This window comes from Neolamprologus brichardi, chromosome 6 (genome assembly GCF_056152115.1).
Source record: "Neolamprologus brichardi isolate AB-2024 chromosome 6, ASM5615211v1, whole genome shotgun sequence".
In the NCBI taxonomy this organism is placed as follows: Eukaryota; Metazoa; Chordata; class Actinopteri; order Cichliformes; family Cichlidae; genus Neolamprologus; species Neolamprologus brichardi.
The window spans coordinates 25,406,837-25,475,816 of NC_142109.1; the positions used below are offsets into that span (position 1 = coordinate 25,406,837).

General features: G+C 38.8%; 5 protein-coding genes across 6 annotated transcripts; 3 read left to right on the forward strand and 2 right to left on the reverse strand.

The window, feature by feature from the left end:
• Positions 1-286: 286 nt before the first annotated feature.
• LOC102781363 (N-acetylneuraminate-9-phosphate synthase-like) lies at positions 287-4,921 on the forward strand. The gene is made up of 6 exons (XM_006790823.3): positions 287-521; positions 1,138-1,353; positions 1,432-1,531; positions 2,448-2,602; positions 3,563-3,829; positions 3,960-4,921. The coding sequence occupies exons 1-6, from the start codon at positions 390-392 to the stop codon at positions 4,167-4,169; spliced, it is 1,080 nt and encodes a 359-aa protein (XP_006790886.1). The 5' UTR covers positions 287-389; the 3' UTR covers positions 4,170-4,921.
• A 5,500-nt stretch (positions 4,922-10,421) lies between these two features.
• On the forward strand, positions 10,422-25,961 carry slc24a2b (solute carrier family 24 member 2b). Its single transcript, XM_006790821.3, has 10 exons — positions 10,422-10,570; positions 11,546-12,673; positions 19,514-19,549; positions 19,901-20,012; positions 21,270-21,353; positions 22,198-22,277; positions 22,437-22,574; positions 22,795-22,884; positions 24,318-24,484; positions 24,597-25,961. The coding sequence occupies exons 2-10, from the start codon at positions 11,753-11,755 to the stop codon at positions 24,844-24,846; spliced, it is 1,878 nt and encodes a 625-aa protein (XP_006790884.1). The 5' UTR covers positions 10,422-10,570; positions 11,546-11,752; the 3' UTR covers positions 24,847-25,961.
• Positions 25,962-31,588: 5,627 nt separating this feature from the next.
• On the forward strand, positions 31,589-34,765 carry xpa (xeroderma pigmentosum, complementation group A). The gene is made up of 5 exons (XM_006790820.3): positions 31,589-31,970; positions 32,063-32,168; positions 32,681-32,846; positions 33,658-33,775; positions 33,870-34,765. The coding sequence occupies exons 1-5, from the start codon at positions 31,700-31,702 to the stop codon at positions 34,022-34,024; spliced, it is 816 nt and encodes a 271-aa protein (XP_006790883.1). The 5' UTR covers positions 31,589-31,699; the 3' UTR covers positions 34,025-34,765.
• Positions 34,766-36,199: 1,434 nt separating this feature from the next.
• Positions 36,200-39,884, reverse strand: kpna7 (karyopherin alpha 7 (importin alpha 8)). Of its 2 annotated transcripts, none has more exons than XM_087842579.1 (12): positions 39,819-39,884; positions 39,621-39,742; positions 39,442-39,531; positions 39,008-39,176; positions 38,735-38,834; positions 38,440-38,522; positions 37,915-38,001; positions 37,644-37,820; positions 37,224-37,457; positions 36,658-36,840; positions 36,390-36,536; positions 36,200-36,286 (listed from the first exon to the last, which is right to left on the reverse strand). In XM_087842579.1, the coding sequence occupies exons 1-12, from the start codon at positions 39,882-39,884 to the stop codon at positions 36,200-36,202; spliced, it is 1,545 nt and encodes a 514-aa protein (XP_087698705.1). The 2 variants fall into 2 exon arrangements, with proteins under 2 accessions (XP_087698705.1, XP_006790882.1); XM_006790819.2 differs by having other exon boundaries at positions 39,442-39,527; positions 39,599-39,742.
• Positions 39,885-51,628: 11,744 nt separating this feature from the next.
• Positions 51,629-56,424, reverse strand: LOC148102560 (uncharacterized). Its single transcript, XM_087842422.1, has 4 exons — positions 56,014-56,424; positions 55,168-55,824; positions 53,965-54,879; positions 51,629-51,691 (listed from the first exon to the last, which is right to left on the reverse strand). Exons 1-4 carry the CDS (start codon positions 56,422-56,424, stop codon positions 51,629-51,631), a joined length of 2,046 nt encoding a protein of 681 aa, XP_087698548.1.
• Between the last annotated feature and the right edge of the window lie 12,556 nt (positions 56,425-68,980).

The window sequence follows — 68,980 nt, forward strand, 5'->3', positions numbered from 1 at the left end:
TATATATATATATATATATATATATATATATATATATATATACACTTTACTTGTAGCTATGAACTTTGGTTGGAAAGTTCAAAGCTTTGGTTGGAAAATGTCTATTCAACCACTTGTTTCACGGGAAGTTTATATCTGTAAATATAAATGTACATATCCATAAATATGATTTTCCATAGCTATAAATTTGTCGATGCAAATAAAAACAGAACAGAATGGTTGCTTTTATTTTGAAAGAAAGATTGCTACGTTGATCCACAAAGGCGGAAGTTGCGGCACATCCTGTTTGTGCATGACGTTAACTGTTCCGGTTATATACCCGGGTTGACACTTTTTAGTTGTCTTTATTACTTTCACTGGTTGTACTTGCTTACTTTTCTACCAACAAAATGCCGTTAGAGTTTGAGCTGTGTCCCGGTCGTATGATCGGAGGGAACCATCCGTGTTTCATCATAGCTGAGATTGGACAGAACCACCAGGGAGACATTGAGATCGCAAAGAAAATGATAAAAATGGCAAAGGTAATGTAAAAAATTAAACACGTATCGGTTTGTCTTTTAGGTATATTTACGCACAGACAGTCAAACACACGCACGCACACGATATACCGTCTGTTTCCTGAACTTCATTCATAAGAAAGCAATATGACACGTTCCTCTGCTTCACCCAAGCAAATCATAAACTTTTCGTTTCAGACATGAAATCCTGAAATCAAAGTTGGATGCTTCATTTAACCCGTTTATGCCATTTAAACGGTGTTTCTGGCATAAGTTGCAAAATATTAAATTACTAGATTTATGAATGGAGTTTGGCTTCTCTTTCTGTGCCTGTCCTATAGCGCCCTCTTGTGCCTGCTGCTGTGTTTGATTCAAACCAGACGTGAATTGTATTCAATTGTAGTAAAATTTGTCTTAAATTCGTTAGCTGTGTTCATGTGCCCATTAAACCTGTTATGAAGAATTTTTATCATGTCCACATCTTTTTAGTACAACACTTACAATTTTTTTTTCCAGAACACTATCAAGTTACAGGTATTTATCAAGTGTGTCTTGTAGGATCTTAAAAGATACGTGAGAGCAACTCAAGAAACTAGTACCATTCAAAAAAAAATCAAAAATCTTCTCCCCACCTCCTCAGGACTGTGGTGCAGACTGTGCCAAATTTCAGAAGAGTGAATTAGAGTTTAAGTTCAACAAGAAAGCCTTGGCCCGCCCATACACCTCCAAACACTCCTGGGGGGAAACCTACGGTGTGCACAAGCGCCATCTGGAGTTCAGCCACGATCAGTACAGGGAACTGCAAAAATATGCAGAAGAGGTGGGGATCTACTTTACTGCATCAGGAATGGATGAGGTAAGAGAGAGTTTTGTTCATAGTATTATGGTACTTTACTCAGTGGAGAAGTTTAACCATAAGCATTTCTGTCTTCAGATGGCGGTGGAGTTTCTTCATGAGCTTAATGTGCCCTTCTTCAAAGTGGGTTCTGGAGACACCAATAACTTCCCCTATCTAGTTAAAACTGCCAAAAAAGGTGAGAGTGAAATACCATGTGTGGAGAAATGGCTCAACTTTGAAACTCAATCATCGGCATCAGTGTTCAAAATTTATATATATATATATATATATATATATATATATATATATATATATATATATATATATATATATATATATATATATATATATATATATATATATATATATATATTTAAAAATCCTGATTTAAATTCTACTGATTCTTAGTGAACACCTAATTCGTCCTCTCTGTTTAAGGCCACTGTCCCTTTAAGTCACATTTCTTCTGGCTCCCCCTTACAAATAAAAGATTTGAGCAGCACCTGATTGAGGCTTCTGTAACCAGAGCCAGAGTTGTATACCTAAGATTATGGTTCTGTGAATAGTTGCTCTTATACAGCAGTAGGAAAAAACTGTGAAATTGTTCAGCTAAAGTTGTTTAAAACATGAACTTAATGCTCAGAGATTACCTTTGCATATACATACCTCATCATTTAAAGCTTTGGTTTTGTTTAATTTGACCATCCACCATTTTAATTAGATATAGATGAAATAGACTATATTACAGAAATCAAGAAAAAGCACAGGTACACTTTAAAAAGGAAAAAAAGAGAAAACGATAGACAACTCAATACATGCACCATGTAATATATAAAATGTGTCTTAAAGGAAGCATACATTTATAATTTTATAAAATGTGACACAGAATTACAATTTAATATTTAGAATGTAATTTAAACTTTAAATATAGTTGGACCTCGAGGAGTCTGTGTCTGTTTTCATTCTGCATAAATATGGATGACATGAACTCTATACTGTACAAGCAAGGCAGTGTACAATAACTCCATAGGAATACTGAGGGGTGTCGTAGCACTTAGCTTACTGCCAGTAACATGAGGTTTCTCATAGTGTTGCTGTCTTTCACTTGCCAGGACGCCCCATGGTGGTGTCCAGCGGGATGCAGTCCATGGAGACGATGCATCGGGTCTACAAGACGGTCAAAGAGCACAACAAAAACTTTGCCATCCTGCAGTGTACCAGCGCCTATCCTCTGGAAGCTGAAGATGTCAACCTCCGAGTGATTACGGTGAATCTTCTAATCCAAACTGCATGTGGGATTATTTCGAAGGGTGTGTTCCTTTGGGTATCAGTAAAATAATCCAGAGAGTCCAGAATGATCCAGTTTTACGGGTTATGAAGCTTATTTTTTTATCCCTCAGCCTGAAAGGCTTGGGGTATTGTTGTCACCCTGCCAGGTGGATGGTTGAGCAGTGTGGGCAGAGGTCAACTTTACTGAAAATCTTGTAAACACAAAAAAGACAATGTTGCACGTTTTGATGTTTAAAAAAAAAACATAGCTAATATACCAGTAATATGTCTTTTCATTTTATGACCACCAAGCCAAAATCTCATCAAAAAAATATTTCACCTTCATACGAACAGGCCTGTTATGACAGATAAAATGTGTCTCAGAGTTTGCTGATACATGTAATAGCTCATCCAATTACTCTAGTAACTCGGCTTTCGTTGTTATCTCTACGACATATAACATATAAAAACTTATATGTGAACATATTATTGGGTTGAATTATGGAAAATGACATCTAACCACAATAATACCACAGAAAGTGACAGCATTCTCAGTGGTTTATATTTATTATGATTTTTGCATTTCTTATTCCTGGTTCTTAGTTAGCCATTTACATTTGAATTGATATGGTTAATAAAATCACTAAGGCTCATATGCACCTTATTAGGATCTACTGAGACCTTAAATGTATGTTTTCTATAACTTGTTCTTTGTTCCAGGAGGCTTTGGGGTTGCACTAATCACTGCCATTAATTTTACCATTAAATTCCCTTTGTCTTTAAGAGCTGGACTTAAAATGACTGGTGATCTGCACAACAGCATTTTTATATCATGTCAATAGCAACTGCCTGTAGCATCTTGGCAAAAAAAACCCACGTGAACATGAGTACATGTTGCAAATTGTAAAATGACTAACTTTTAAGAATAACATGTATGTCACCCATTTGTTGGCTGCAGGAATACCAGAAGGACTTTCCAGATATTCCCATTGGGTATTCAGGCCATGAGTCTGGAGTCAGTATAACAGTGGCGGCTGTGGCTCTGGGAGCAAAGGTTGTTGAGCGCCACATAACCTTGGACAAGACATGGAAAGGAAGTGACCACGAAGCATCACTTGAGCCCGCTGAACTGGCTGAGCTGGTTCGCTCTATCCGACTGGTGGAGAGGGCACTGGGAAGCGGAATCAAGCGGATGTTACCCTGTGAGAAGCCGTGCCACGACAAGGTCAGAACGCCTTTCTCTAAAAAAATAAATAAATAAATTAAAAATACTCAGCTTTACTGTTTAGCAAGCTTTTCAAGCAAATGTCCAACTTTTTCCTTTAATAATGTTGCTTTGTTTGCTGTTCCTTCAGCTGGGTAAGTCAGTGGTAGCCAAAGTAAAGATCCCCAAAGGAACAGTTCTGACTGAGGACATGTTGACAGTGAAGGTGGCAGAGCCCATGGGCGTTGTAGCTGAGGACATTTTCCAGTTGGTCGGAAAGACCGTCAAAGATGACGTGGAAGAGGACGACAGCATCGTGCCTGAGGTCGTCGATTGTTATGCCAAGAAGCCAAAGTACTGAAAATGGAAGAGAAGACCGAAGTCACTAGAGAAAGTGTAGTTGATTCATTGAAGGTTAGTTCTGAAGGTGCTTAATCTGAAACGTGGATGAGAGTAAGGGTTATTTTGCTTGGTGTTGCTGAAAGGCATGGGTGATCAGTAATTTGTTACATAATTGGACAGTTCATCAGATGGTTTTAATGTTATCACGGCCCCTGCTTTAGTTCTCTTTAGCCAAAGAGTTTTTACATTTTCTACAAGTGGTCTCACATAATGCACTTTCTGGCAAACACTTCTTTGTGCTACTGTTTTTGCCTACACTTGAGTGATTATATAAATGTTGAATATGCACTGCTGTGGCCCCATCATTTCATCCCATAGCAGTGAGGTCACGGAGCCTATTTGCTCTTTGTGTACGACTTCATTGACCAGCTGAGGTTGTCAACTTTTGCCAGAAAGAAGTTGTATTTATATAGTTTCTTCAGAAAGAGGACAATGAGACTAATGGGGAGAGGGAAGCAAAACTAAATCAGACACCTTACACGTTACACATGCATTTGCCCTTTTACCCATTCTTGATTCATTTATTTTATTAATTCTTTTTGGTGGGGGGTCATGAATTGGAAATTCCTTATTTTTGTTCCGGCACTTATAACACACTGCACTTCTACTTTTCAGATTAAAAATGTTTAAAAAACATGTAAAAACATTTTGATATCTGTTGAGGTCTGTAATGTAATGGAAGAATGAAAAATTTTCAAATTAAAATTTTGCCTCAACACTGATGTCGTTTTGTTTTTTGTTCTTTACATAGATGAACTAATTCTCATGGATGAGAATGTTCATGTCATGGATCATTTACTACTACTACTGCTACTATAGTTGTCATATATGAAGATATAATAATTTCCACATCTTGGGTAATACACATTATTTAGAAATGGGAAAAAAAAGAACCTGGGTTTTTAAATACCGAGGTGAATAATTATACTATTTTCAAAGTAAATGCTTAGTGAATTCTTAAAGATGAGTTTTTTTTTCAAGTAAGTCTCTAAGACACTCTTATATTGTACTTGTTATTTAAATATATTTCATACTATTTCTGTTGTTAAGGTTTAATATTTTTATGCCTGTGTGCAGCTTTGCTTTAGTTGAACTTTTTCCACATCACAGTTAAATCATTTAGATACATTAAATAAATTTGACTGAATATTTACTTCATGGCATGTTGATCTGGTCAGTTAAGTAGTAAAAGGGGTTATTAATTAGTTTGAGTTGATTTAGTGCAATAATGAGACAACCCCCAAAACAACTATGATTTGGGGCCACTCCTCATCTTTTCTGACTGTGTTTCTTTTTTGGGTTTTTTTTTTTTTTTTTTTTAACTTTGCGTTTGGCTTGGGTCAGTGTCACTGTGATATCATGAGGCGATACCCGGATCGTACATAGGTTGCACAAGTTGTTCATCTTCTCTAGGATGCCGCATCAATGCGTTCCATTGCCAGAAGGTTTGCTGTGTCTCCCAGCACAGTCTCAAGGAGATAGCAGGAGACAGACAGTTACTCTAGGGGAGGTGGACAGGACTGTAGAGGTTCTTAACCTGAAAGCAGGACTACTCTCTAGTACCTTAATCATTAATCATAAATCAGTGCTTCATGATCTGTGAATCACTGTGAAACATGTTTTTATGTTAATGGAGTATTTTCTGTAAAGAAAAGGTTTTACATTGGGACTGTAAAAAAATAAATTCATTCTCCACTAGATGGAGATATTTGCTCTGGATCTTCCCATAACTCCATTCACAGCATGACTGCCATTTCAGTAAATGTGAAACATAAATATATCAGATAAGAAACTTTTGTCCTATTGAGCCCCCTGAGCCAGAGCTGAACCAACTTGCTGCTGATTTTCCTGACAATATCATAAAATATATAAGGTTCTGGTTTTGTGATGTGGGTTGGAAATTAAACTGAAGCTAATGCAAACTAATCACTACTCTGGTCTGGCCTTCTAACATCGTTCCTAGCTACTAATATCACAATCTTCATGTGTAACAGAACTTTATCAGTTTGCTGTTGAGAGGAAATACCCTGCTGACAAAATAAGATTAATCTCTAACTGCTGTCGACAGAAATACAAGGAGAAACATTTGCTCCACAATCTTAAAATAAAGTGTCAGCTGCAGAGGAAGCAGGTGCAGTCCTGTGGTAAATGTTGGTTTCATTCCAGTAAGAACGAAGCATACAGAATTTACCCATTCTGTATGCTAAGTGATTATGCCAAATAACATGCAGTATATATTAGGGTTATATTCTGCTAGGGTTATATATACTGGGTTATATTAGTTTTTTTCCCAAGTAAGTCTCTAATACACTCTTATATTGTACTTGTTATTTAAATATATTTCATACTATTTCTGTTGTCGAGGTTTAATATTTTTATGCCTGTGTGCAGCTTTGCTTTAGTTGAACTTTTTCCACATCACAGTTAAATCATTTAGATACATTAAATAAATTTGATGGAATATTTACTTCTCTGATTGAACACTGTAGCTTAGCAGCCGCAAAGAAATGTGAGATATTTCTAGCTTTGCATTTCTCCAGAAACCGCAATCTGCATGGTTTAAATTCATTTAGTTGTTATTGGGAACTAAGCTCAATAGTAACAGCTCAGCTCAAGGCTTAGTGTTATAAGCTATATGCATTATAGGGTTTACGTTACAGTGAGAAGCCTTATTCATGACAAGTACAAAGACTGTATCTGACTCAGAGGCCAGTATAAAACTCATGTGTTCTGTTCTTCTTTGTGGGACACAAAAGAAGAACAGAACAGGGACAGTCCTGCAAACTTTACTGTGATCCTAACGATTGATATTTTTGAACTGAGCATCATTATCTGCTCAAAACATGCATTCATGAATTTGCTATACATTAGTGTCTCTATCTGCAATCTGAAAATGTAAACTCTACAGTGGATGATCTGGTTACGCTGTTATGTGGTGCGAGACATTTTGCTAGCATGGGTCTACTTGTCCTGTCAGACAAAAGAATTACTGCAAATCAATACAAATTTATTTTAATTGGTCACTGTAACCCTTTAATTAAACATTTTTTCCTGATTGAATCATCAGTAGGCTGCATCATAAATATGTGGGGAATTATTATTATTGTTATTGTTTTAGTTCATATTTTTGGATATATATATAAATATACAACATATAATATAAAATACATTTGAATTTCCTGGTCATTTTCAAATTTTGTGTTCAAACCTTTCAGTTTTTCAACAATTATTCTTATGTCAAATTATTTCTATATTTCTATTAACAGCTAAAGCTGATAAATTTGCCACTAACAGTTGAGAGAGATTAACAGCAAACTAGAAATGATCACTGAGCACTTACAAATTTCATTTTCTTTTTTAAATTAGTGTTATATCTAGAAGTCTTTATGACTGTAAATTGCTTTTGTGCCTGGCAGGTGTGGTGACTGAAGGGGTGAGCTTATTGAAAGGTCACTTTTTGGAGAGTAAGTGAACTCAGCTATTCATAGACTCATTATATAGATCTCACCAATTACCTGGGCCGTCCCTGTTCACAGAGAAAATGTCCCTCCCTTTCCAACTTAGCTGCTATTTCAGACAGGAGCTTTTAGCCAATAAGCTGCTGCTGATCCCAGCTTCACAGAGGAACATCCATATTGCGTTCTTTTCATTGACCTACCAAGGAAACCCACTTCAGCTCTTAACCTAATATAAAAAATATATATGCAGTTAATTGTGCAGCTTCTTTTTCATGCAGAAGTTCTGCAGGTATATTTATGTTTGCTTAGGTTTGATCAAATTCAGTCACCCAGATGTGGCTAGACCTTTGCACGGAATCTACATCTATTTAAGGGTTATTCCCTAGCTTGTGTTATTGCTCATTGTGATTGTAATTATTTATATTTCAAACTATATACTAGGTGTACCTCGCCTACCCCAAAGGTTAGGTTTGCTTGGCTGATTATGCAACACATTTAGCCTTGCTAGGACTTTACATAGCTCTTAATCTCTCAGCTATAGATACACAGTCACTACAGAGGTCAAACTTGTCTGCACAAAACCAAGTGTCTCTTCAGGACATGGCAATACTATGCTTCCCCATGTGGAAATATATAACCAGAGAGAATGCAAAGTTTTTATAGTTTGTAAGTTCCTTTTTCCTTCCTTCCTTCCTTCCTTCCTTCCTTCCTTTATGTGACATGGTCTTAGAGAGTATGCAAACCACCTGGACAAACATTAGAAATAATATCTTTCTTATCCTTTCAAGAAAATTTAACAAAAGTCTCAGTCATGATATTAAAAGGTAATTAAGATTTTAAATAGTCTTGGTTTGGTGAGAAAACAAAGAAATGAAGATGCAGATTTTGCTTACAAAGGAAAATAAGCAGTCCACTCCATTAAGTATACTCACATTTAATTGGATGAGAGCAATTGGAGGTGAGAAAGGTCCCATAGGATTTAATCCCAGCAGGGTTTGTGGTTTGTAAGGGAACTGAAACAGCATTATTCAGATTATTCTTATTCTACATGTTATTCTGATTACACAATTCAAAATGAGTATGTCTTTAGAAGAATTTTCTGAGTGAGATTTTTAATAACGAGGCTAAATCTGTATTTTTTTGTTACAATACATTTGCCTATTCCATGCTTATTCTCCCTCATACATCTGTCTTAGAGACATGCTAGGTAACAGAAATGGCAGCATCATTTGATCTTGCCCTCAGGTAGCTGCTCCGGCTTAACCCTGACCTGACATTAAGAGTGTAGGACTGTTTCCTAAGAGTGGGTGCGGCATTCAAAGCCCATTACATACATTCAGTAAATAAAAGACAGCATGGTGATATCACTTCCATAACAACTTGTTATTTATGACATTAGCATAACTGATCAATCCCAACATCAAAAGTACTTACCTAATATCAGATGATTCTTGTGCTGCCAAAACAGCTCTAATGTAAATTCTTTGAGAGGGGGAGGGGTTAAAGGTCAGTTTTGTTTGACTGCTAAATCTTAGCAGTGAATTGCAGAGTGGGACATCTTTGGAACCCACTACATTGAATGGATCTTCCAAATGCTTGATTGGATTGGGCTCTAGGGAATGTAGAGGTCAGGTCATCAATTTGGACTCTTTGTTATGTTCCTCAAGCAGTTCCTGAACAGCTTTTGCAGCTTTGTACTGTCCAGCAAGAATCCAAGAATTCGCCACTAAAAGGAAAATATATGTTTGTATACATCAGAGCCTTTTTATTTATTTATTAATTTATTTTGAAAACCAGTCTAATATGTACACAAGATATATGCTGAAGTTTGTTACAAAAACATAAAATCTAAAGTTTGGGGGAAGAAGCACCCAAAGGCATCTTGTTTCATGAATCATTCTGATCTGTTTAAACTTGGTATTTATACATCAGGTTAAATGTTTTTCTTAAATTGTTTTTGGTTTTGCTACCTACAAAATAAATGTTAAGTTATTTAGGTTTCTTCTCTGTTAATTGAGTTTTTTGGTGTGGGAGTAGGGGAGCTTAGGTAAGAAAAAGCAGAGCTGCATCATACTTCAAATTTGAAATGTGAAATTTATGGTTTGTCCATCTTTGTAAGAAATCACAGTGACTAATTTTGTACTTTCAAAGTATATACATACCTCAGAATCTATTCTCTCACATGTAAATACATTTTATGCAGCTTAATAAGGTATCTAACCCTCTAAGAAAAAATTACTTAAATTAATGAAACTAAATGGCAAAATGACATCCTATAACTTTCATTTTTTAAAATAGTTTGGCATCCTGTTTATAGGTTATAAACCTCTAACACATACAAATATCATGCATTGTGAACTATGCTGCAAAGTATTGCATAACAGAGTAAGTAGGATCATTTTCAAGCGCTTTATACACAAGACTGTGATCTGATAATTTCAGCCTCATCAAGCTGTAAGCTTATTGTTCTCAATCCATTATCTGTTCGCTTGTTTGTAGAGCTAGGAAGGAATTATGCAGGTGATGTTGAGAGGTGGGGCGATAGGAAGGGTGGCCAGAGGAAGCAGATACGATTGACAGATATAGTGATCCTCATTTTTTAACAGTGACTTGGCAACAGAGAGGACAAGGAAGGAGGAGAAAGTAAAAGGAGGTGGCCAGTGTCAATGGGGGAGGAACACTGAAAAAGAGGGAGGATCTCCTTCAGGACATGCTGTCCTGAAGCTTTCTGTGCTTAGAGAAGAAAATCTCACTGAGGATTTACTGTTGAGACCTGCACTGAACACCTGGGATCATTTTGTTTTAAGAGTCAATTTACAGGAATATTCACTCAGAGATTCAGGATCTGACAAGCTGTTGACTGCTGTACTTTTCTCCACTGAACTGGAGATATCCAAGAGTGGTATGAGAACCTAAAAGATGAATGTGTGTGTTTGGTGTGTAGCTGCAATTTGTCTTCACTCTAATAACCTAAAAGATTTAGTATTCATCTGACAGCAAATTGTTGCTGTTTTAAAACATTTAAATGATAAAAATGAGGCTGCACAAAATTGTAAGACTTCAGAGATTATTGTTGCTTTTGTAGAATAGAATAAGTGTTTAATAACTCTAATGTGCAAAATAATTTCATCAGGTCTCATTTTTCATTCTGTTCATTTTGTTCGTGTCTACCTTTTGGTACCTGTGTGCAGGACGTGAGGCTAATCTAAGTATATCCTATGGGGGATTAAAAAGCTCTCTAATGCGATTTCACTAATGTTCTAGCTACAGTCAAAGAAAAGCTTTCACTGCTTTCTTCTCAGGACCAATTACAACACCAAAATTACAAAAACTACAAGTGAAAAAAAATGTTGCTATATGTGATTTTAACTGTTATTTAAAATTAAGTTCTACCAAAATAAAATAATATATTTGAAGGTTTATGTGTTTGAATAAAATATGATTTAATCTAGATTTTAGGGTTTTAGTTTGTCACACTGTTACAATAACAATACTTGCAGGGATGCTTGAAAGGAAACAAGAATGCTTGAAAGACTAAAGAATCAGAAGGGAACAAGTCATCAAACTCTTGAGTAAAGTTAAACCAACAAAGTTTCTCTCTGAGAAATAGCAAAGAAGTAGGTGAATGGGCATACTCGAGCCAAGGAGGCCACAGTAAAGCTGATAGCAGGAGTGAAAATGTTTGTTTTTTTTAAGGAAAGAAATAAAAGGAAAAAAAGGGTACTCATTAAGATTGCTGATTATTATTGTCATTGGAGGGAAATGGCTCGTGTGATTTCCATTTGATAGATAAATAGTTAATTATTATGCATATCTTTTTATGTCTATATTTCATTTGCACACTTGTATTATAACTTCTGTTTTCTCTGTCTTGCAGTGTGTAATATGGGGAAACCTTTAAATGGTATAGATCCTGGAATCAGACTGAAGGGCTTCCGTTGTGTTTAAACCTGGCAGCAGCATGCAAACCAATTGGTAAACCGCCGTGGCCTGTCAAACCCCCACCCTTATAGCCAATATCACCACCAACCCAGCTTTTGGGGGATTACAGACACTTCCACTCTGACAACCTGCACCAAACAGAATGGATTTCATCCTACCCATAAGAAATCAAGACCTGATAGCATATTCCAGCTCACCACCTCGCCTGGGCCCTCAAAGTAGGAGTACCATGCACTTGTACCATGGTGTCAAGAGAAAGCTACGGCCTGGACGGATTTTGGGCTTTATCATCAGCCTGGTGGTTGTCTGCACAGTCTGTTCATGGAGTGCCTTGATGCTGGCCAAATCAGTGACCACTCAGGTAGATTCAGCTGCTGAACGCTCAGCTGAGGGAGCAATGCCCCAAAGAACTCTTCTGCAGTACCGGAACCTTTCAGCGGCACCAGAGGATACACCGGTGGCCATGAAATCCTCCAGTATAGAGCTGAATCATGGGGACTACCCAACGGACTATTTCAGTGTGGAGGACAGGCGCCAGGGCTACGTAGTGCTTCATATGTTTGGCATGTTGTACATGTTCATAGCTTTAGCCCTTGTCTGTGATGAGTTCTTTGTTCCTGCACTCACGGTCATCACAGAGAAGCTGGAGATCTCTGATGATGTAGCAGGAGCCACCTTTATGGCTGCAGGTGGGTCTGCCCCAGAACTCTTCACATCTGTTATAGGAGTCTTCATCTCCCACAGCAATGTGGGTATTGGTACCATTGTGGGATCGGCTGTCTTCAACATCCTATTTGTAATTGGGATGTGCGCCTTGTTCTCCAAAGAGGTGCTGAATCTCACCTGGTGGCCTCTGTTCAGAGATGTCTCATTCTATATCGTTGGCTTGCTCATGCTCATCTATTTCTTTTTGGATAATCAAATTGTGTTGGCAGAAAGTGTTAGTCTGCTGCTATTCTACACCTTCTATGTGACTTTCATGAAGTTCAATGCCAAATGCGAATTGATCATCAGAAGCATTTTTGGCAGTAACCAGGTGGACGAGCTGGAGAATGCACAGAAGGTGAGCTGACTCCACCCATCCATCCATCCATCCATTTATCCACCCTACTCTTACCCAGATGTTTTCTACTCAACAACACCCTTGATCATTGTCAAGCGACAGCTTTGTATAGACTATAAATATTCTTCCAAGGTTAAGTTCCAAAACGTAAAACATGAATAAATAAATAAAATAGAAATGCCAAAAGATTTCACAAAAGATTTCATCCACATTTCAATCTACTGGGTCAAACAACCATGAAGACTTTAAATTAAAAGAGTGTATCAGGAGAATGAGTCTTACATCTTGGATACTAAAACTAGGGAGTTTCTCAGAAAGAAAAATGCCTAATTTGAAATGAAGAAACTGATTGATTGATAGATTGATTGATTGATTTACATGAAATCAATCAACAAAAAAAAACATGTATATAAAATTAACCAAGAAAAGTGCACTGTAAATAGGTAAACAAAGAACAAAGGACACTGAATCTTCTCCAGCAACACTATACCACTTGATTTGCATACTTGGAAAGGAGTAGTACAAAGTATAAGCTTCAAAATGGTTTATTTTGTTGTTGTTGTTGTTGCTCTTGTTGTTTAAAATTTTTCCCAAGTAAATTACATAACAGTGAAAACCTACATAGACTGCTGAGCCTTAGAATAATAGTATTCATGGTTTGAGAATTTGAGAGGGTGTTAAAAGAGACCTGAGTACTAAACAGACTGCATTCTGTCATCCATCAAAATCCCCTTAATTTCACTTTCAAAGGATATAAACATTTGTGTACCTGTGTACTTCAGATGATGTTTGATAGACAGCCAGATTACACCGTATTCATGCTGACTAAGACCAGGCTTCATCTTTAATCATTACTTTTAGTAATGGAGTTCAGTCCAGAGTCCAGCAGGGCTCTTAGAACAGTAGTGATGTAATAGAGCTAGTCAATGTCCCCATTTAAACTGGATTACAAGACTTAAGATATTTTATGTTTGAAAACTCAAGTAAGTTAAAGATTAGATTAATCTGTCATGCATTTAATTTCATTCAAATTTTGTATTTTTATTAGGGTTTTACTGTATTCCCATCTATCGAGATCATCACAGGTATTATTGAACATTTGCCAAAGACTTGCATTAGCCAAGTTGGTGGTCCAAACTACTTAACCACAAAGTTTTGCTTGAACAGATTTAACATATACACTCACTTTACAATTTATTTCAGATAATAACAGGAAAAGGCATGTCATGCAGAAATTGCCACCAAAGTGCCACACTAAGATTTTTTTGTGATGACTTAACCATCAATTGGACTCTTTTATTGTTAATTTCTTCATGAATTCCATAAAACCGAAGCAATGATGTGAGAAGGAAAAGTACTATTAGTACAAACCTCCGTGTGCTCTGTTAAGTCCTGTCCCTCATTTAGCTCTCCCAGCTGTGTCCTTACATTAGAAAAAAAGTGGGCGGGAGCTGTTATCTATGATAGAGTAATGTTTGGCCCTGTTTTTTTTAAATTTAAGCATCTGTTTCTGTCGTTACTCACATCGTTAATCATTTAAACAAATGGAAACAGAAACAGTTGTTCAGTGACTCACCATCTATCCTATTATTGTTTGGGTACAGCTGGAGTTGAATCTGTTGCGCCGCGATTTCTTAATCATATGTGTGTAACCTCGTCTGCCATCATCCACTATCAGTCCATCAGGGTCATATTCAATCCATTGCTATACATGCTGCTTCAGTAATACTCACATTTTACATTGCATATTAGCTCTTGGCCTCTGATGTGATGGTATTTGCTTTAAAGCTCCTCCCATGAAATTTTCTTGTAGGTCTAAACCAGACAAAATGTTCTCCAAATATTACTCCAAGTGGTTTTATTTCAGAATTTTTACCATTAATGGCAAAGGGCATATGAAATATGATATAAATATATTTAAGCTTTTTCAACACAATTTCTTAAGAATTAATTTCCGTTGTAGAGTTGTTATATTTTAGTTCATACTGAATTATTTAAACCTTTGATTACATACACATGTGTGCTAATCAAACTATCACTGTTATTACAGAAGCTCTGTTTGACATCTGTGCCCTTCTGGGAATCAGCTGTTCCTCGAGCTGCCTCACTTGAACCCAAGAACAGCTTTCTTCTTTTGCTGTCCAGTACTGGATGTCAAGCTGTCTTGCTCTCATGTGTTGGTAGCTCCTAAATAATCCCTCAGGTTAATGCTCTCTAATCCCATTAGAGCCACTAATAATAGTCAGGTGGTACCTGGAGGAGCAGGAATCAGCAGATCTCAGAAAGACAAAATCCTGCACAGTTCATTCTCTGCCTGCAGTTATGCTCATAGTGTTGTGAAGCTTGTATTTTGTATGTGCTTTGGACTTTTTCAAGTTGGTTTGCTCAGTGCATGCATTTCATTTGGGTAGCAGGAGATGATGAGAAGACTTGCTGGTTTGCCTACTGATGGGACTAAAGATGCTAATTCTCTCTAATCCCCTTATCAACTGCTTACCTGCAGTGACGACAGCAAACATACAATCAAGCACACTTTCACACAGTGTCTGCAGAGCACTGAAGAAATGTTCAAATTACATTTCTCTCATTTACTACAAGGCAGCAAAGGGCAGTGTGATTAAACAGAAAACACCTTTCCATTAGTGCATGAATAAAGAAGGAGGATATTTTGGAATTGCATCATGTTGTCCTAGATTTTTAATACTTTTGCTGTGGTTCATAAGTACATTTTTTTAAATGCTTGTTACCCAAAATGCAAATTTCATTTGATTTATTTATGATAGAAATTGTAGCTGATCTTTTCAGGTTTTTTGAGCGAGTCAGTGTGCAGCTGTGAATATTTTATTATTTATTTGTAATCATTTTTAAAGCAGTAAGGATGATCTCACAGATGAGAGTGGAAGCAAGTTCTTTAACAGCACTTTGACCTGTGAGGGTTTCTGCAAGACTTCACATGAGGGCTTGAAAATTGCTGGTCTAAAAGTGGTGATCTCTGCTGATTAATCCTGGCTAAGTCCCACAGCTCAAATGGTCAGGAAGAGAGAGAGAGAGGGGAAGAGAGAGGAAGAGAGAGAGACGTGTACTTTATGTAATTTCTACTTTATGTTTATTATGAAAAGGTGATCTGATTTTGCATCAGTGACATGATGGTCAGTAGAATGATGGGAAATCCATGTGTAAACGTGCTGATCTGAGGTCAGCACTTTACATCTTGGCTGTCTTCCAGTGTCTATAGTTTCCTGCTCGGAGAAGATGAGATCACCAAACTTGAACAGCAGCTTAGTACAATAAATTGTTTAGTAAATCTTTTAATAGCTATAGCTTTAATAGCTAAACAATAGCTATACCAACATAAGGAAAGCTGACCCTGAAAAGAAAAACAAGACTATATGCACTTACTGAAGTTATAGCTGTTAATCCAGAAACTGGCCTGTGCTGAGCTGGTGATTTTTTACATAGCACAGAGGAACTGCTTAACACTAAATATCACAAAGTTAGTCATCTAAAAGAAAAATGTGTAAAACATGTTTTTCAACTAATCTCATGGCATCCCTTGGTGCAAGGAGCTCCACCTCAACTAGCTCTACCATAGCTGAGATGGAGGCGAGTGTATTATTTCCCAATAAACCCGCAAAAAATAATGAAACCAGTATGTTATTAACATCTGTTTTATATATCAGCAGTCCAAAATCAAAACCTTTACACATATACACATATATTTGTACTCTCTTAGGTACTCTCTTTGGTTCTCTATTTTACAAATGTATTATTAGAAATACCAAAACAAAAATTACTGTCATTCATAAAATTTTATTTAACACTCTGTAGTCACAGGAAATGTCACTACTGAAAATCACATCTTGGAAAATACAGGTTAGTTATACATTTTTGAGTCTGCTGGCATTAAATTTTAAAAAGCTGTGGTGGATGGTTGTTGTGCAGGGCAGGTTTACGTGTAAACAACTTGCAGAAGAATTTCATGTGATTGTTTATAGAAATTTAAAAAATGACAACAATCATTTTTTGGGCAAGATATTTTTCGAAATCTCAAAATACAACATGTGGGCTGAAACTGTGCTGCAAAGAGAAAAAATTACTCCATTATTTACAATTTTATTAAATGTAGATTACTAACACAATAGGGATTTTGTTATTATGACACATAATAAGAGCTTGGTAAAATTGTAATATGTAAAATGCAAAAAAACACCCAAACTTTATAAATGATAGTTACTTGTCAGATTGCAGTATCTAATTAACAACTTCATTCAGAAAATAAATTGAAATAAAAAAAATGCTTCTTTCAAAGAGGAATTACCAAAGAACAGCTTCAAGCTCAACAGATTCTACAGCAGGCTGCAAGTGTCTTCTGTCATCCAGCCACTCTTATGAGCCATGTGAGCATTAGCTAACATGACCTAATGCCAAGCTGGCTTCTGCTTACAGTGCTCAGAAATCACGAGGCCAAGAAAGACAGGTGACAACAAAAGGCAAGCTTCCTTAACTTTAGGTTTGGTCCTTCATTTGACCATGTTTTTCTCGCTATCATCACCATCATTATTATTACCATTATCATCATCATCATCATCATCATCATCATCATCATCATCCATATTGTTATTTCATTTTATTTTTTATTATTATTATTATTATTTTTTATTACAAGGGTAAGATGAATGCTGTGAAGTATTCACATCTTCCATCTTCAACCATCAAATGGTTTTAGAAGATTGGCCAAAACTTTCTAAAATTATGTTGTTTAGCTGAGTTTAATAAGTCTAATGAGAAATATGATACAATGTTTGAACTCACAACGATATAAAAAGGAAGAAAAGATACATAGTTTTACTAGATTTAAATTGAAAACTGATCTCTATCAAGATTAGACACAATTGTTATTACCAAACAACCAGGTGGACCAAAGCAATTTGGTAGTGATGACTTCAAAAAACAATACTTAACCACCCGTGTCTTGGTTTAGCAACCCTAGCAGCGGCAGGTGTTTTAATTAAAGGGATTATCTGCTCAATCTCTGGAGACTCAGTCATGAAAACGTGCCAGGTGTGGTATTTTGTCTGTGTTTGTATATTTCTCAGAGACCACTTTAGTGCTCGATTTTGTTCATGAGATACTTGTTGAGTATAAGATGACTTTGTGGCTCCAGAGTGTGCCGGTTTAATGGTTTAAGCTTTTGCTTGGCAAGCGAAATGTTGCTGGTTTTGTTTCATTTGGAGACATAAATTCCATTTTGGTGTTGTGGCAGGAAGGGTACCTGTTGTTAAAAACAAAACCAACCATCAAGTTAGTTAGAAAACCCTCTGTTGTTGAGTTTAGCATGTTCACTCTGTGTTTTTAAAACGCCTCATTTAGATTAAGTGGAGACCATTTAGCAATAGGATCACACCAGCAGTGACACCAATGAGGTCTTGGACCACATCCAGTATTGAAACTGTACTTTATTATGATGTCACTTGCATCATTTACCAGTACAAATACAGGCCATTTACCCTCATTTACACTACTTTATGGTACCATGGCTTCCTCTTGCACAGTTGTGACCCAGTCTGGTTTCTGGACCACACTGTCATGATTATAAACAACAGACAAGCACAATCACACAACAAATAGGTAAAAGGACCAGAAAATCTATACTAATCTAATATTCGTCTAAATGTTTTTTTTGGCTGTTGCTTTACTAATGGAGCTATAATTGCACTCAGGATAGTAACTATATCTTCTCATTTATCTTGTTCTTTGGTTCTATGGAAGCTATTTTACCTTTAATAAGATTTTCAACTTTGGAACAAAGTGAGTGAAAATACAGCATTATCATGTTTATACAAACCTGTCAGAAGTAATATTTTGGGAGACAACTTTGGAACAGTAAACACTGAGAATTTATATCATTTTAATTTGCCTTTCACCTTGGAAATGGTGCAAAAAATCTTCTATAGCCTTTAATATGAATCCAATTTGTGACCCCCCCCCCCCCCCCCCCCCCCAAAAAAAAAAAAAAAAAAAGCCAAATGGTTTGGTAGTTTGTATATATAGTTATGCTACTCATGGTTTGTCCTTTTAGTCTGTGTGCATGTTTTCTTTTCTTTGTTTTCTTTTTGCTGTTTTTTCTGGAGTAAAATCCAGCTTTTTTGTTTTCTTTCACCACAGGTGTAGGTGGGTGTGTGAGTTAGGACTGAGGGAGCTTTGACATGTATGTATGTATGTAGCTATATAGTGACATGGCTGTGGTGTATACACCATCTAAAAACATGGCTGGGATTGAGATTAGTGTGAGATCCTCCTGTGTGTGTAGTCTTCGTGTTGGAAAGGTGCCTAAAACGTGCAATGGTTTGCTTTCATGAGGAAGTTTAAATAAATACTGGACATGAACAGCATGATGTAATCTCCACTGAAGTTATACATCTAAAATAGCTGCGATACTGAAAAAGAAGGTGATGATAAATCTTGAGTAAATATTTTTTAATCTTTTCATTTTTGCATAATTACTTGATTAATGGTGTCTTTACCCTCCCTGCTGTTAGAAATAATTTACATATACTTGATCTAAAAATGCCTTCAAAGTGCTTTGTGAATAACTCAAGCTGAGGTCCTATTCTTTCCCTATTCCATCACCATTTCCATGTTTATTTTAATTAACATTTGTTTAAATGCAATCCAATCCAGTGCCACAAATACAAAAAGTGTTTGTGGCATTTTATTAAATATACTGAATATACTGACTACATATTTAATATGTTTATTATATTCTCCATTACAGTAATCTATTATTATGTCTATTATTATATTTTTATTATATTATTGTCTCTGTGTTCTTTCCTAAAGGTAAATGCCCCAAGTGATGATGAGAACAAGCTTACGGTAAGTTTATTTGTACTGTTTTATATGCATAACATAGTATACCGCTTGTATATTTCACTGTATATTTCAAATCTTTCAAAAATGTTTATTTAAAAATGTGTTTCTTGTGCTTTCATTTAATTTTTAAATAGTAGCTTAACGTCTTATTATCTTTTTTTCCCCCTTTGGAACATTGCAAATTTAATTTTATTTATTTAAAGAATTGAAGCTGTGACCGGCTCCACCTGACAATAGTTTAAGACTATAATAAGCCCATGAGTGGACACAGAGAGAAATAATGATGCGTAAAATAAGTGTGCATTTACATTTGAATCCATAAAAACTTGGTATTTGTGCTTTTATGTTTTACAGGCGAAACCCAGGCTGCAGAGGGAAGGCAGCTGTGCTTCTCTACACAACTCGCTGATGAGAAACAGCATCTTCCAGCTCATGATACACACACTGGATCCCCTCAGTAATGAGGGTATGAGTGAGCATGCACAGATAAAAATCACGTACACTCTCACAAACATTATAATCCTCCCAAGTTAGAAATGTTTCAAATAAACACAGAATGTGACACATACAATGTGCTGACATAAAGATTACATTCCTTCACCACAACAAATTCAAATGTGACTTTTCTTGAGATTAAATAAAAGTTAATAACTTCAGGTTTCCAAGAAACAGATTAAGCCTAGCCCAAGATCAAAAGGATCCTATGAAAGGTTTATATCTAGGATTAGGCTTAAGAGCATAGACAGTTAAGAGAGTTGCAGAATGGCTGCAATCACAGTATTGCAATAAAGATGCTCCCTTAGGCCTTCTCCTTGATTCAGAGATGGTCCTTCCCTTGGCCTCCTTGACTCCTCGCTCAAACCAACGTTCCTCCCTGTCCAGGATGTGTATGTCCTCCTTACTGAAAGAGTGTCCACTGGCCTGTATGTGTAAATAGACTGAGGAGTCCTGACCTGACGAGGTGGCTCTTCTGTGTTGTGCCATCGGCTGAAACAGAGGTTGTTTGGTTTCCCCGATGTATAAATCATGGGAATCTTCCTGGCATTATACTATAGTACTACCAGGGGACCAGATCCTTGGGGAACACCAATTTTTGGTGCAGCCTGTTTTGGGGTTTAAAAACAACAGAGGTGCTGTGTTTAGAAAAATGTGTCTCAGCTGTTCCAATACTAACCCTAGCCCTTTTTTTCACTTCTTCCATGTACAAGTTGGCCACAGTGGGTGTAAAAGGGGAACCAACGGCATGCCCATAAATCTGCCTGTAGTAATGACCCTTGTATGTGAAATATGCGTAATGAAGACAGAGTTCCAAGAACAAACACACTGTTTGTGCTGAGAGTGGTCCTGATGCTGAGGTTAGGGCCATCCTGAAATCTCTTACGAACTACAAACAACACAAGTTAAGAGAGATGTAACATCATACGAGACCATTGTTTCATCTGCCTCCATGATGACACCATAGCCACTGATCAATGGTCATGACAATTTACATTGTTCATTCAGTGGGCTGGTTTCAGTCATTGTGCAAATGTACTGTTTATAGGGTTGGGGAAACCTACAGCCAGCTGAGACTAAAGGAGTCACTTGGATGAGTGACGAAACGTCTCCCCCACTGAAAACGCTACGTCCAAATGAACTGAATCAACGTTTTGGGATTTCAATAACTGGATGATTGAGCTTGCATTAAGACATGTTGCATTAAGGACTGTTTCTTTTGTTTTAGGACAATTTAAAGAGAAGGCTTCAATCCTTCACAAAATGGCCAAGAAGAAGTGTAAAGAAGATGGTGCCACTGCCAACGGAGTAGGTGTGTACCAGTGAATACTGAAACGCCAATGTACTTTTGGTCAACCCCCATCGATAAAGTGACAAATCAGTTGTGCAATTATTTATCAGTTTATGGATGAATGATTGAAACAGCACACAAATTTATCAGTATGTTAATTTAAAAAATAGTGGAATAGATCATGGGCAGGCTACACAAGAAAGAATTGTTCAGGCAATAAAGCTTTGAAAAAGAAAACTAAATGCTACTTTTTCATTTCACGAGAAGACTAAATCTTTTTTTTAATGTTTTCCCTCATTAATGTAAGTAACATGACTGTCCCTTACTTCACTGATGTTAAAGAAACAGTTAAAATGATAAAAGTTTTATATTTTTATAGACAGTGATTGCATTAATACATTTATGTGTCAGGCTGTAATTTAGAGGGGTTTTTTTCTGGTTGTGGATTAATCTCTGATTTATTTCATTCAATACATTTTAGTTGAACAGCTGATCTGTTATCATCCAAGAATTTTTACACAAAGATGCACAAACTGCTTTATACTTGTAAAAAAAAGTAAACAAAGAGATTATCTTTTCTTTTTCTCAGTAGAGGAGATTAAATATGATCTTTGATTATTTTATTGGACTACATTTCTAATTATAGTTAATAATAATAATAATAATTATAATTAATATTGATAAATTATTGCCATGATATTATTGCTCTTTTTTATTGCCAGTATTGTCCCTCTATATTTCTTGTTTCTTTCTTTTTATTTTTTTTGTTTCAACACACCTTTTATTGCTTGTTTTAAGCACAGTTTTAAACTGTGCTATATAAATAAAACGCACTTACTTTTTTTAACTTACTTTCTACCTCCAGCTGATAAAAAGATCACAAACAGTACAAATGTTGCAGTGGAAGTTACACCACCAATGAATGGTGCTGCAGGAGGAGATGAGGTATGGAAGCATCACTCCTTTTCAAAAGCAAAATGTTTGACCTATAAACAATCAGGAAATTTTACTTAGTTATGTTTACCGAAAGAAATATGTCCAAATATATTTATGTACAATATTTAGGCACAATATTACAATGTAAGGTCATGAACTAATCCTCAGGATGGTGAGGAAGATGAAGATGAAGACAAGCCTTTGAGCCTGGCATGGCCTGACACTCCCAGGAAACAAATCACCTACGTCTTGATCCTGCCAATCATCCTCCCTCTCTGGCTCACGCTACCTGATGTCAGGAGAGAGGTAGATATACACACAACCAAATATAAAAATATAAACTGAAAACTAAATATTTGAAAATAGAGTAGAGCTCCACAGCTCTACTGAATATTACACACAGCTTTAGTTTAGGGGTATAGGGCTGTGCTTTGAATGCTCTCTACTGCTTGATTTTACATGTTAAGTTAGACGAAAAAGAAGTGATAGACTAAGAAGCTACATTGCTTTATTTTATGTTTTTTAGACCTCAGAAAGGTTCTTCCCGGTCACTTTCCTCGGCTCCATCTTTTGGATTGCGTTCTTTTCCTACCTGATGGTGTGGTGGGCTCATCAGGTATTTCCCACACAACGCACTCACAAACAAATGTTAGAGTATGATTGTTTGCAGCATACAACAACCCTGTTGTCTATACACACTATATCTGAGGCCTTTCTCGTCAGAGTGCAGCTGTCAGGGTGTTAAATGTGTGACCGTGGGAACTAATCCTGGCTAATCTGTCTTGAGCCACAGTCAGATCAACCTGTAGCACTCTATTTTAAGAGCACAAGTGCAGCGACAGGACAAAAGCACAAGGTTACTGACAAGGTGCACCTGCTAATTTAGCTTCTACAGGTGCAGCACGCCATGTGAAAAAGCATTGCCAAAAGTGCAATAAGAATTACTCATTATGCTCTCATCTTGTCCCATGTATTCAAACTGTGAGTGGCAATGAGTAAATGAGTACATTTTCAGATATTGAAAGCCTCATGTCATTTTTAGTTTTTAAAGCAGCATCCATGGACTGATTCCTTTTATCTTCTAAAATACATGAAATATAATTGTTCTCTTAGGTTTGTTTTAATGAAATTATTATAATAATTTTTTTGAGATAGGATTAGATTATATTTAGATATTATTATTTGTTTGTATAGCAGATTTAACTCAATGCATGCAGATGAATGTGCATTATCCAGAAATATTTATTAATGAAAAAAAAAAAAGAGGTTGGATGTTCTACCTGTGTCTGTGTGAGTGTTCTCCAGGTTTTTCCCAGAGTCCAAGACATGTATGTTAGGCTAGTTAGTTATTCTGTCTTGGGCGTAGTTGTGAATGTGAGTGCGACTGATGCTGTCTTTTATGTTAGCTCTGGAACAGACTGGTGGTCCAGGGCCACATATCTTGCCCTGTGACAACTGGGATAGGCTCCAGCACCAGTCCAACCCTGTACTGGATAACCAGAAACTAATGGATGGATGAAAGTCAACCCATAAAAAATAAACTGATTAATACAAAGAAATAAGACAATACATCACTCTTTCAGCCAGGGACTCTTTTCTTTATAGACTTCATGTCTCTATGTATTCAATTTAGAAGTGTTATTAGGTTGAAGAAAGTAATGTTTTGTGCATCATTTTCAGTAATATGCAAGCCTGAATGCATGAAACTGCACAAAGCTAGAACTGGACATGTCTAATCAGCTACATTTATCATCTGAAATTCTGTGTGAGGGACAAGAGCAGCTGATACAGTGTGCAACACACACACACACACACACACACAAACCCTGCTCTTAGTGACACTTGTTGACTAAACTAAATGTAACGTCACGTCACAATTACTGTGAAGTGTAGGGGCCCTGTCTTTCACTTTCATGCATACGTCTGAATGACAGAGTTATCATAACTTTAACCTATGTTTTCCTTGACAGATGCTGTCACATTAGTAGATTTAGGTTTTGTGTGGCTGAAAAGAACTGAAGATTTGAGTTGGAATATTATTCATTTTAGGTTGGAGAAACTTTCTGGATCACAGAAGAAATCATGGGTTTGACAATATTAGCAGCTGGCACTTCAATTCCTGACTTGATCACCAGTGTGATTGTAGCTCGAAAGGGCCTCGGTGACATGGCTGTGTCCAGCTCAGTGGGCTCCAACATCTTTGACATCACTGTGGGGTGAGTCTGCCAATAAACAAGAACACACAAGCCATTCATTTTTAAATAAGAATGTGCCAAGAAAACCCAATTCTTCTCTGTTGTCTTTTCTATGCCTCTGTCCTCCCTCCAGTCTGCCATTCCCCTGGCTCATTTTCAACATTATCAATGACTTCAAGCCAGTGGAGGTGAGCAGCAATGGCCTGTTCTGCGCCATCGTCCTTCTCTTCCTCATGCTGCTGTTTGTCATCATGTCCATTGCCGCTTGCAAGTGGAGAATGAGCAAGAGTCTGGGCTTTCTTATGTTTTTGCTGTACTTTGTTTTCCTCGTTGTCAGTGTCATGCTGGAGGACAGAATTATTGTCTGCCCCGTTACAGTCTGAGGGAGGGACTCTGGTTAACTGCTGGTCAAACAGCAGAAATTAAGCATAACACCACATATTGACCATTACATAAAACAAACATATACACACTGTCACTCAATATGCACACAGTAGAGGTCTGCATAGCCACTGTCCACACACAGACATACAGGTTTGCACCCACACACACACGCGCGCGCACACACACACCCACACACACACGCACACGGTTGTTGATGTCAGCTAGGCAGAAGCCGTGACATAAATCAATCTTGCAAATTCAGGCTGGTGCATCCGTGGAAAACAGACCTGTGCTTCTTTTATGGATTTCATGCCATCGAATAAGAAGAATTCTCTTTCTCCGACATGACTGCAAGCAGTTTCTGTTGTTGGCTGAAACATGCTGAAAATAATTGATGGTCAGTGAAGAAAAAAGCCAGATTGAAATGTCAGTCAGAAGAAATCTTCAGCTGTTTTTGGTTTGTTGATGAAGATGTCTCAAACCAAGTATGAGACATCATTACTCTTACAAGCAGATATTTAGTATATAAGATCATTATGAGGGTGATGTCCAATACTCCATGTACTTTGCTACATCAGAGAAATGTTATGTGTTTTTAAATACATTTTGACATTTGGGGTCATATTTGGCAGAATTGCTACCCATCCACTGAAATCTATTGTAGCACATATCAAATACTAAATAGTTGCTGTACATGGATAAAACTGGCTAAGGTTGTCAGTACTGCCTAAATATGTATATCCCAACTATCTATAACGAGCTTGTGAACATGACTTCTTCGGTTCTGGCTGCCTTTACATTGCATGACTTTAGTGAAGGGTTGATTCCCAGAGATGCAGTTTGGACAACGAGTGCTGGACTAAAGATTAACAGAGGTTGTTTTATTTTACTTGTTAAACTTCAAGGTTATTTTTCAACTTATATGTTCCTGAAAAAAGAGTGTTCAATATAAGCGATATCACTGCTTTTCATCTGTATTATTTTGATGTAAAACAACTAATGTACTGTAAAAGATAACACAGATTTGTGTTATTTCTGTTAGACTTACAGGTTGTAAGCCATTGTTCAGTTAGTGACATAACACTGAGTAAAAAGCATGGAATTTTACATCCCTAGTAGTAGTAAGAAAACACAGTACAATGTTTCCATTCAAATGTATGCAAATGTTAAAAAATTTTCTTCGGGATTGAATGGAAATGTTTAAGGAGGTTGTAATTTTAAATACTTACAAAAAAATACAATAAAGAAATGTTAAACTGAAGAAAGGCTTTTACTTCTTTGGCATTTTCTCTGATGGTGCGAAATTTTTACTCTATTGTTGTTGTTTCATGAGCAAAATCCAACTGCTGTGGCCCATTTAGTAACATGGGGCCTTGCTAAAAAGGCAAGTTAGTATCCATATTGTCCATCTTGAGCATTTTGCACCACCTGTTGCTACCAACCGCCTGTCCTCATATACAGCATAGACCTCAGATGGCTTAAAATCTCTTCTAACCTGCCCCTAAATACTCAAAATAAATAAATCACAAAAAAAAGTTCTAAAGGAAATATTATTTTCCCCTCGGTTCTCAGGAGAATTTGAAGCAGACTTTAATCTGGGCAATAATTTATCATTCTTGAAGAAATGAAAAATAGTTTATCTGAATTTCAGGAGCATGTCCACACCGCAAACAATGCCCTTTCGGTCATACACCTATAAATGCCTACACATATATTTCTGCATTCCCTTCCATTTTTCTCTAGTCAGCCTCTGCTGATTCTTCCCCAAACCCAAACGTTGTCTCTGGCCTACCTTGTTGCTTCATTTGAATAAACCTTTGTCATTTGGGTTGGGGTCCTTGCTAGTTAAATGAGCTGTAGACCATTATCACCTCCCTCTGCTGTTAATTCTTGGAAGTGCAAACATTAGCAGTTAAAACAAGTAAAAAATAAATAAATAATGGAAACAATATATGCATGTTTGTTAAAATTATTCTTGGATTTTTTTAAATTCTGTATGCTAATATTGAAAAGATGTCATGAAGAATATCAGCTTTATTCAGGTACATATATATATATGCATATATATTTCTGATTTTTCTTTTCATTTTACTTTAACTTTATTCTTATTTTTTTAAATAAGTGTACAGTTTATTTCCATAAAACTCATACCAACTATTCTGAACGTCAAAATGTGTGTTTATTGTGTATTTTTATGTATACTACTTTTTTGTAATCGTTAATTGAGACTAATGTGATTGTAAGCATTTGTATGTCAAAGTCATAACATACAGCAGCTTATAAAACTCAGCACAATGTTCTCAGACTCCAGCTCAGATTTAGCCAGTCTATGCAGTATCACTACTACATTTTTCATGCTTTGATGGATCATAAGAATGTGAGGAATGTATGTGAATGAGTGCATTTAGAAAGATTCATTCTGACCAGTTTCAACAACAATGTTATAATGTTCTACTTGAAACATGTATTATACTGTAAAAACATATATAATTTATCTCTGTATAAAATGTTATATGGTCAAATAAAAAAAAAAAATCAATGTCGGTGAACTTTTTTAGTTAATATTAAGAAATAGATGCTCCCGAGAGCCTTGTCAGCCTAATTTAACTGCAGTATATTTGCAATTTGTGAATGAAAATCATATGAATTACTCTGAAGATCTTGGAATACCTTGCCTGCTAGATTCTTAACAAAATGTGACATTGACATATTTAAATCACGTAAATAGGGAGGTCAGTTTACCACTCAACCTTCCTCATAACACAGATTAGCAGTGTCATCCATCAGGATGTGGTCTGCTTTACATAGACACAAGCCTCTTACAAAAGCAGGCATGGCCCGCTGCAAAGACCAGTGAGATGCAACCAAGATTAAATGGACAGCTGAGGACAGCAGTAAAGGTTGTTCTTGGGGAATATCTGAGGACATTAGGACTACCTATAAATTTAGGTAGTGAGTAACTCAAGTACCTGTCTGCCAGTTAACAAGCTACAAAATCACCCCAGCCAAATTCCCATATATGTATCAAGTGTCTTTGTCAGTAACTGAGTAAATGTGTGTGCTATTGATTCCTATAAAAGAATGATCATTTTTGGGGTGGAACTGTTTTAGGATTACAGAAGTTGTATACAGATATAAGTATGATGACATTTAAAATCTGCTTGTTAGGGAGTAACTGTATAACTGAACTGAATATAACTAATGTTGAGTGTGGACACACACAAGCTAATGAGTTTTGCCCTGTAAAGATTCAAGGGCATTAGGTCAGTGAAAGTCGTAATAGCATGAGTGGCATTCTGGTGCAGCAATAATGAGTTTACAATCTCACAAAACCAGTATTAAGAAAGATTTATAATGTGAAATACTATATTTAGAAGCCATTAAGGGTGCTAGGGTTTTACTTTTGTGCAGGTTCCTTTTCATATTGGAGATCATTTTTAAAAAAAAAAGAAAAGAAAAAAGAAAGCAAGATTATTTAGGAAAAAGAGTTTTGAATGGTGTGAGATATCATATTAGCCATAATTCCTCTGACTAATACTTCTTGAAATTACAAATAATTTTTAAAAAATTACATTCACATTTCCATGACACTTTCCAGTCAAAATGCTTTACTCTTACATTAGTATGACAGGACTGGTTATATAATTTAATTATAGGCCAATCTCCAACCTTCCTTTCATATCAAAAATCCTTGAAAGAGTAGTTGTCAAACAGCTAACAGATCATCTGCAGAGGAATGGTTTATTTGAAGAGTTTCAGTCAGGTTTCAGAGCTCATCACAGCACAGAAACAGCTTTAGTGAAGGTTACAAATGATCTTCTTATGGCCTCTGACAGTGGACTCATCTCTGTGCTTGTCCTTCTTGACCTTAGTGCAGCATTCGATACTGTTGACCATAATATCCTATTAGAGCGATTAGAACATGCTGTAGGTATTACAGGTATTGCACTGCAGTGGTTTGTATCATATCTATCTAATAGACTCCAATTTGTGCATGTAAATGGAGAGTCCTCTTCACACACTGAGGTTAATTATGGAGTTCCACAGGGTTCAGTGCTAGGACCAATTCTGTTTACATTATACATGCTTCCCCTAGGCAGCATCATTAGAAGACATAGCATACATTTTCACTGCTATGCAGATGACACCCAGCTCTATCTGTCCATGAAGCCAGATAACACACACCAATTAGTTAAACTGCAGGAATGTCTTAAAGACATAAAGACTTGGATGGCCACTAACTTTCTGCTTCTTAACTCAGATAAAACTGAGGTCATTGTACTCGGCGCTGAAAAGCTTAGAAATATGGTATCTAACCAGATTCTTACTCTGGATGGCATTACCTTGGCCTCCAGTAACACTGTGAGGAACCTTGGAGTCATTTTTGACCAGGATATGTCCTTCAACGCACATATTAAACAAATATGTAAGACTGCGTTCTTCCATTTGCGCAACATCTCTAAAATTAGAAATATCCTGTCTCAGAGTGACGCTGAAAAACTAGTTCATGCATTTATTACTTCCAGGCTGGACTACTGCAATTCATTATTATCAGGATGTCCAAAAAACTCACTGAAAAGCCTTCAGTTAATCCAAAATGCTGCAGCAAGAGTACTGACAGGGACTAGAAAGAGAGAGCATATTTCTCCTGTTTTGGCTTCCCTTCATTGGCTTCCTGTTAAATCCAGAATTGAATTCAAAATCCTGCTCCTCACATACAAGGTCTTAAATAATCAGGCCCCATCTTATCTTAATGACCTTGTAGTACCATATCACCCTATTAGAGCACTTCGCTCTCGCTCTGCAGGCCTACTTGTTGTTCCTAGAGTATTTAAAAGTAGAATGGGAGGGAGAGCCTTCAGTTTTCAGGCCCCTCTTCTGTGGAACCAGCTTCCAGTTTGGATTCGGGAGACAGACACTATCTCTACTTTTAAGATTAGGCTTAAAACTTTCCTTTTTGCTAAAGCATATAGTTAGGGCTGGACCAGGTGACCCTGAATCCTCCCTTAGTTATGCTGCAATAGATGTAGGCTGCCGGGGGATTCCCATGATGCATTGAGTTTTTCCTTTCCAGTCACCTTTCTCACTCACTATGTGTTAATAGACCTCTCTGTATTGAATCATATCTGTTATTAATCTCTGTCTCTCTTCCACAGCATGTCTTTTATCCTGTCTTCCTTCTCTCACCCCAACCGGTCGCAGCAGATGGCCGCCCCTCCCTGAGCCTGGTTCTGCCAGAGGTTTCTTCCTGTTAAAAGGGAGTTTTTCCTTCCCACTGTCGCCAAAGTGCTTGCTCATAGGGGGTCATATGATTGTTGGGCTTTTCTCTGTATCTATGAAGCGCCTTGAGGCGACATTTGTTGTGATTTGGCGCTATATAAATAAAATTGAATTGAATTGAATTGAATTGAATTGAATAACTGTTGGATAAATTAATAATAAATTAATAATAACTCAGCAGAGGCACAAGCTGATTGTCTCTAGGCCATGCTATGCTGATGCTGTAATTTGCGGCAATCTTTAAGAAGTTTACAAATACAAAGCTCTTCTTTGATGTTGGCGGTGTTTTGCTCCACTCTCTGCCAAGATGATCTCACATAACTTCACTAATATTGAGGTCTGAGCTCTGGGGAAGCCAATTCATGACTGATAGTCTTCCAATGTGTGTTTTTCTATTTGGGAATGCTTTTGCTGCATTACCAGTGTCTTTGGGATCATTGTTAATAGTAAATGGTCTGGTTCTTATATAGCACTGTTCTACTCGAGTATTCAAAGCACTTTATATGACATTACTCATGGACCCATTTAAACCCATTCATACATTTTTTTTTAAATGCTATTTCTACCTAAGTGCTTTCTATCTAATATACAGACTACAATGAAAGCATCTGAGAGCAACTCAGGGTTCAATATCTTCCACAAGGATACTTTAGCATGCAGACTGGAGCAGCTAGTAATGACAACACCAATCTTCTGATTATTAGATAATCTGATCTTCCAATCTGAGCAGCCAATTAGATGTTTTCCAGATGATAATACACAGTGGATCAGAATCTTACCGTACTTTTCCTGTTTGTACATCCATCAATTTTGACAAGACCGCTGACTAAAATGTAACCCCAAACAATAAAAGTGCCTCCCCTGTGTTTGACAAATGACTGTAGGCTCTGCTTAGCTCTTCTTTCCTAATAACTACCATCAGGTCCATAAAACCTGTTGCTACTGAAGGACCATATGCACCTGTCAGGCCCTGGGTCTGGTCTCTGTTGTTTCTTCGAGACATGACTTTCAGATACTGTATGCTGTAGATAGTTTAGATTGTGTTTCAGGCCTGACAATTCTTTTGAATGAAGAAATGTCTGGATAGCTGTTACTAAAGAGTAACTGAAACATTTTAAGAAACTCTGGCTCATTGGGAGCTTTTTTTAAGGATACATTGTATCCTTTTTTTTTTTTTTACTAAGTTTAGAAAATAATAATAATAATAATTGGAAATATTTAATTTCTGGTTTTACAATCACTAAGCCATAATAATCAAAATGAATATGCAAAAAAAAAATTCTAAAGTGTAATAAATAGATATGTGGACGTTTTTGAATTCAGTTACTATTAGTCCGATAGCAGTGTGCTTTAGTCCACACGGGGTTAGACAGAAGGTGGCGGTATTGCCCCCGAAAGCTGTTTGAAAATCACCAAAAGACCCAAAAGACAAAGAAGCCGGAAGCATACAGCTGTCAGTTTTGTAACAACAATCTAGTGCTAGACTTTGCATGGAGCGAGAGGGACCGGGGCAGGTTCTGCAGAGTAATTTAATTCATTGCTCTGCCGTGATCGCTGTGTTTAGAGACCACCATGGATCCGTCACAGGCAGAGACAGTGGATGGTGGTGCTTCGAGTCCCAAACTCGAACTTTCCCCGGCGATGCGGGCTAAAATCGAGAGGAACCGGCAGCGGGCGTTGATGCTCCGACAAGCCCGTCTTGCGAGTCGTCCTTTGTCCGCTGTGGAGGGCGCAACAGCGGCCAAAGTTTCCAAGACCATCGACTCTGGAGCTGGGTTCTTTATCGACGAGGAGGGAAATATAGAGGGAGAGCAGAAGATCAAGGTATTGGTGCATCAGCCAGGTGTGTGTTTAGTTAGACAAATACGTGCTCGTCTCGTACTTACATTATTTACCTTTGTTCTTGATCACTGTGGGTCTGCGTTGTGTTTTCAGCTCCGGTGATTGAACTAGAGTACCTGATGTGTGATGAATGTCAGAAACCCTTTATGGACTCGTACCTGAGCAACAGCTTTGACCTGCCTGTGTGCGACAACTGCAGGTATACACTTACATACACACCTGATGTGTTTGCTGCAGTCTATGTGCACAATTAAGACGTTTATATTTATTAGATTTATTTGGCGACTTATATTTTAAAACTTTGAATCATAAACACCTGCAAGCCTCACTGATTTCCGGTGTTTAACAGCTGTTTACAGTCATGCTCCCTGAGATCTGGAAGAATTTGGAGGATGAATTAACACTTCCTCATGTTACATGTACTGAACCTTTTTTTTTTTTAAACAAAACTAAACTCAGGCTTCATCATGACGAAATTAAAAAAAAGGATGATCTGCTGTCATTTACTGTATTTGCTTGTGCATTTTATATTGAGCATTAAGAAACCTAAACATTTTGTGCTGGTGTCCATCACAGTCTATGTATTTAGAGGCTTTAAAGTGCAATGGTTTGGTCATTTAGTTGCCTCAAACTTTTTTTGTGTATAACTGTCAACTTTTTTTTATATAGTCGTACAACTAAAGATCTATTTTAAACCTATTTCCTTTTCAGGGACAATGAGGAAAAGCACAAGCTGATCTCCAGGACTGAGGCTAAGCAGCGCTACCTGCTAAAGGACTGTGACCTGGACAAGAGGGAGCCTCCTCTCAGGTTTATACTGAAGAAAAACCCCCATAACCCACGTTGGGGAGATATGAAGCTCTACCTCCAGCTGCAGGTATGAAAATATGTGAAGGGCAGCTCATACAACTTTTTTTTAACTTATATTCACGTTATGCTAATATTCTTTAGCATTCAGTGTTGTGTGGCTAGACTGCTCACTGTGAACTTAAATATAGTATTTCTATCTTAAAAAGCTTAATGTATGTGAAACTTTATTCATATAAAAAAATGTGAAGTGATTGGTTTGTAAATCTTCACTAAAAACAAGCAGATAATTGTTTCGTTTTGAGTTTACAATGCACACGTTTTATGACACAAGCTTACCAATGAACTCAATCACTGTGTGTTAAAAATCGTTAGTCATTAGATTTGTGATAACATAAATAATGTGAAAAGACTATTACCCAAGAAATGAGAGGCTGAGGTGTGAGTAAACCAAAGTACCGCTAAATGTTCAGGAGATGTATTAGGGTGTATGTTTTGTAGATTATTTAAAAGTCTCTTTTACATAATCTAAAAGTGAAGAAGATGGTAAAAGTGATTTAAACTTGCAGTCTTTCTAATGGACAGCAGGGGGCGATTCCTTTGGTTACAAAAAGATCTATGAAAAAAAACGTAGTTCCCACTTAGTTTAATAACTTATTAATCACTTTTAAACATTTAGAATTTACTGGCTACAGTGTGGCTGACTAGTCCTTGGTTTTCCAGATATTAGCTTCAACCCCAAACCAAAGATGGCTGCAGCGAAATGCTTAAATTTCAACTTTAAAGCAGAATTTTACAATTCCAAGGGGGGCATCATGGTGCCAGTGTCCATCTTACCTGTACAGTCTATGGTCCTGCTAAAAGGTTTTTGTATATTACAGTTGGAGAAAAGATGTATGGAGGTGTGGGGTTCAGAGGAAGCTCTAGAAGAAGCCAGAGAAACAAGAGAAGAGAACAGAGAGGTGCAGAAACAAAAACGCTTCAACAAGAAGGTCAAAGGTTGGTGTTTGCTTTGAGACAAAATTCTCCCCTCCCAAATGGATTACACTGAGCATTGTTAAACATCAGCTGTGTGTCTCTGTGCGTGTATCAGAGCTACGCAGAGCAGTAAGGAGCAGTATGTGGACCAAAAACACCACCGCTCACCAGCATGAGTACGGACCAGAAGAGGTTGTAGATGAAGAGGAAGACCTCTACAAGAAAACGTGCCTCACTTGTGGACATGAGCTTAGCTATGAGAAAATGTAGAGACGCACATCCACAAACACTGTTAAAGACTGATGTCTGGTGCTTCGACAGGAACACAAGTTTCCAAATTCCTATTTGTATTTTTTCCATTTATAATAAATAGCAATAAAATGCTCCACCTAGATCAAATAATAGGGGCAAAGATCACCATTGTATTCAACACATTAGCAGTAAGTTCTTTTTTTTTAATGGCTGTTGCACATCTTAGCTTGATTGCTGACTCAGTTGTATTTTTAGCCATACCTTTGCACATTGCTTTTCATTGTTCTGCATCATTTGAAATTTGGCAAGTCAAGGAAAGCATGATACTGAAACTTTGTGTAAAATATTGTGTAAAAAATTGTAGGTCTTCCTTGTGACAAATAGGACATTTTCCAAAGCTGCTGCCTTCTTAGAAAAAGTCATATCTTGGGAGGGCAGTTATGAACGAAGTCTGCAGCTGTTGCCAGATGTCTAAGACTAGAAGTTCACCTACTGTAGTTTTGTTTTCATCGTGGCTTTATGCTCAAGGCATTCTGGGAGTCAGTCCAGTGCCAGTCTGCCAAGAGTATCAATTTTCAATTGATAAAGACATTATCAAAGAGCACTAGCCAGATGCACCAGTGCACACACTTCAGCCTGGTCTGACCATTGTGAATTTTCACATCTTGGTTTTTATAAATGTAATTTTGTATTAGCTTTAAGGAAATGTGTAAATTTCTTTATTTGTAACAATGTAATTAAAAATTCTCTAGATGTAAAGTACTGAAAATGCTTTATTTTTAGGTCACTTCTGTTAGCTAGGTCGTCTGTAATGCTATTCTACAGAGCAGAGCAAAGCTGTAGTTCGTGATCAGTGTGCAGCCACATCTTGACTACATTTCAGTGGTATGTGAAGAGGATAGGTGGCTTTGGCGATTCATGCTTTTGACTTAGTCTTCTACTTCCTCCTAGCACTTTCCTTGGGCTGAAAAGGGGAAAATTAGATTCAAGAGCTTTGTCAATACAGTACAATAATACAATAAAAATACAATAGTATACAGCATACCAAAAATACCCCAAGCCCCCCATGGTGCATTTAAGTATATAAAATATATCTCCAAGAGATGACTAGGATTTACAAATAAATAACATGCTACATTTCGGTAAAATTAAGGGATAGAAAGGCACTAATAACTACAATACTAACTGTATGATAAACAGGACAGAGACAATACAAAGTGGATTGTGCAGTAGGTATTGAATACCAGGTTCAAGTTATTGTCAGGATATTGTAGACAAGACACGAAGACATGTGCAAGATGCAAAATATAGTATAATCTAGGTGTTCAGTAACTATGTCACTGATTTTTCAAATAAGCATATTGTTCCCAGGTCCAGTTTGTAGTGGATTTGTGGAAGTTTTTGAATCCTTTGGTCAGTATTGTAAGGAGTTTGTAGAGGTGTATGTGTATATCAGTCCTTTGGTGGTAGTGAGTTGAGGGCTCTTACTGCTTGGGGAAGAAGCTCTTGCAGTGTCTGGTCGTTACGGTTTTGATGCTGCGAAACAGTCTGCCAGATGGAAGGAGGGAGAACAGTGCATGTGAGGGGTGGAAAGTGTACTTCACTATACTGTTTGCACATCAGAGTGTCTGTTTGAATTACCAGTTCAGAGTGTAGTCAGCCAGACTTGAATGCTTAAATTTCAATAGAGGAGGGATTGCCAACTCATGTTCAGTTTTAATAAACTTCAGAGTCACCACCAACTGTAGGAAGCAGGACATGATCCTGACAGTTTAGACACTGGTGGTAGTAAAGATGAAGCAGGTGGGGACGGGATAAAGCAGAGATTGCCACAAATGTTCGAGGCAGAAATAAAGAATCTTTAACTGAGGCCAATTTTCTTGTCAGTCTTCTGCAAGCTAATGATTTGCCCAGAGTGACACAGAATGAAGTTACAGCGCAGGAAAGTAGTAAAGTGAAACTAGCAACCCGAATTCCAGCAATACTGTTGACGTCCAGCCCTTATTCAAGTTTACACTTGAGAAGTTGCAGATTTAACCATTTTAAATGTTGGAAATCTTTTGTAACATTTTAGTTTGCTGTGGTTCACAGGTGCAATGAGATTTGCCCCAGTTACCCATGACTGTTTAGTACCATTGAGATCATTCCTTTATTTAAATTTTCAACATGAATTCAAAACATACATAGTCCGTTTTAAAATTCAAAGGCTTTCTGTACATCAGGGCTTTGAAAAACAAATGCATCCTCTGTTGCATCAACCTTCTCACCACGAGTGTCACTCTAGAGAGGGGAAGAAAAAAAATAATTAGTACAAGTTCCCAACTTCAGATTACAAAGTTTAAGGCTTACATTATAACTGTTCATCCACACAGCTAAGACTTACATCACTAAAGTACTTTTCAATTATGTTATGTGCAGCCTGATACACCATTTCATTATCATGGTTCTGCAGCATCTCAATGCGGTCCAGTCCTCCCAGCTCTTCAATCAACAGGCTAAGCTTCTCCATCTCACCAAGCTTTTCTGCAGCCTGAAAAGTCACAGCCAAACCCACCAAACATAGTATCATTTAGACTTAAATCTCACTGCATTTTAATTTTCAGTTATCCAACTTAATGCATTTTATAATCTGCGACATCTTCTGCCCTCACCATGAAGATGTTGTTTATGGCATCCAATATGACCAGAATGACTTTAGCATCTTTGACCTGAAGTAGGTTGATGATTGCTTCCAGAGCACCACTCTGCACCAACTGGACTACCTGCTCCACAGTAGCCCCACTAGTCAAGTTTGTCACAGCCCAAACAGCTTCCCTCTGAGTTTTGAAGTCACCCTTAGACGAGGAAGAATATTTAAAAAAAATAAATAAATTAAGTATTTGGCAGCTGAACAGATAAGCCCACTGTTACTTGTGAAACTGTTTTCTTTAATACAGAAAATTGTCCAAACAAAAAACCTAACATACTGACAGCTAGCTTACTCAGAATCTGAGCGGCACTAGTGTTTAAGTTGCAAACCAACTTTCGGTGTTGATTTCAGACCATTTATCACAACTTCACTTTGAAAAGAACTAAACTTCTACACTTCATTGTGGCCTTTATCCACAGAGTGATGGCTCATTAAAACTACGTTGGATCAAGTAACCCAGTAAACAAAGGTTGTGTACTCAAACAGTTTTACACTTTAAATTCAGACTACAGATTGAAGGCTACTCACATTTCTCAGTAAGTGTACTAGAGGAGGAAGCAGACCACAGGTGATCAGCTGTTGGATTTGCTTGCATGGACCTGCAGCAATGTTGGACAAGGCCCATGCTGCCTCCTTCTGAATACTGGTCTTTGGATGCCTCATTAACTTGGGTAAGACATTTAGAACTCCAGCATCAATTGCAGTCTGAGTCTGTAGGTCAGAGCCACTCACTATGTTCCCAATGGAGCGGAGAGCTGGGGTCTGGTTGTCAAAGATTTATGGAAAAAAAAAAAAAAATTATATGAAGTGATTATTCATATTCAAATGCAACACTGAGTAATGACGGAGGGGAAAGTATTAAATCTTTGTATCTCATGTCAGATTTTTAACTTATGCTCAAGTGATAGACCCTTAAGTTCAGAGTAGGTGCGTGTGTGTATACACTACCATGACACCAAGCTCCTGGTGACTCATGAGCTCCACCAGTCGAGGAACAATACCAGTTTTCACTACAATTTCAATGCGGTCATTGTCACCATCAGAAAGGTAGGAGATTGCCCAGCATGCATCAGATAAGATGTCCTTGTCACTTAGATGAAGCAGCTGGACCAGTGAAGGAAGCATCTACAGAAGCAGAAGATGTAGCTTATCAACTGGTGGATTTGGAATTAAGATGTGCAATCTGATCACGTGTCAGTACAACAGTTCCTGATCTTACCTGCTGGACTGCAGACAAGGGTGGAAATGGATTCTTGTTTCGACACAGGTTGGACAGAGTCCATGTCAGGTTACGCAAATAGCCAACCTAGAGTTGGAGTCAATTACAGTTTAGACTTGAAGTTTCTTTCACCATTTTACTAGTTGTCTTCAACTAAGACTATTTTAGTTGAAGAATCATGCAGTTGTATTATTATTATTATTCATTAGAACTTATTTCATCACATTCGACCAATTTGATGCACTCATTGGCATTGAAAGCCATCAACATGAATTACTATACACTAGAACCAGTTAAAGGCAGTCAAGTTCCTTTGTGGGAACTTCAGTTTAACAAATTAAAACAGTATATTTTTCAGCATAATGCATTTAAACCAGTCATGATTTGGCAGTGTGGTTAAAGTGCAAAGCTAAACCTAGACTCTACCAAGTGCAGGACAATCTCAAATCTAGAATATTGAATATTTAGAAGTTATCAGAAAAAGAGAAAAACGACAAGCACAAACAAAGCCTGCAGAAAACTGACCGGTGTGTCTGGAGAGATTCGAGACAACAAGGCTGGGATGACATTGCACTCAATCAGGATATCGCGATAAGTTGCACCATCACCTGAGGAGTAGTTACATTGTAAGCATAAGCAACAATGAAACTGAAGTAGAGGACTGGATTTTATTTTCCATATTCCTTTGTTTAGTGGGAAGACCTCAGAGTTACTCAGCAACTGAGGCGCTTTTTGAAACTCATCTCAGATTCCCCATTTTCAACACCCCCTTTGTTAGAGCAAAGCCAGACATGACAATACATTGCATTTAAGATTTAACCTGCAATGTTCCCAAGAGCCCAGACAGCCTGTTCACTAATGTGCAGCATTGGCGAGGACAGCAAAGAGATGAAAGCTGGTACAGCCCCATGTTCCACCACCTGAGGGTAGACACACACAGCTCTGAAAATGGCTTTAGGAGGTTACAAGGTTAACCCAAAGCAGACATGTGACACGTCACTATAATATGTTGAATATTGACAATATCCAACATGTTGATAGATTACTGTGAAATCTGTCCAACATAACATTAATATCAGACAGCTTTAAATACCTGCTGCGTATGCCAAGAGGTCCCGGAGGCAATGTTTGTTAGAGCCCAAGCTGCTTCAAACTGCAGAGTTGGCTCATCGTCCATAGACAGGAAGGACACAAAGTTAGACAGCAAACCAGCATCTATAATCTCCTTCAGAGGAGGGTTACGCTCTTGAGAAAGCAGCTTCCTGAGGAGACGATTAAAAATAAATAAATAAAAGTTAAGGTACAGGCTTTACTTTGTTCAGTTCACTTGTACCCAATAAATTCTTGGGTGTCATTAACATTGTATAAACGCCCATTACGGTTTCCCCACAGGTCCCATGTGATCCCTGAAATTGATGTTTTTCTTTACAGACAGACTGAGCTGGTAATCATCTGTGAGATGGCAAAAAGCAAGGGTTACATTTGAAGACCGTATCAGACAGATCATAATCATCCCTGAACACTCACCGGGCTGCCTGACAGCCTCGGGTCTGGGACTTCCTGCAGTCGCTGTTCACGTCTTTAATTATGTCCTCAATGGATAAGTGGGTCACCTGGATTACAGGTATGTTGTTAGAGTCTCTGCTAGTTTTAGTAGAGTTATTAAAGGTTTCTGGAAACTTACCAGCTCGTTGGGGATGTAGTCTGGAGACAGGGCCTCCTCGTCCGGGAGGGACGACAGCGTTAGATTTCTTCTTTTCAAGAAATTTTCATTCTTGTGAGCTTTGCGCAACTCCACGCACTCCGTGATCCTTTTCGCCCGAAGTTTCTACAGGAGTAGATGGTGTAGCTCAGATAAACTAAAAAAAAAACCTAAATAAATAAATAAATCATAGTCAACTTACTGCTGGATCTTTCCCCTTATTTTTAAATTTGGAGAGCCGTTCGTCGGTAACGTTTTTGGTGGGCATGTTGGCCTTTGAGCGCACGGTAATCCAAGCTCCTGAAATAAAAACTCAATGAAACCAACCGCCGGGTGATTATATTTGTCAAAGCCGCCTCAGGTGAATCAAGTTAGATGTGATTATTGGAGGAAACGTGCTGATTCATTCAAGCGCAGCTGTGCAGGTTTCAATTAAGTAAGGAACTTTAGGGCTCCCGCAAGGTCACTTTCAGTCTATAGCAAGAATAGAACGAACTGCTTCTTTTAAAAATATTCGCAAAAACAATAAAATAAAATAAAAGCAAAAAAAATGTAATTCCACTACAGACTGCCTTTTACTAGATTTTAATTTTATACGGATCATAGTTCAAATTAAAGGCTGGGGATTTCCATTTGTAAATATTTTTTTCCTATAATGCACTCTGGAATACACATGATACATGCATAATAATATATGTACACAGTTATGAGCAATAATTAAACGCTTGCAGCCTAAATTCCGCACTGAAAATTTTGGGGGCTGCAGACGCTTTTGCGTAGGATTAATCTTAGACAGCAGAGGGCAGCACAACATAACAGACAAACTGCTTGCATTTGATCAAAAGAACTGTGAAGAAGTTAAAGTCCCTGTTAAATAAAAAGAAGATTTTAAATGTATAATTAATTAGTTTGTGTCTATGAACAGTTGGTTTTAATTCGGTTGTTTATTTTAGCATGAAGAATAAAAGAAAAAGAAAAAAGGTGGAGCAAAACAGTGAAAATGAGAAAATAAAAAGATCGAAGTAGTGAAAGAGAAGAAAGTCACTGACAGAGAAAGCGAGCTAGAGAAAAAGTGACAGTGATGGAGTCTCGTCTTCCTCTGTAATGACCAGGAAGGGCCGAACAATAGTCAGAGGTTTCCCTCTGACCAAGTTATACAGTAATCACTTCCTCTTGGTAACACTCACACACACAGAGGGTCATGCGACTGTAAGGGCTCAGACTCATGTGCTGTACTGTGCTGTATAAACACACTCATTTTTTCTACTTCCTCGCCTACAATCAAATGCACAACACAATGCTCATCACAGTTGTTTCCTCTAATGCAGCACCTCAAGAGTCTTTCCCACACCAACTGCCTCTCTTCTACACACACACACACACACACACACACACACACACACACACACACACACACACATACACACACACACACACATATATATATATATATATATAGGGCATGGAAACATAAATCTATCCAGCTCAGGTTTACTTTAAATGTGCTTTATATATACAGATATAACAGCTCAGCCCACTGCAGCTCGACCTCTGCCCACCTGTAAAGCCCACTGAGAAGGTCACCAAGCAGCTACAAAGCAGATGTTTTACTGAAAAGGTTTTGATGCTGAATATTATACATCAGTGTCAGTCATTTGAATGAATCATTAAAAATTTAATTATAAAACAAGGAAAAAGAAAGTAAATTCTCCATTTGTGTCATCCCTCCCTGTGTCTGTTTCTCCAGCTCTGCTGTTTTCTCAGTCCTGCTTCACTGTTACTGTCAGATGCAGGAAACCACAGAGGATAATAGAGATGAATGACTTCTCATGCTCTCTGACAACTTATTTTATTGTCATTAAGAGGTCAGAATGTCCTTGAGTGGACAACCAAGCAGCTGTGAGCCTTCAGCAAAAGTGTTAATATATGGCATTGCTGAGCCATTTATAAGAAACACAAGGACTTGAGGCATCCCTCTCTATGAAGACCCACTTGCTTAATGAAATGTGAACTTTCTGGACAATTAACTGGTGAATTAGAGTGTGCTACCATGTGTGTGTTTCTGTTGGACTTTTGACCTGGAAGTGCTTATGGTTCCTCAGAGACACCCCTGAGGGTGTGGAGTGTTTCTGTCCTGCCCTGTTGCTTTGACTCGTTGTTCGTGTGAACAATGTGGAGTGATTGGAGGAAATTCCACTGTGCAAGTTCAAGGCATTCACACAGTCACACCATACATACAGAGCCCACATACAAGTTAGCAGAAACGCTTGCTCTTACACAACGCAGTATCATATATCAGGAACTCCAATGCAGACCTTAACAGAAAAGTATTAGTTCAATTTTAGAATTTATCATAAAAACATTTCTTACCAAATTACAGATGTAAAAATGTGCTGAAATGACAAAATATCACTTTCAATTCAATTTTAACAGTTTTCCATAAATAAAAACATTTCAAAAAAGTTCAAATGAAATGACAAAACAAGCAAACACAATAAATGCATTTTAGTAATTAATGAAAAAAACCCACAACATATATATTAGAAATGCTAAACGGATAAAAACTGAGAAGGGAGAGAAAGACAGAGGTAGATGTAGACAAGGGAAACAAACAGAAGGAGAAGGCCAGTATGATATATATGAAGAAAGTATGCATCTGCTCTGCATCTACCTGATTACCAAATGGCTATTTTCAAATTAATAAAGCATGCCTCTTAGAGTTTCTTAAAATGCTCCCCTAATATTTTGCCATATAGGCAGAGTTTGTGGACACATGCAAAGTGATTTCTCATATTTGGGGACTTTCAGTACTGTAAAACCAGTCCCTTTCATATTTTTCCTTTTACCATGTTAAGTGTACTTTAATGGCGTGGACAACTTTTACAATATGATGAAAGTGCAGCATGACATTTACGCTCACAAAAAGACACATAATCATTACGGTGATTAATACATTGTTTATTGATGCTTTATTGGTCAGTTGTGAGGTATTTCTAAAAGATTTTTAGTAACAAGATTTTCGTGACTGAATGAGCGGTACAGCTTTTATTGGTGTGGCATCTGGGCTACAAACTACAAACTGTATTTAAGAATTTTTTAGCAGCTGCTAGAATGAGAGTTGCCATTTACACTCAACAAACAGGTACACATCACTACCAGTGGGTTGGAACCTTTTCCCAACTGCCTTCGTTGTGTCATAGATTCAACAAGGTGCTGGAAACATTCCCCAGAGATCTCAGACGTCCATACTGACATGATGGTTGATCTGGTTGCTGTAGATTTACCGACACCACATCTGAATCTCCCATTCCACAAAATCCACCACATCCCAAAGGCGCTCTTCTGGATTCAGGTTTGGTGACTGTGAAGTCCATTTGAATACAGCGAACTCACTGTCACTGTTCAAGAAACTAGTTTGAGGTCATTTGAGCTTTGCAATGTTGTTGCAATATTTTTCCAATTTTGTTTTGTCTATTTTTAATGAGTCAGAGTGAACTGTAGCCTATTTCCTATTCTTACATCAGTTGCACCACGTATGGTCTTCTGCTGCTGTAGCTCATCTGCTTGAAGGTGGTGCCTTCAGAGATGCTCTTCTGCATACTTTGGTTGTTACTGTTACAAGTTATTTTTTACTTAATTGAGTTACTGTTGCCTTTCTGTCTTTCTGTCCCCTGGCCATCAACAAGGAAGTTTTTTAGAGCATTCTCTGTAAATGGCTGTGAAAATGTGAAAATCCCAGTAGATCAGCCATTACTGAAATAATCAGACCAGCTTGTCTTAAGCCAAAAACCTGCCACATCCAGAGTGATTTTACCTGTCTTCCCAATTCTGTTTGAACTCAGTTTGAACTTCAGCAAGCCTTCTTGACTATGTTTACATGCTTAAATGCATTGAATTACTGTCATACAATTTGCTGATTAGATATTTGTGTTAAACAGTTAAACAGGTGTATCTACTCTGTAGTCTATGACTGTATAAGTAAAGGTGACCATTTACCTTTATACAACATTTATACATAACATTTTTACTAAAAGCCTCCCTAATATTCTAATAATGACAGTTAATGGCTTACTAGCAAAAGGTAAGTCTAAAGTTCTAAGTATTTCATTACCTTTTAGTAACGTCATCATTTATGGCTTATAAACCCTGTGCAGGGCTCTCAATGTTGCAGCTTAAAAGGTAGCACATGTTTAAACTGTGGCTTGTGCATTAAGTGTGATAATATTGGTAATAATCCTTTTACAACTTCCCTCCCTTCCTCCGTGCTGGCCCTTCCTTCCTTCAGTCTGTCTCCCTTTAGATCTATCTAATCATTCGTCTCTTTTGACTTCTCTCCCTCCCATCCTCCCTGATTCTCAGAACAACTTGAGGTGTCTATGGGAAATCATTAGTATAGATTGCTCTGCAGTGCTGCATCAATACACACACACACAAACACACCCACACAGACATCAAGATAACATGCCCTCCCCACTTCTAGCAGGGGAGATATGTTGCAGCCCTCTTTGCTGTTTAAAGTGCATTACCAAGGACAGATTCTTGGCAGGACTTTACTTGTTCTAAGTGTGTTAGTCGCTATTGTTTTTTAGAAATGGCCTGGACGCAGTCGAACAAACGCATTTCCAAAAACGATGACAAACACTCGTGCAGTGTGGCAAAGACAAAGGTGTCCCTTGTCTGTCTGTGAAAGTCAGCGGTTCTCAGATATCAAAGCCGAGGAGAGAGCAAGAACCACAACAGGATATGGGTTAGAGTGACAGAGAGAGATTTGAGTGTGTGTGTTTATGCGAGATGTGTCAAAGATGGAGGGAATTTCCATTGAGAAAACCAAAAATTTGATACTGATATTAGACATCTTTCAAATTCTCAAACAAACTTACATGAATGCTTGCATTTTTTTTTATCACTATGCACAGTTTGTACTTGCTATCAAGCCTCAGGTACAACCAATTGCATTTCAAACATCTCTCTTTTTTGCCCTTCTCTTTCTCCTTCTCACTCTATGTCAGATCTGCATTTAGCTCCTGCCTATTAATATTTCATGTTGGCCCTCCAATACCTGCCTATCAATAACCCAGACATGACACACCTCAGGTGCAATCCATCATACTCATTACTGACCAGGCTGCAGAATTGTGTTTGTGTGTGTGTGCATGTGTTTGTGTGTGTTGATGGATCATTTCTTTTTGCTGACAAAGCCATAGTTGTTGGTCTGTATAGACAGACTCAACAGCTGGGAGATCGAAAGCCATTCATCATTTACTTTAAAAATACACATTAACACTGTTACGTGTGCACATAAATGCATAGACATTCACATAAATACACAACAGATGTTTACTGTCAATCAGGCAACTAAGGAAAAAAATATTAAAACTTAACAAACACTGAATACATTTTTTTTAAGCTGGGTTTAATTAACGGATTGTTTCATTCTTTAATATTATTAACCGAAATTGATTTAAAAAAAAAATGCAATTCAATGCAGCTCTTTGCATTTCTGGTGTACTGTATGAAAAAGATATAAAGTGGTCAGGCTTTAGTATGGGGAGAACCAAACAATTTGCCTGGATCGTGTTGCCCTGCTGTCATACTCCTCTGATGTCAAATGTGTTGAACAGACTTTTCTGCCTTCATGTTATTGAAATGCTTAAATCCGGAGAGCTAAGCATACCTGCTGTGCAGCCATGCACACCACATGTCTATACAGTACTTTTAGCAGATAATTCCCCGATTTTTGCCCACGTTGCTACATTAATATGTATAAATATACCAAGTTTATGTTGCTGTAAACACAAAATCGGTCAAGTTTGTGTGTATTTATTTTGATGAATTATTTAAAAAACTGGCTGTTCACTGATACCAGCTGCAGTCAGACCAGTTGTAGTTAGGAAATTTGAAATGTTTACATTGGCTCTGTGAACAAGCGAGAAAAAGAAAAAGAATATTTCATGAAGGTTTTTGACTTTTATTATGCTACACTGATGCTTGGTGAGAATACAGAACTGCTTCAAAGTCAAGGTTGAATTTTCCATTTTAGATAAAATCACAGCTACTGTTTCAGGAAAGTTATTCACTGCAGAAATCCAATTTAAGTCTTCATTTTTCTCAGTCAAAGATGTAAACTGCACAGGAGGTCAAACCAAAAATAAGAGTGTTCCTGAAACACGAAGGCAACATAAGTACAGCGTTTTGTCCTGAAAAGAAAGATACTGCTGTGCCAACTTGACACAGATGTGCGATAGTTAACACCTGTGATAACTGTTTGTGGATGTAGTAAAAGGGAATGAAGACGTTTCATTATATTGTTCTTTGGCCAGTCCAGTCAAACTATCATCAGCATGCAAATGTTAGTCTTGTTTTAATTCATTTGTGTGCTTTCAAAGCAGCTGTGCTATTTCAGCACCTTGGTGACACGCTGTAAAACGTGGAGTTTGTGGAAAAAGTGCACCAATTAACCCAGTCCAGTAATGGTGCCATGGTTCTTACCTATCCATCCATTTTATTAACCCATTTTTAGCCTGCGCACCTGTTGGCCCCAATTTGTGGCTGCATACTTAAGCAAATAAATCCACAAATTAACAAAGTTTAGTTAGGCTCTGAACTGTATAGGCTCTGCTCCTGAATCATACATTGATTTGTATTTTTCAAGTAACATGCAGCCTCGGAGAGACCAAGTGGCATTATCTGTGGATCAGCCAACTCCCCGTAACAAGAAAGGGAATCAAAGCAGTGAGAGAGACAGGGCGGGGCGGAGGGGGTGCAGAGATGCATGGTAGAGAACTTCAAAGGTGAACACAGAGTTCACACAGATATGAGGCTCAGACAACAGGGCAGAGCCCATATAGACATACAAAAAAGAGACGGGGCAGAACTAAGAACATACGTACAACATACAGAGTGTGTGTGTGTGTGTGCGTGTGGTGGGGGGTCTGCATTGCCGATACTGTCAACAATAACTTCTTTCACTCTTGTTGTGAGTCTGTGCGTACCAAAAAAAAAAAAAAAAAAAAAAGCAGCTGGCAGGCTGTCAAGAGAAGTTGGGGGGCTTTAGGAGTCCAGTCAGGTCTTTGGAAGGTTAGGTGGTGGATAGATTTTATTGTGGGGGTCTGAGCCAGGTATCAGGTGTATCTAGGCTGAGAGGCCCCTTACATGGGCATCCTATTCACCTGCTGCCTGGATCTGGACAAAGACTGGGGCTCTGGGGCTCTGCTGGGCCACAGACAAACCAAGTAACCCTAGAAGGTCTTAATGGCTCCAAGATGAAGGGAAGATGGTTGAAAGATTACAACATGGGAAAATGTTGGGTTAAAAACACGGCTTTTTGATGATCTGAGGTGCTGCCGTCAACAACGTGACTTGTTTCCCACACTGCTATTTTAAATGTTGATTCTCAGAAACCAGTTCAGTTTTTGCAAGACTACACCTGGTGTTGCCAGTTTCATTACTTGTGTGATTAAAAAATGTAAAGACCAAATTTATCTGATTACTGCAAAAAAAAAAGCAAATTGTGCCTTTCATGCACTGAGCACTCTGATCAGTTTATAAAATTTTTTTTTTTCAAAATTTAATGTATGAATTTTCTTTATTTTTATTTTTTTGTACACATCTTTAAAATTAATTATTATTAATTATCAGTGTTTCTTTTAATTTTGTTTCTTTAATTGGGGCAATGCAGAGAGACACATGTTGAATTTGGTTTAAATTAGTTTTGTGTAAGGGATAATAAAAATGAAACCTTATTAGTGTAGTTAGTAAGTAAATTGTATTTATATAGCACAATTAAAACCAAACTGCTTTATAAAAAACTAGAATAAATAGTTTCCTAAAAAATGTATGCTACATGTATGTACAGTGTTTATCCAATAACTCAACAGCTCAACAGCAGCTAATTCAGAAATCAGAAGTTTATAAAAGCTTGACAGAAGAGGTATGTCTTTAGCTTACAGTTCACGTCTGTGTCAGGTGACTGAGGAGCTCATTCCAGGGTCTTGGTGCAACAAATACACTTTGACTGTGGGATCATCCGGAGTGACTGAAACGCAGACTTTAATAATTTCAAAGGAGTATAGAGCACATCATATCTACCACATATGCAGGTGTAAGACCATATAAGGCTTATACTGAATTCTGTAATGCACAGGGATCCAGTGCAAGGCTGCTAACACTGGAGTAATGTCCTCTCTCTTTTCTGTCCCAGTCAGTAATCTGACGACAGCATTTTGGGCTAGTTACTAAAAAAATACTAAAAACAAGCAATAGATGACTAATTCCAGTATACCAAGCAGTACAGTAGACCAGTTTAGATGTAACAAAGGAATGCTTAAATGTTTCGATCAGGAAGTTTTAAATAAAGATTACTCTGGAGATTGTTCTCAGTCGGAAAAATACTGCATTTATTTGTTTCCAAAATTTCAAATTTGCATAAAAGATTATCCCACAGTTCTTAACCTTTGTTTGAATAAAAAGGGTAAAAAAAAAAAGTCCAGGTTAGTGGAGAGGCTAACCCTATAACCCCATGTTTCCAGCTAAAATTAGATAATGGTATTGCCCAACTTGCCCAATTGGTTTTCAGCAGAATACCAGTAATTATAGAAAGTCATAATAGAAAGGGGAGATGGTTCACATGTTGTATTAACAGGCATATATGTGCACATTTGTATTATGATATTCTAAAGGTGAAAAAGTTCAAACCTAGAACACTTGCTCACCACAAGCCTTGCTAATAATGGCATGTGTAATGTCTCACAAAATATTAACCAAAACAGTGGTTTGCGTCTTATTCATGTCATATAATAAGTTATTAAAAAAACTCTTACAGCTGTTTTTGATTGTGAAGTTGGGAAAAAAATCCAAGTACATCAAGGAGTGAACAGATGAGACTAGGTCTTGTGCAAATACTTCAAATGCTCAGCTGTGTTGGAATGATGGAAAAAATTGTTTAATGTAATTCTATTACATCTCTGTGTGTGTTCTTGTTGAAAGAGATTGTGTGTGTGTGTGTGTGAAACCGATCCTTGTTTCAGCACCAGCCTCCCTCTGAGACGCCATTAATAAAGTTTATGAAAGAAAAGACGTTTTGATTTCTGCATTGTTCAGTACGTTTTGCTGCTGAAACATACCTACTGCAGTAAAGTAAATCTAAACAATAATTATCATACCTCACTGACATACAGGCGTACAGAACTTTTTGTTGAGGACTAAATAAAAACGAGGTCTAAGGCTATACTCACACCAGGCATGTTTGCCTTGTTCCGTGCCAAAGCACATTGTCCCTGCTCCCATGCTGACATGCACTCACACTTCTGGTAACAATCCAGCCTCCTGTCTCTAACTCGTGTGCTTGCTTTCATAAAACAGTGCGGACATGCACCTTTGAAAATCACACTTCAAGAGAAAAATTAAGTTCAGGATTTCATTATTTTTTTTGGCTTTATTGGGGACATTTTATAGACAGTGAAACACCATCCTTACGTGCCTCATATACATTTGTTAACTACTTAACATAGCAATTTTTGGGGTGAAAATTCATGATTATACTACATGAAATCCAACTGAACGACACCACAAGACTCACCTCTTCAAGCAGTCCACGGCACAATATGCTTTCCTGCACCTGTGCAGAGACCACACTTGTCAAACGAACTGGACTTTGGAAGTCAGATGTGCTCAGAAAAGATACAGATCACTTAGTGTGAGTACACGCTATATTGGTCATACAATTAGGTCCATGTTTGAAAGATAAATTAGGTCCATATTTTGCACATTTGAAAATATGTCCATATTTTGACAGTGGCAGGTTTTTTTTGTAATTTTGGCACTAAATGCCACGACAGTGGATTTCAAATCAAAGAAAATATGATTGAAGTGCAAGTTTTCAGATATTTTGGCCAAGACACTTTTGCTAAATAGATTTTTAATCTAGTCTAATCAATCCCTTTGCACACAGGTCTGAATGTTGAGCTTTTCTAATGCTCTGAGGTCTTTACCTTACAATATAATATAATATATGGCTTGAGGCACTTTATATATTTATATTCATCTTGTTGTTGTGATTTGCTCCATAAATTACAATGAAATTGAATCAAATGTAACCCAATAGTTTTCTGTGATTAGTTTTTTGATCATTATTAAGGATTACTGCATTTAAAAATCCATTTTAGAATGCATTAATACTAAAATGTGGGCTGTTTTGCAGTGTTGTTTTATGGAATTGTGTAGACTGCACAAATTGTGACATTAAATTGACAGAGGATTTCTATTTTTTTAAAAAGCTGTAGTTATAGGAGATGAAAAGGTGAAAGCTGCACTGAGGAATGATGAGAGAGAGAGATGCAACTATGGTTGGTAGAATGAAAAAAGTGCAGACATCAAAGGGTAGAAACAGCTGGTCAGTGCATGTGTGCCTGTCTGTGTACATGAACACACCTTCAAAGAGGACCCTGGACCCTGATTTCAACATGGCTACAGTGACACGAACACTCATGCACCCATGCACCACTGTCCCACATACACATGCTGCATTTGCAAACCCCACCTGTCATTGCATCTGTGCATGCGCCTGCATGAGTGTGTGTGTTCCTTGTCCGTGATTAAAACACACAAAAGTCACACAGATAAATCACTAGCTCTGTGGATGTTCACGGGGTATGCGTGTCCTGACATGTCCAGGCCCAGCACAAAAGATCGGCCTGGAGTTGCTGGAAGAAAGAACCAGACTAAAAATGGAATGCAGGAATATTTTTCCTTGCATACGTGTACGTTAGACTTTGTCTTTGATGTGGTTGAGGAATTTTATAGGAAGTATTTCACTGTTAATATTATTTTTTAAAAATTGACATTTGCTGGTTTTAATGTAAATCCTATTAAAATCGAATGCGTAGTCCTGTCCAAGTATTTTCAGATCTGTTTGGTTTTTTTTTCTAAAACTGCAATTACTTTCATTAACAGTCACTTACAGTTGCACTGCTACAGAATTAATTCATGATAAAGTGTGATCATTGCTTACGTTCAAGATTTGTCAGTCATTTTAAAAACGTATTAAAGGTAAACAGTTAGCCAACATTGGGTATTGCTTTCTCACACTACTCTGTGACACTGAAGTTATCAATGTGCCTCACTGGATTCTCTCTAGATATTCCAGCTTACTTCCAAATCCAAAGATGTGTTTGTTAGAGTCAGTGATTTTTTTAAATTCCCTGTGTGTGTGAATGGCTGTCTATCTCTCAGCAGTAGATTATCAATCTGTCCGGGCAAGGCCGGGGTACACGATTCTTGTGACAGAATTGGACATTGTCCAATTCTTGCAGCATTGTCCAAAGTTCATGTGTGAATAATCAGCAGAAGTAGACTGATTTAAGTCCCCACAACATGTAATATATGTACGAATCACACACACACACACAAGCAACCATGAAAGGAAACAGTTTGTGTTTGTGGGAAGGTGGTGATCACTCATATCCTGATCTTCTGATAACAGTGTGTGTGTGTGTGTGTGTGTGTGTGTGTGTGTGTGTGGTTTTTATCAGTGTTTAAGATGTTTTCTATTGTCATAGTTGCTGTCTGCATTCAAGTAGATCTACAGCAGTATGTATAAGACACACATTCCAGAGCTCTTCTGCCATTTGTTCTCCAAACACACACACACACACACACACGCTTGCCAATGCTTTTACGAATATTGTCTGTCACCTCCACATGTTCAAACTCCTCAGGTATGGGTATTCTCATCACAGCCAAACGCATCCCGGTGTCTTTCTGTACTTCTTTGTTGAAGTTTCTCTCACTATAAATGAAATCATCGGCTAGATGGAGGTGACAAAACCACAAAATAGACATGATCCTGTCTGTGCGCTTGTTTGTGCCTGTGTTAACAAAGCAACAATGACCAAAACTAATCATTTGTGTCATGTGTGCATTCAAGTATTTTATTGGGGCAATATCATTTTTCAAGGGCATTTGTCCTTTGTATTGTTGTCAATTATTATGCAAAGACCCAATTCAAAATAGTCTCTAGGTCTTGGTTATTTTGGGTTCATCTGTCAATGAGGAAACCAGAAACCGATGGCTTTGAAGCTGCAAACAGAGGAAAATAAATTACTGCAATTTCTGTGTCAGTGATGCCACCAAAAAGGTTACAAATGGTTACAAACAATATATACACATCATTGAAATAATATTAGCATTTCATTTTTAAACATCATCCTTATGGATACTGTGTTGTCATGACACCCGTAGTGTGCAAGATATAATCCTTTATATATGAATTCGCAGTTTCATGTTTCAGGAAAGAGCACACAGACAAAAACCCTGAGGAAATCGGTTGTTGTTATATAGTCATGTTTTGTTCTGAAAATTTGGCTGCTGTCTACACCTCTGTGCACTCACATATACTTTGAGAAGAGGTTTAATAAAACCTCCCTGTCAATCTTTCACATTTGAGGCTTAAGAGTTGTCACACTAAAAGGAGGAAATCACCATGCTTTGATAGGCTCTGCACACTGAACAGAAATCTGAACACAGCATGCTTGGACATGTGTGTGCTTATGTGTTTGTGCTTTCAGTGCATCGTAATGTCAGGTTCCACGGCCAATAAGGCTAACTGATATCAACCGTTAAGTAGCAGAGGGGATTGGTAATCAGTTTCAACTGCTTTGGTGTTAATGAAATTAGCAACATGAGCACTAGAGGGGAAACAGTGAGACAACTGGCAAAACGAAATGGTTTTATAGGCTGGTGGGTCCTACAGATAAGAGCAGGTTCATCTCAGTATAGTGACAAATATGAAAGGGTCTGGAGAAACCTTGGATAACACTATTGTAACTGTTACAGCATTACAGGTTTGGGGAGGTATATCCAGGGAGGGACTATCACTGGGCTAAACAATGACACCTTGATTGCCATTAGGTATTGGGATGAAATCCTTGGACCCACTCTCAGACTCTACCTGTTGAGGTGGATCCTGGGTTCCTCCTGGTGCACGAGAATGTCCAGCCTCATATGACGAGAGTATGCAGGCAGTTCCTAGAAGATCAGTGACTTGCCTCAATGGTCGCCTGACCTAAATCCAACTCCTCTGGGATATTATGTTTCAGTTCAATGACATGTCACACTGTTCAGTAGCTCAGTGATGGTCTGGTCCAGATCTGGAAAGAGATCCCCCAGGATGCCATCCTTTATCTCATTAGGAGCTTGTCCCAACATTTTCAGGCAGCAATACAAGCACATTGGGGGCACACAAATTACTGAGTAACATTTTGAGTCGCTGCATATTTTTATAACTGTTTGGACAAAAGTGGGGAAGTTATTATGTATTAAAATAAAGCACACCCACACGTATCTAAACATTTTCTAAAGTGGACTGTAAAATTCATTTCAGAAGATTAGTTTTGGGCAGTCAGTCTTTTCTTATTAAGCAGCACAGAGCAAAGATAGTAAACCCTGCAGGACTCACTACAGTCCTATAAAAAACTACAATAGATGATTCAATAGCTTGGGGAACAATGTTTCCCATATGGAAAATATATATATAAATCTTATAAAGTTTGTATCTGTCTTGTGTGAAACTTGTATGAAAAGCATACAAGAGTGAAAACACATATAAGATCCCTTGAAAAATTATATAATGAAACTTGTCACGGCTGGCGGGGTGAGCCGTGTGGTGTGGAGGAAACGGAGGACCCAAAATGCAGACAGCCGATATGATGATAAGAGTGAGGGTTTAATTTACAGTGTACAAATAACAGAACTGAGGGCAGGACAGAACATAAACCTAAACTGGGTGAGCTAAATAACAAACCGGATCATACAAATGGGGTGGGAGGCAGAGAGACACAGACGAGGAACAGACACCATGAAACACAGACGAGCCGACAACGAACACAGACCGACACCCACTATATATACACACACACACACACAGGGTAATCGGGTAATGGCAGACAGGCGGGGACACAGCTGGAACTAATGGACATAACGAGACACAACCCTACAAAGTAAAACAGGAAACACACAGACTGTTTTACATAACAACACGGGGACATGAACAGAGCACCGAGGGAGACGCAGGTAGGGAAAATAAACACAACCAAACCCCAACCACCAATACAAAACAGAATAAACTAGAAAATACTAATAACAAACTCAAAGCGCTGGGTCACCGACCCAGGACCATGACAGTACCCCCCCTCCAAGGGCTGGCTCCAGACAGCCCAAAAAAAAAACAAACAAAAAAAAAAAAACAGACGACCAACCCAGGGCGGGCGGCGGGGGGTCCAGGACGGAGGGACCACAACCAAACAAAAACAAGCTCCAGCGAACCAAGGGAATCGCCCAAAACAAAAACACACATGCTGGAGTCCAAGAACAAAACACAGTTCAGGAGGCCGGCCCGGAGGCTGACAACTCAGAAGTCCAGGACAATGCATCTTCTGAGGCCGGCTACGTTGGCGACACAGATCCAAAAGCCGACCGCGCGGAAGGCAGCGGCGGCGAAGTGGAAACAGTTCAGGGGGCCGACCGTGCACACGGCAGCGACGGCGACACAGGTCCGGAGGCCGGCCGCGCGGAAGGTAGCAACGGCGATGGGGAAACAGGTCAGGCGGCCGACCGTGCGGAAGGCAGTGGCGAGAAAACAGTTCCGGAGGCCGGCCGCGGCGGCGAAGATGCCCAACATGCGGCCCGGCAGACGACCGACGATGTTGAGGCGGCGGTTGGGAACCTGAAGGCTGCGTGGCCCCCGCAGCACCAGGCGAGGCGGAAGCTGAGGCTGGACCAGGCGAGGCGGAAGCTGAGGCTGGACCAGGCGAGGCGGAAGCTGAGGCTGGACCAGGCGAGGCGGAAGCTGAGGCTGGACCAGGCGAGGCGGAAGCTGAGGCTGGACCAGGCGAGGCGGAAGCTGAGGCTGGACCAGGCGAGGCGGAAGCTGAGGCTGGACCAGGCGAGGCGGAAGCAGAGGCTGGACCAGGCGAGGCGGAAGCAGAGGCTGGACCAGGCGAGGCGGAAGCAGAGGCTGGACCAGGCGAGGCGGAAGCAGAGGCTGGACCAGGCGAGGCGGATGCAGAGGCTGGACCAGGCGAGGCGGATGCAGAGGCTGGACCAGGCGACGATGAAGCCGAGGCTGGACCAGGCGACGATGAAGCCGGAGCTGGACCAGGCGACGGCGTGGGTGAAGCTGAGGCTGCAGCTGGCGAGGATGAATCCGCTGCTGCTGCCGGCGGTGTGGATGAAGCGGCAGCCGGCGAGGATGATGAGGCTGCAGCTGGCGGCTGGACGGGCTCCTCGGGCCCTCCAGCTGACGAGTCTTGGGGCTGGACGGGCTCCTCGGGCCCTCCAGCGGACGAGTCTTGGGGCTGGACGGGCTCCTCGGGCCCTCCAGCGGACGAGTCTTGGGGCTGGACGGGCTCCTCGGGCCCTCCAGCGGACGAGTCTTGGGGCTGGACGGGCTCCTCGGGCCCTCCAGCGGACGAGTCTTGCGGCTGGACGGGCTCCTCGGGCCCTCCAGCGGACGAGTCTTGCGGCTGGACGGGCTCCTCGGGCCCTCCAGCGGACGAGACAGGAGGCTGGACGGGCTCCTCGGGCCCTCCAGCGGACGAGACAGGAGGCTGGACGGGCTCCTCGGGCCCTCCAGCGAGAACAGTCTCAGGACCAGCGGGCACAGGGGCCCCTGGCAGGCACAGAACAGAACCAGCAGGCGCGGGGACCTCTGGCGGACGCAGATCAGAACCAGCAGGCGCACGGGCCTCTGGCAGGAACAGATCAGAACCAGCAGGCACGGTGGCCTCTGGCAGGAACAAATCAGAACCAGCAGGCGCACGGGCCTCTGGCAAACACAAGGCTGACTGCAGCTGCACAGAGCATTGACTCAGCTCAGGCAGCGACAGCCGGGTGCAGTCCTCAGCTGGCGTCTTTACCTCCAGGGGTCCAGAGTCTGCTGGGGGCTGAAACCCAGCCTCTGGGGAGGCCCTGGAGTGCGTCTCAGTCTCAGAACTGGCCAGCTCTTGAGGGACGTTTTTGTAGTCATTAGGTTTGTCTCTCTGCTTGGGATAAGAAGTTGTTGAACTGTCCTTTATGGGTTGAACTGTTATGGCTTGCTGTACCAGAGGAGATGGTGAAGATGATGGCTGAATTGGTGGCTGAGCTGATGAGTCTTCTACCAACTGAGCTATTGACCGGGCTATGGACTGCAACGTAGTTTGTAGTCGGTCTGGCTGTGGTAATGACTGGGCTATGGGTCATGAGGCTGAATGTGACGGGGGTGACGACTGAGCGGCTAACTGAGCTAGTGGTTGCTGGGCAGCTAACCGAGCTACCGGCTGGGCAGCTGGCTCAAAAAACACAGCCCCGGTACAAACAGTCACAGGTTCAGGCGAAACAGAAAGAGTGCCTTTTCCACTCACCACAGCCGGCAACTCAGAACTCTCGGGGCCCGGCTGTGGCGATGGGCGTCGGCGGCGTGAACGTCGCTTCTTTCTTGAGGATAGCTCCGACCGGCCGGGTAATTCCACATCCGGCGGGCCGGGCCGCAGATTCCCCGGCGGGCAGTGCAACACATTCACCGCCGGGCTGGGTCGGGAAGCGGTAGCAGCTGGAGGGTGAAGGTGAAGTTCGTGCAGAATGAAGTCCTGTGCGAGCGGGTGAAGAGAATCCAGTAGCCAGGGGTGAGCAGAAATAAGCTGCTGTAGCCTGGCTTCTACAGCGCGGTGAAATTCCTCCCCCTCATGCTCAAGCCATAGGTTAACTAACCTCGAAACGGAGTCAATCAATCCCTCCCGAAACTCCTGGGAAGGTGCGGATGCTGCTGGGTCCATGTTTGGTCGGCTCGTACTGTCACGGCTGGCGGGGTGAGCCGTGTGGTGTGGAGGAAAAGGAGGACCCAAAATGCAGACAGCCGATATGATGATAAGAGTGAGGGTTTAATTTACAGTGTACAAATAACAGAACTGAGGGCAGGACAGAACATAAACCTAAACTGGGTGAGCTAAATAACAAACCGGATCATACAAATGGGGTGGGAGGCAGAGAGACACAGACGAGGAACAGACACCATGAAACACAGACGAGCCGACAACGAACACAGACCGACACCCACTATATATACACACACACACAGGGTAATCGGGTAATGGCAGACAGGCGGGGACACAGCTGGAACTAATGGACATAACGAGACACAACCCTACAAAGTAAAACAGGAAACACACAGACTGTTTTACATAACAACACGGGGACATGAACAGAGCACCGAGGGAGACGCAGGTAGGGAAAATAAACACAACCAAACCCCAACCACCAATACAAAACAGAATAAACTAGAAAATACTAATAACAAACTCAAAGCGCTGGGTCACCGACCCAGGACCATGACAAAACTTGTATGTTTTGGATACTTACTAAAACAATATATGAGTGTAATGAGAAAGTGGCCACTTTCATGAGTAAATCATATCAAGTTTTTACTATTTCTTTTCCATATGGGTTAGTAATAAGCAATAGCTTGAAGTATTCATTTTCATTACTTTATCAGTCTTTCACATAATTCAAGAAGAATTTAAGCCCACCTTTTAAAAAAAAAAAAAAAAAAAAAATCAGTTCATTGAGGTTTTCAGACATACACAGTTTCTTAAGGTGCCAAAACAATATTTCACTCGTGTTGAAATCTGGACTTTGAGTGGACCAACATTGCAGTTTCTTTGAGCACTGCAGGTTCTGGCCTGTGAGTGAGTTTGGTGATGCATTTATTCCTTTTCGCATTGTGTTAACACAACCGAATCCTCCAAACCATCAAATTACGAAAATTCTGCTTCTATAGAGGTGATCACACTTGCTGATGATGATTTAATCAATTGCATTTGATTAGCAGCACCTTGCAACTTACTCTCTTAATTACTGGCAGGGTGTGTGTAATTTTGTACATGATTGAACAGAGTCCTGTGAAAATGTCTTTTTTCTTTTTTATTAGATACTTGTAGATTCCTTTTTTAAACCTGCCAGCGTCCATGAATGAAAAAAGTAAGTGCTCATGTTAATTAATGTGTATTGGTCTCCTTTTTAAAAAAAAAATTCATAATAACATTAAATACCAAAAAATACCACGACTTCCACATGACTAAAAAATATAAACTTTTGTTTGTGCTTGTTTGATATTTTTCTTTCTAACAAACAGTTTCTTGGCAATAATTCTTATACCGCTGGGAAAAGCCTTTTTTTATTTCCCCTTTAATTTTGCCACATTTGTAAAGAAAATGCTGGGTTGAGCAGCAGAGTTGAGTATGTGGGTTGCACTCATGTAAAACTTACCAAATCTTATCTGCCAATACCAAACAGCTTATTCTGCTACTGACACTTGTTTTGAGCTTCTGGTACCCTAACAGCTGACAATCAGGTCGCTTGGCCAGAGTCCAGATTCTGCCTACAGCAGTTGGATCATACGGTCAAAGTGTGTAGACTACACAGAAAATGCTATTATGATTGGGCCACATCTCTCTCAACGGAAAAACCAGACTTGTCATAATCCAGAGGAAATCTCAATGCTGGGAGATATCAAATAGAGCATGAGGAGGTGGTGCCAGGCTCTTGTGACTGTATATGTTTTTTCCACATCCTACTGTTTGTTAAAAAAAAATATTATTAAATTGGCAATATGTCTTGTTTCTTCAGAATTCAATCATCCAATCCAATAAATGATGCCAAGCAAGAGTCAATAGCAAAATAAGCTGTTTGGCATGGGTGCAACCCACATACTCAACTCTGCTGCTCAACCCATGAATGAATCCTTACAAATGTGGCACTATTTGAGGGGAAATAAACAGGCTTTCAATGTTATTGCAAAGAAGCATTGTTACATCAAAGAAATAATTGACAAAGTACACATTTTGTTATTTTTTTAACTAAATTTAGATCACAAGATCAAAAGCTTGATGTGTAAGACGGTATATAACTATATCAGAACATCATGCAATCTACAAGTGTGATTAAAAAATTCAATCACGCATGAAAACACTTAGCTAGTTACAAAAAGAGAGCACTTACTGAGTATTAAGAAAGCAATAAAAAAGAAAGAAAATACTCAGGTAATGAAATACAAAGAAGAAAATGTCATTTTAAATGTCTGTTTTCTGCAGTGGTTTCTCTTATTTCTTTAAACTGAATCGTCAAAATAAATGTTTTTTGTTTGCCTATAAGGCAAACAGGGGAATTAACTACTTACAGCTGTGTGAATATTTCTCACTAACTACTAAATTTCTCCAGCCTTTCTAGCATTTAGAGAGGTGTGTGGATGAAGAGCGATAGCAAACCTCTTGGAGGAAAAGCTTCATACAAGCACAGGTGCACACTGAAAGAGCAGAGCCAATACATGTTAACACATTTAGCATTGATCACAAATAAGAGATAATCAATTTATCTCCAATTGAATTCACATCAAGCACAAGGGGCGACCCACACAGGGGAAATGCATTTCAACAGAGGAGCAGAGGCGTTCTTCTACTCCACCACTGATGGTGTGCTTGATGCACATTTGTCATGTCGAGACCTTGTGAAAAATTCCTACCAATTATTCAGTAAAAATCCATGGCCTCCTACTCCCCTACTGTTTGTGGGAAATCTCTGCTGTCATTTTTTTCTCCCTTGTCACTTCCCATCAACAGAGCTTTGTCCTCCATGTCATAACTAGTCACTGGGGTTATTGGGTATTCATGATTACTATACAGACTGTGTAGACGGCGAGAACACACATAGGCTTCTCCCCACAGATGAACACACAAATGCTATTCCATTGATCTGTTAATCTAGTGGGTTGGAAAAGTGCAAGAGTCTCATTTAGTTAAAATCATTACCCTTCCCACAAGATAGATAGAGATATAGTGATTTAGAGAGAGAGGAGAAAACAAGGACTTGGAAAGACAGAGTGGGGCACACAATGACATAGAACCGATAAAATAATCCCGATGCAAGGAGAGAAAGAGATAAAAAGTTAAACAACGTGAAGGGAAATTTCCTTTGCCAATGCTGCTTCACAAAAAATCTGTTTTCCTGACTTTTTCAGTGTTTTTTCTGCCTCCCTGCCCTATGTTCTGTAGGCTCCAACATATCACATGGACTGCAAAGGGCTTTGCAGTGGGAATTCGTTGTAGCGGTCGATAGCGCTTGGTGAGTGATCTATCGACAAAGTAGGAGCGTGTGAGAGAAGAGTTCAATACACTTCAATTTAGCTCCACTTGCTTTAATTACTTCCACCATGTGTATGTGTGTATGCGTGTCCGTGTGTTAGAACACATGAAACTAATAATAAAATTACTGATCTTGGGGTTTGTTGAATGTGTAGACAGGGCTTACGGAAAACTGTGTTATGTGATTGAGTGCAGTTTTATAGAGCATGTCATCAAAGCATTTTCCTTCAAAACTGTCTGAATTCTTCATGGTGTGGAAACATTCCTCAGAAATTTTGGTCCATATTGACATGAAAGCAACCTATAGTTGGCGCAGAATCTCCCATTCCACCGTATCCCAAAGGTGGCCTGTTAGACTGAGATTTGGAGACTGTGGAACCCATTTCAGTATAATTAACTCAGTGTCATCTTTGAAAACTGAGTTTTAGTTATCCAACAAAAAGCCATCAGAAGATGGGTACAGTTGGCCATACATTTAAAGCAACAACACCTGGGTAGGTTGTGGTGTTTAGAAGATGCTCAGTTCCCACTAAGAACCCCAAAGTCTGCCAAGAAACATCCCCCACACATTATACTACCTGAACCATTGATACAGGGCTGGATGGATCCAAGCTTTCTTACTGTTTATGCCAAATTCAGACCCTACCATCGAAATATCACAGCAGAAAGTGAGACACACCCGACCAGGCACCATTTTTTTAAAAGACTTTTAAGACTCTTTTGTCTAATTTGTTTAATTTCTAGCCTAAGTTTCTTGTTCTTAGCTGACAGGAGTGGCACCCAGTGGTCTTCTGCTGCTGTTGTCCATCTACTTCAACATTCAATTTGTTGTGCATTCAAATATGCTCTTCTGCATATGTTGAAAGTAACAAATTACTACCTTTCTGTCATCTCAAAGTTGTGTGGCCATTCTCTTTTCACCTCAGGTATCAACAAGGTATCTGCACTGCTGCTCACTCTTCGACCTAACCCTTTGATATTGTTCACTGCTTTCGTGTCATTTTTAAATCAAAGCTATGCTCATTTTGTAAAATTACTGTTCCCAGCGAGCGTGGGATGTTCATCATTTACTCAGTCAGATCTGCCCCTTGGTAGTCATGTCATGTTTTAAAACACCAAGCTATTGATGCCAGAAATGCACAGCTTGAAGTTTCACAACAGGCTGTCACTAACAAGTGAGTAAGTGGACATTTGCCACACTAACCTATGATTCTTTATCCTTAGAGTTTTTATGTTTGTATCCCTCTTTGAAACCCCAATAAAATGCCTGTCTCACCTTTGTGTCGCTTCACAAAATGCTATGTTGTTAACACTTCTCCCTGCTGGCGAGAAAATACTCACTGCTGCTGCTTTTTTCAGCAGTCATCAAACTCTGACTGGTGTTTACAACTGTCCAGTCATAAGAAGAATTAACAAGTCTACTAGGGTTTGATGCACCACAATGAGGTAAAGAAGAGGACACAGACTCCAGACATGGACAAGCAACATATAGGTGAGAGTTATGATTTTTTTTTTCCAAAGAGGAAGTATTAGTTTCCCAAGAGAAAAAGAATTCAGGGATGGAGAGTATCTGTTTTGCACACATAAATCTTTAAATTAAAAAGCAAAGAACAAACAGTCCCTTTATTTTACAAAGGGATCTTCCAGGTCTGTTTCCTCTGTGGTGAATGGGTTACTCCCAAAAAATGTAATTGCGCACACAATATGTCCTTTTACTTGATTCTTTTACATCAAGCTAACAAAGCCAAAACAACTGGAAACTGACCTTTCAAAGTAGTTTTAAATGAAACTGAATAATATCAACTCAACATATTTATCTATATAGTTAAAAAAAAGATTTTTTTAATCAAATGTTGTCTTTTATATGCTGTAAATGGTGAATATTATATTCTACTCAAGCATAATATTGGTAGTTATCATCCTCTTAGCATTCACATTTGTTCTCTTCTGTTTTCTCTCAAATGCAAATTAGATTTTTCTGTTTTCTCTTCCTCATTGCACTCTTTCTCCCTGTAGTCCCCTTTGTGTCGTATGCTAATGGATAGTTCCCCTCCTATTAAGAATTTAAGAGTGAATTTGTCCACGAATCCATAACACTGAGCAAACATGTTCACAGTAAGCCTCATAAATAATTTTACATCACAAGGGTGGAGAACCACAAGGGATTAAGTGTCTACTGTCTTATCTTTAATCCCTTCTTTTCCTTCATTACTTTCCCCCCTACATTTTCATTGTTTCTCAAGTTACGGTATCACTTCCCGTCTATAAAATGTAACATAAGTTAAAAAAGGAAAACAATCCAATTTATTTGATCTAGAAGTTTCTTTTTTTTTTTCTTAAGCTTCACAATGAGGGGAACTAAAGTTTATAAAACCCACTATAAACAGCAATCTGGCATCCGAAACCCATCTGTAATCCACAAGTACAGGTTCTTACCTTGATGAGTAAAATGATTTGAGACTTGTGGTAGTATTGAAAATTTCAATGCAGCCACTCTGATGTGAAAGTTAACAATATTGTATTCAAAATGAAGCTGATTGAAAATTTATTTCTGTGATCAAAAGGAAATTATACAAGTATCACCTAAGGGGCAGTTACTGGAACACTGGCCACTTTGCACTACACACTAATTTTCACCATTTTGGTCCAGACAGGAATTTGAATTGTGCATTACACCTTCCTGGAGATGTTTCTTAGATTTATGATGTAGTGCAATTTGCACCACTCTCCTGCACAGTCTCAGCCTTACTGTTTTTAACTTTCCTTCACCCTAACCTCATCTATCATTAGCATAAAAATTGGATTTATTTATTTAAGTGTTCTACTTACCAATTTTCTTGCCTTCATATTTCACCCCACAATAGACTTGTGACTTGCCCAAAGTGTCCAGGTTTGCACTGTTACAGCTGGGACAGGCTCCACCACCCCCATGACACTAAAACGAATAAGAAGTGAACAGATGGATGTAAAGGTGGAAATTTTTTTTGCCTAAGGATGAACTTTGATCAACGTTGGTGATCTCAATGATGTTTTCAACCTAGTAAAAATAAAAGGGACAATTTTAGTTTCTCCAATATTTTGGATTTTGGCCAAACAGCTTTGAAACTTTCCCATCAGCCACAGCTAATAGAGTACTAACAGACTAAGACAAGATGGTGAAGATATGTAAATTATTTAACCTCTGAACACAAGTATATTAATATTACCGTGTCAGCAGAGCATTTAGCTCAAACCATTGCTGTATAGATTTACAAAACTAGTTATCTGGATACAGATTTACATACTGCACGTAGACACATGGCATGTTTGTGTGTGCTTTTTTCTAAGACAGAAAAAATGCGCACTAGCTTCCCTGCGATCTTCTGTAACCTATAATTGACTTTTATATGCATCTACACACAAGGAGGAGGGTAATTCTAGCTTGAGTCTTCTTTTACTCTACACTTGAGTTCACTGTTCTTTATTTCAAATAATTTAATAGCAGTACAAAAAAGGAAAACAAAGAAAAAGCTAGAGTGGCTGAGGTGCTTTTATTCTTCAGTCAGTTTGAGGTACGAGTACGACTAAATGCAGGAAATGAACTTAAATTATCTTATGGTCCAAAAGAAAACATCCAACCTGGCTAGCTTAATGGGTTATTTTGCTTGACTTCTTTCCCACAATGTGCATTTCCTGTACGGCTTTCAAAAACCTCTGCTCCTGTTGTTTTTTAGTCACACCTGCAGGTTGGACTGAGTTTGTCATCCACTTTATACCTCTGTTTGTGCAAAAACATGCATTAAATGACACCACAAGCATCATTCAGTCATCTAAATTAATTAAAAAGAAGGCAGAAACTGCAGTTAGAGGAAAAACCACTGATTTTATGAACTCTTGCACTGCCAATTATGCCCTGTTTATATTTTTACATGACTTAAAAGGTAAGGTAATTAAACTACTGCCAGCTGCTAACTGTCAGCAGCCTCTATAAACTAAGAAAACATTGTGATTGTGCAAAAAAAAAAAAAAAAGTTGATTTTTAAAATAAAATCCGTAGAATGTTTTGATCTTACAAAACTTCACCTTTCGTTTTTTTCCCCCAATCTCGTGTCCTACCCATGTCTTGTATAATTTGTGGTTTTTAGGTGTGTGGATATGAGCTGAAGTCAGTGGTTAGATGGGTATTTTACATGGACTCTACCTTCTGCTTAACAACATGTTCAACGACTGCTTAAGAACTGTTGATGATAACAGGGTTGAAAATGTGCGCACCGGTGTGAATCTTTCATCTGCAATATGTCAGGTAACACTCTTTCATTGAAACAGACCCAGCAAAAACAGCAGGAGGGTGTGGAGTTGCATTTCAAGTACACTTGGTTTACTTTTTCCTGTGATGTGGTTTACCTCAGTATTGTTGTGTCTTCTGAGATAATTTATCGCTTATTTTTTTTCTAGTTTTTTCATGTCCTTTATGCTTTAGTTTCTGTTATTGTAAATGCTTTTGCTTGTAAATTTGTGAGTAGTTTTAATGCATTAAGTAATCTATATAATATGTATTAGATTAACATCTATTGACCAAAAAAGCCATTTGAACTTGTCCTTGGTGGAAAAAATATTAAAAGAATTAAAGCAAAATTTAGAAATTATTTTTTAAAACTTTATTTTTTGGAAAGACAGAATAGAAAGATTTTGTTAAAAACAACATAGCCAATGGCAGAGATATACGCAAATGGCTTTAAAGCTGTGTGGCTTCCCCCTGGTTTTAGTTCCCTTTATCTGGGACTTCCATTTGGTGCACAGTAAGGCCTCAGTCACACAGAATACCACTAGATCCTCCGGTTGCAAGTCAAAAATCAGTATTTCCCAACCAGTTGGCTAGTGGTTCCTGAAACTGATGCTGGGAGACTGCACTAAGATCTCCTTGTTATTGCTTTGGTTGCAAGCAACCTGTAGTTTGCATGAAAGACATCAGCTGGTCTACAAACACTCACCATTTCACTCTCTGACATGTAGAGAAGTTGGAATAAAAGTGACAAACAATGGCAATGGTGAACATTCCCCTTCAAAGTAAAGGTGGTGCCTTGCCACTGCAATCAGCATATTTCAAAAGGTAAAACTTTTATTTTGAAGGTGAATGCAAATCAGAACATTTCAGGTTTGCGTCACACTTTTGATAGTTTGACTACCACTCAGCAATTAGTCTATAAACAAGTCAAACTACAGGATTACTTTGGCAACCAAAGTAATCACAAGGAGGTTTTTGGTCCAGCAACATATACCTCTTTGACACCAATGCTAGCGGCTGCTGGTAAACTCTACAAACAACTTCCCAATTGAACACGGCACACACACTTCTCCGTAGGTTGTGCCAAAGACTCACTGACCAGTCTATGCCTGTTTGACTGGGGGCTTTAGCAATCGATTTCGCAACGACTGCCAGCAACCTTCACTCGTAACAGGTTGGTGAGTATTCATTTTCTCTTCATTACCAGTGGTTGCAAAATGACTCTGCCGAATGAGTGTCTAGGTCTGTCTGACTGAGGCTTAAAGCTAGATAAACATCTACACCTACCAACAACAACTTTACAACAACATATAACACACATCAAAACTGGCAACAGCCACAACATTTTTATTTATTTTGAGTTGCGTTGCTGACCATCCAAAGAACACCATTCCAGGATTCACGCTCCCTTTTCTTCAGTTTTACTTTCCACTGATATTTGGCTGCTTAGCTGCCATATGTTCCATCATGATATCCAACCATTCGATCTATTGATACTCATCAATGCATCTTTAATCAAACTATATATTTTTTTCAAACTAAGTACCTTGAGATCATTAAAATGAGAGAAACTGAAAATGTTCTCATTAAGCTAAAAAAAAAAAGATCCCCAAAAGGTCCATCATTAAGGCAGGCTAAAGCTCAACTACTCAGTTGTTTCTTTCTAGTTTGAACAGCACTTAATTAAGTTTATTAAGACGTATCTATCAAGAAGGTGGATGAGTTCATAGCTGTCTAATATGTCTAAGAATTTGGGATGAACACTTTTTCTTCTGTGAATTCATCGCAGCTGAGTCACCCCCACAGAACCATTAATCTCACACACAGAGACCTGATGAAAGCTTGAGTACGCACACCTTAGGAGTGTGTGTGTGTTGACGTCTGCAGGAAGAACACCTGTGTGGATTCTGCTTGTTGCACATACGTACCAGCACACACACACTGTTATGCTTAGAGCTTATAGTTTGTCAGAACAGTACATTTAGAGGTACATTGGCTTAAAAGTACTTTGCTAAAGAAGTAGCGTTTGAAGAAGGTTAAATTTAATTTACCTTCAGCGTTCTGCCCATGAGTTCAAAATTCTGTGTCAAAATAAGATACTATACTCCTGAAGCAGATAATATTGAATTTTCTTGTTATTTTAGTGGAGATATAAAACATTTAGCCTTCCAGCAGAAACAACAGTATGTGTAACAGAGTAAGACAAATGCCTCAGTGGAGCTTTTTTCCCACTACTTGGAAGAGAAAGGTGAGAAACATTAGAGGGAGGTTTGACAAGATTTAAAGAATTTTACCACATTTTTTCCCCTGTTTTCTATGATCATTCCTGCATGGATCCAGCAGTGGAGATCTAACCAGTCAGTGGAAAACCCCACAGAGGATAGACAGAGAAAGAAGAAACAGGATTGAGGCATGGCAATGCACACATACACACACACACACACAGGCCTTCACACATCAGTCAGACAGCCCTCTAGTCAGGAGAACCCCTGGCTCACCTTCACACAGATTCACAGATCACACGCACACACACGCACACACACAGAAGTTGTGCTGACATGAATCTGTGCAGTCACTTTGAGTCACATAAACATGCCTCCCCCTCCCTGCAAACACACACACACACACACACACACTTCAAAGGAAGATTGTAACCCGACAGACCAGCAAAGCACTAAGAACCCATATAGTTTTTTTCCTCTCTATTTTATCTTCTCCGAAACCCACCTGTTTCTTGAAAACTTTTAAGTCATACATGCCTCTCTCTCTTTCCTAGTTTTTAAGATGTTTCTCTCTTGCTGTGTCTGACATAAAGTTTCAGTCAGTATCCATATGCTGGTACTCAGGTACCGTTTGTGTGATGTTCTTTTCCTCTTAGCCTACACTGTACACCCCTATCAGAGGATTACACACACACTGAACCGTGTCCTAACTAGACACAATGTAACCGTGCTCCAGCCTGTACAACTGGGCAGATATGAACGAAAGCACTATGTAATCTTATCTGAAACATGTTGCCAAGCTGATGAGCCAGTATGCTGGCACCATCCTATGCATGACAGTATCTCCTTGATGTGAAATGCAGCTGGACACATAAAAGAATTTCAGGCAAATAAGAAAGAGCTGCTCTCTTCCCAGTTTCACACCAGCCAGATGTTTCAGGGTACAGGCAGTCTTCCATCAGTACTGTACAGAGTTAGGCTTTGTTAGGCCGTTTTAGCCTTGACCCCAGTACACAGGGGTCCTGTGGATGTCACAACAGGGGGTTATTCAGTACTCCGATAACTATAGAGCCTGTTCAAGCACTTAGCCTGCACAAAGTAGATTAAAGGTTACCAAACATTACGTGGGGGGCAAATCCCTTAATCACACGTGGGCCTCAGGTAATTCTAGTCCCGTGTGAAGAGTACTTAAGGTGTGCTAAAGTAATTCTAAAGATTGACATGTTTCTTGGTTATGCTAACTAGCTTACTCCAGTTTCACTCTCCTTTCAGAGCCTTAATTAAATTTTGTTTGAATTATTAAACTTTAACAAACAGATGCACAGAGTGATAAAACATGCTTACCTCAAGGGCCATTTACAAGATTTTCCCTAGCTTTTGATCTTCATGCACAGCTTTTATCCAAAGATAGAATTGGATTATTTTTTGGACTATCCTAAGCACCTTTACCTTTAATTCATTTTGCTATACCCACAAAAGCTTGCAGTGCACTTTAAGTCGCATATCTGTAAAATGTTATTATAGCTAGTTAAGTTGCTAATTATTGGTAGCTCCATGAGATGTTTGAAGAAGTTGTTCTCACTGGGAACATTGTTTTTGCCTCCACAGAGGTTTAAGCCTTTACAAAATGTTTCATATAACCACACAATAAAATATAGAATCTGTACAAAAGGAGCCAGATTTTGGTAATACAAGCTTCAGTAGAGGAGGCTTTGGGAAAAAACAGTAAATGAAGAACACATTCACTGACGTGCAATCTCAAAAGCACTCACTGTCATCTGATGATGAAACACATTTTTAATTTATCTGTATTTATAGTGAACAAGGAACGGGAAGTCTTGCCCCAGACTTCTAGTTATCTGTTATTTGCATATCTGCTGCAAAGTTTTGCAGTTGTAGAAACATTTCATCACTCATCCAAGTGACTTCTTCACTCTCAGCCAACTGCAGGTGTCCCCAACCTTATAAACACTGCAGTTGCACAATGACTGAAACTAGCACCAAGTTGCAAGCTCAGTTTCATGATCGTTAATATGCAAATTATCATGACCATTGATCAGTGACTATGAGTACTATTCACAGTGTTGGGATGGTGATGGTGACAGAGTTCAGCAATGGTCATTCCCTTTTCACATATAAAGCCTCCCTGAGTTCCATCAAGTCAAATGCAATCAACTTTCTGTGATTAAGAACTGATGATTTCATAAGACTGGGCCTTTTATAGTAAAAAAGGGGAACTTTAAGATTATAATTTTTGAACAGCTGCTAACTGGACTTTGAAGTGAGCAGCTAGTAAATAATCCTTTGAATTATAGTGTTTGGTCAATATCGATACTGAACTCAACACACCGTGTTAAATGAAATGGGAAATATTCTGTGCAAAATGCTTTAAACACTACTAAACAAACATCATGCTTTCTCGTCTTGATGCATTCTCAATCATCCAGGAAAGTAAATCTCCAAAAGTTGATTCTGTTCATCTGGATGTAGGGTTTTGTGGGAGAAACGTTTCGTCACTCATCCAAGTGACGTCTTCAGTCTCAGCTGACTGCAGGTTTGGGAGGTCCCCAGCCCATTGTTCCTTCATTAAGGCAGTGAAGACTCTAATGATGATTAAAGCTGGCTGAAAGTCGAACAATGGACTGCAATCTCTCTTTAACTTTTGCCATTGTGACATTTGACCAAATCAGTTTCAGGTGTGTTAAGAATG

What these genes read in the sequence shown, in the direction of transcription:
- LOC102781363 (XM_006790823.3), top strand. Translation starts at nt 390, where the DNA reads ATGCCGTTAGAGTTTGAGCTGTGTCCCGGTCGTATGATCGGAGGGAAC. An exon ending in AAATGATAAAAATGGCAAAG is followed by an intron (nt 522 to 1,137) that starts GTAATGTAAAAA and finishes CCACCTCCTCAG; the next exon opens with GACTGTGGTGCAGACTGTGC. An exon ending in AGAAGCCGTGCCACGACAAG is followed by an intron (nt 3,830 to 3,959) that starts GTCAGAACGCCT and finishes CTGTTCCTTCAG; the next exon opens with CTGGGTAAGTCAGTGGTAGC.
- slc24a2b (XM_006790821.3), top strand. Translation starts at nt 11,753, where the DNA reads ATGGATTTCATCCTACCCATAAGAAATCAAGACCTGATAGCATATTCC. An exon ending in TGGTGTGGTGGGCTCATCAG is followed by an intron (nt 22,885 to 24,317) that starts GTATTTCCCACA and finishes TATTCATTTTAG; the next exon opens with GTTGGAGAAACTTTCTGGAT. An exon ending in ATCTTTGACATCACTGTGGG is followed by an intron (nt 24,485 to 24,596) that starts GTGAGTCTGCCA and finishes TCCTCCCTCCAG; the next exon opens with TCTGCCATTCCCCTGGCTCA.
- xpa (XM_006790820.3), top strand. Translation starts at nt 31,700, where the DNA reads ATGGATCCGTCACAGGCAGAGACAGTGGATGGTGGTGCTTCGAGTCCC. An exon ending in CCTGTGTGCGACAACTGCAG is followed by an intron (nt 32,169 to 32,680) that starts GTATACACTTAC and finishes TTTCCTTTTCAG; the next exon opens with GGACAATGAGGAAAAGCACA. An exon ending in AGCTCTACCTCCAGCTGCAG is followed by an intron (nt 32,847 to 33,657) that starts GTATGAAAATAT and finishes TGTATATTACAG; the next exon opens with TTGGAGAAAAGATGTATGGA.
- kpna7 (XM_006790819.2), bottom strand. Translation starts at nt 39,884, where the DNA reads ATGCCCACCAAAAACGTTACCGACGAACGGCTCTCCAAATTTAAAAAT. An exon ending in CGAGGCTGTCAGGCAGCCCG is followed by an intron (nt 39,177 to 39,441) that starts GTGAGTGTTCAG and finishes TCGTCTCCTCAG; the next exon opens with GAAGCTGCTTTCTCAAGAGC. An exon ending in CCATAAACAACATCTTCATG is followed by an intron (nt 36,537 to 36,657) that starts GTGAGGGCAGAA and finishes GTGACTTTTCAG; the next exon opens with GCTGCAGAAAAGCTTGGTGA.
- LOC148102560 (XM_087842422.1), bottom strand. Translation starts at nt 56,424, where the DNA reads ATGGACCCAGCAGCATCCGCACCTTCCCAGGAGTTTCGGGAGGGATTG. An exon ending in AGCCCGTCCAGCCTCCTGTC is followed by an intron (nt 54,880 to 55,167) that starts TCGTCCGCTGGA and finishes CCCGTCCAGCCG; the next exon opens with CCAGCTGCAGCCTCATCATC. An exon ending in TTGTTCTTGGACTCCAGCAT is followed by an intron (nt 51,692 to 53,964) that starts GTGTGTTTTTGT and finishes CTCTGTTTGCAG; the next exon opens with CTTCAAAGCCATCGGTTTCT.